The 70,688-nt window shown below is 47.3% G+C and overlaps 3 protein-coding genes across 5 annotated transcripts; all 3 read left to right on the top strand.

The window, feature by feature from the left end:
• The first annotated feature begins 11,288 nt into the window (after window positions 1-11,288).
• Window positions 11,289-23,274, top strand: pias4a (protein inhibitor of activated STAT, 4a). Of its 2 annotated transcripts, none has more exons than XM_061239940.1 (11): window positions 11,289-11,381; window positions 12,991-13,372; window positions 14,083-14,167; window positions 14,977-15,018; window positions 15,617-15,707; window positions 16,220-16,348; window positions 17,245-17,350; window positions 18,503-18,576; window positions 19,493-19,653; window positions 20,532-20,680; window positions 22,438-23,274. In XM_061239940.1, the coding sequence occupies exons 1-11, from the start codon at window positions 11,349-11,351 to the stop codon at window positions 22,695-22,697; spliced, it is 1,512 nt and encodes a 503-aa protein (XP_061095924.1). In that variant the 5' UTR covers window positions 11,289-11,348; the 3' UTR covers window positions 22,698-23,274. The 2 variants fall into 2 exon arrangements, with proteins under 2 accessions (XP_061095924.1, XP_061095926.1); XM_061239942.1 differs by lacking the exon at window positions 11,289-11,381 and adding an exon at window positions 11,496-11,859.
• Window positions 23,275-29,369: 6,095 nt separating this feature from the next.
• Window positions 29,370-42,388, top strand: map2k2a (mitogen-activated protein kinase kinase 2a). The gene is made up of 11 exons (XM_061239772.1): window positions 29,370-30,350; window positions 31,473-31,683; window positions 32,188-32,334; window positions 32,940-33,017; window positions 34,195-34,246; window positions 36,141-36,265; window positions 37,146-37,359; window positions 37,868-37,932; window positions 38,063-38,124; window positions 38,668-38,713; window positions 40,374-42,388. The coding sequence occupies exons 1-11, from the start codon at window positions 30,262-30,264 to the stop codon at window positions 40,482-40,484; spliced, it is 1,200 nt and encodes a 399-aa protein (XP_061095756.1). The 5' UTR covers window positions 29,370-30,261; the 3' UTR covers window positions 40,485-42,388.
• Window positions 42,389-45,138: 2,750 nt separating this feature from the next.
• On the top strand, window positions 45,139-68,475 carry zbtb7a (zinc finger and BTB domain containing 7a). 2 transcript variants are annotated; one of them, XM_061240404.1, is made up of 4 exons: window positions 45,139-45,275; window positions 56,978-57,526; window positions 59,512-60,428; window positions 67,935-68,475. In XM_061240404.1, the coding sequence occupies exons 2-4, from the start codon at window positions 57,056-57,058 to the stop codon at window positions 68,350-68,352; spliced, it is 1,806 nt and encodes a 601-aa protein (XP_061096388.1). In that variant the 5' UTR covers window positions 45,139-45,275; window positions 56,978-57,055; the 3' UTR covers window positions 68,353-68,475. The 2 variants fall into 2 exon arrangements, with proteins under 2 accessions (XP_061096388.1, XP_061096389.1); XM_061240405.1 differs by lacking the exon at window positions 45,139-45,275 and adding an exon at window positions 46,382-46,500.
• Window positions 68,476-70,688: the final 2,213 nt, after the last annotated feature.

The following is a 70,688-nucleotide window of genomic DNA, read 5'->3' as shown; positions in this document are numbered from 1 at the left end:
AGACACAGTGGCTACTCTTTCCACTGTGCTCATACTGCTAAGAATGGGGGTAGATGGCTTTATAGACATGCATCTGAAGCATATATAATGTGTACAGGTAATAATTACAGCAACTGGTGATGTGAGTAGAGGGAGCCCTGCCGTTTAATAGGGAATCTGTTCACGACAACACAGGATTGCCGAGTGAAAACACCGCCAATTTTATAGGGTTAATAAATAAGAATCCGTTTACCGTGGTGAACGCGGACACTGATTGTGATTAAGCTCGTGTTGGGATTTCAGTCGAGTTCAGGCCTGTAACGGTTCCCTGCATTAAAATGTATTAATCTGTCCACTAACACTTCTGAGCGAAGCAATTCTCTGCGCGCCAATCGACAGCAGCGAAGAGGTTCGGCTCTTCGGTAATAAAGGTTGCGATTAGTGACACGTCATTAAAAGGGCACAATTTCGGGGAACTGAAGCTGCCACGTGGTCTTGGATCAGCTCGCCTAAGAAAGAGCTGTTAACTGACGGCAAACTAAGGGCACCGACATCGCGGTTGATTTGCACTGGAATGTTGAGCGCAACTGAACCAGAAGCAGAACGCTTCGACCATCTTCACAGTGAGACTCATCTTACCTCACCCTCCGTTAATCAGGCATAAGACTCCGGCAGTAATCCTATCCTATTAGATTAAAAAGATGAAGAACAAACGCTGACATACCTCTCTCATCCGTTTCTATAATTCTACGCGGCGTCGTATATGTTTTAATACCCTGACCTGCATTCACAGTACGTGAATTTGTGTTGTTGGAAGATAGTCCTCCCCACCATTACTGGATGTGGGTTTGTAATTCATCATTACGATTATAAATGAATCAATATTCAATGCATTTGTAAACTTTGAATATGTTTAACCCTTTATAAGGTGTAAGATCACAATTATGTGATTCTAATGCTGATGTTACAATAGCTAGTGGTGATTGAACGAAATTGAGTTCTCTAACACAAAATGCTTTGAAGCAATAATGGTCCTGAAATGGGGAATTATTCAGTAAATATCTAATTTCTGGCAATGTACATGCAGTGAGCACTTTATTAGGTATTTATTAGACTTTTTGGTGTTCTGCTGCTGTAGCCTATCCACTTAGAGGCTTGACACATTGTGTGTTTAGAGATTCTCTTCTGCATACCGCTGTTGTAATGTGTGGTTATTTGCGTTACTGTCATCTTCCTGTCAGCTTTGACCAGTCTGGCCCTTCTCTTCTGACCGGTGTCATTAACAAGGCGTCTTTGCCCGCAGAACTGCCGCTCACTGGATATTTTTTGTTTTTCACCATTCTGAGTAAATTCTAGAGACTGTAGTGTGTGAAAATCCCAGGAGATCAGAACTTTCTGAGATACTCAAACCACCCTGTCTGGCACCAATAATCATTCCACGGTAAAAAATTTTCCCCCATTCTGATGGTTGATGTGAACATTAACTGAAGCTCCTCACCCGTATCTGCATGATTTTATGCATTGCACTGCTGCCACACGATTGCCTGATTAGATAATCGCATGAATAAGTAGGTGTACAGGTGTTCCTAATAGTGCTCAGTGAGTGTATTGTATCACTATATTAGGCTGTTAGGCAGCCTTGTTCATTTTCAAAACATAATAACATCATTTAAAATAGATAAGTTTTAGTTTTAGTTTTATAATTTGACTGCATTTAGCCAATTGTATTAGGTACAGTATCAGTAAGTAATACAATGTTAAATCATAAATACTAAGTAATAAGACAATGTTAAATCAATATTTTAAAGCATATTATTCATATATATTATTATATTTATTTTTTGATTTAAGAATATGAATTTCAGGCTAAAATCAATCCATTATTCATATATTCATTTTGTATTAAGTATATGTAGTTATAGCTGACGTGCGCATGCATGATTGTGTGTGTGAGTGTGTGTGTGCGCACGCATGTTTGTGCATGTATATGTTTGTGTTACTGTACATACTTGTTCCCAATTCCCTGCCAGCATACAGCATATGCATTGGAATTAAACCCCCAAAGCTGGAAAATGGAAGAGGATTTACTGGACTGTGCCATTTTCCAGGACTTAAACAAATTAGCGTTCCAAATTAGTTTTTTTTTACTGAACCAACTGACAGATTTGCCTGATTGGGTGGTTAAAAATGTAATTACATGGATTGGTCATCACTCTAATAGCCTAAGTTAGAGTGTGTTTTGAATGAATACAACATCTGTCTAAAATATTAAGTAAAATGTTTTACTTTTTAATTAAGTATAATGACTAGCTCATTTAAATGTATTCTAATTAGTCCTGGAGGAGATCATTTGCCGGATGATCTTGAGATCGCCCTGGCTCCTCAAATAAATTACATACTTAGTCCTTTTAAAAACCTTTAAGTTATTAAGACGCCGCGGGGTTCACATCTTAAAACTGATTATACAGACAATCTTCTTATGTTTTTAGATTTGCGGTAGAATTATCTGCTTGTGGGATAAACTTCAAAAGGAAATATTCTCAATCCTGCGTTTTCTCACTTTATGCTGTACCATAATCATTGTTTCAATCCAAAGGTAAGAGGGAATTCCGAGAAAATTCAGAAAAATATCTGCAACTGAAGAATTATGCTTCTTAATATAATACATGTAAGTGTCTTATAGGCAATCATTGGTTTTTAACACAAGGCCACAAGTACATAAACAGGCTTGGCTAGAATTGACTGTAAAAGTAACAAGATTACAGCAACCTACTTGAGCTGAACTTCCCGCTCATTTAATTGAGCCAGTCCTTCTTTTATTTGTTTCCTGACTTTATTATAGGATGTTCGGCTTCCACACAAACAACAGACAAAGAGGTAAACAAGAAGCAAATGAATTAGATGGATTTGCCATCTAATTAAAAGGCAACCTGTGACACACAGCAGAGGAAAATAAGAGGCTTTAAAAATAGAGCGTTCCAGTACCAGACTGTTACATCTCCCTCTTCTCCAATCGCTACTTGGGATTTAAGAATACATTTAAGACGGGCTGTAATGAGTAATGTACTGAAATGTAAGATAGGAATTGTCTTTGTTTGCACTCAGATCACTCTGGATAAGAGACTGTGGCCGGTGAACAAGTATACTCTTAATTGTCTATTTTGCCATTCATTCAGTTGTATAAAAAATTGAATTGGCAGCATTTATTAATATTTCTTTTCAACTGAGTCCTTTCTTTCTTTTTCTCTATCCCATCCTCCTTTTTTCTCTCTCTCTCTCTCTCTCTCTCTCTCTCTCTCTCTCTCCTGCTCTGACAACCAGTGTTAGCCCCACAACAAGTTAGCAGATTCCGCTGTGTGATAAGCTTCCTATTTTTCGAAACTGCCGGGAGATTCCGGAGCTTATCCGCGGCCTTATCCTCAAAGCTGGCTTTGGGCCGGCTGCTTTTAGTCTTTGAGCGCTGAAGATTTGGCCGTCCTCAGGTCTGATCCAGATTAGCTCTTAAACTGGGTTCTGGCACACGGGTGTGTTCACTTTTTACACACTACTAGACGACTGATACGTGGGCTAATAAGCATGACACACACATATAATATTATGTATACCTAGGCATGTGGGAAATGTATTTTCTTTATACCAGGTGTGATTTTGGATGAAAATGAAATGAATGTGCTTTGATAGAGTATGATCAAAGCATTTTTGATTTGTCAATGGTGTAAAACAATTTGGCTTGTCAAACAAAAGGCAACTTAAAATAAAATATTTTCTACTTGAGAGAAAAAAATAAGATTGAATGTCTCATTAGAAGACTAAATGCTTGTTTAGATAAACATTCTTTTGCTGTGATTTTTGCTTATATTATTTGTCATATGAGCAATATTTAACACTGACTGATCCTCATGCTATTGTCAGCTGTGTTTTTTACCTAGATGCTTGCTATAAAAAATTTATTAAATGCTCAGAAAAAAAAAAGTGGAAAGGGAAATTAGCTCCAAGCTAACTTATTTGACCTTTTCATATATTATATACTGAAATTATCTGATATCTTCAATAATTGAAATCACCGCATATTTGATCAAATGGGTGCATGTAATTGATATATGCAGTGACAATTCCAATGTTAAACAAAATGAAATTAAATAGAAAAGAGTTATTTTTATTAGTTATACTTTATAAAATAGAAATACAATTTTGTATTTTACAAGTTATTTACAGCATTACATCCAAAAACATTACACACAGTACACAAAATAAACAAATATCAACAAGTGAAATATAAAACAACAAAGTGATCAAGATTTGGGGTACTTTTTTATGCAAGGAGAACAAAGGCTAAAACAAGAACTTAATTAATAAGTTAATAACAATAAGTATTAAGTTTGAGAAAAAAAACTAATATTACAGGATCATATTCATCTTTGGGGTCACAATATCACTGTGCAGTATGGGTGTCCACTCCGGTACTGCTAGTTCATATGCAGTCAGTTTTCCCAAGCCAACCAGAGTGCAAAAAGCAGAGGAATGTGCACCATTACACCATTACCATGTGCATTACAGTTAGCAGTCACTTTTATCCAAACTGATTTACAGTTGATTAGACTAAGCAGGGGCCAATCCTCCCTGGAGCAATGTGTGACTAAGGGCCTTACTCAAGGGCCCAACAGCTGCACTGATGGTATTTGTGGCAACACTGGGGCTTTAACCACCTTTAGGGGCCTGTATCACAAAGCAGGGTTACTACTCCTTTAGCCAGATAACTGCATAAAGTAAAACCCAGAACAACTCTTTTTTACTTCAGTCCATGGTCCAGATGGAGGGTTGGAGGGTTACAGGTGCAGTTATCTGGCTAACTCTGTAATCTTGCTTTGGGGGGAACAGGCACCAGGTCCCAGTCAAGCACCTTAGCCACTAGGTTATAGCTTGCACCAAAAACGGAATGGTGGTAAAGGGCTCATTTAGAAGCACCTGACCTCCATGAGTTAGAGTTTAGCAGAGGAAGGTAGGGTGGGGTATAGGCCGGCAGAGCGGCCCAGGTCCAGTGCACCCTGGCCGGGAAGGAGAGGGGACAGTTGGGGTGGAGCCCCCACAGCGGTGGACCCCTGTAGTGGGAGACGGGGTGGTACACAGGCGGCCCGGGGTGCGGGATCTGCCCCGCGGCACGGCGAGTCCTCCGGCGGGCACGGCGGCAGTGGTAGGCCCCCCTGGAGAAGTCCGGCAGGTTCGTCGGGTGGATGGCCCAGAAGTGGCCCTTTCCGGTGTCGCTCCGGCCCGCCTTGACGAAACACTCGTTCAGGGAAAGGTTGTGGCGCACGCTGTTCCTCCAGTTCTTATCCTGCAGGGGGGGGGACATGGAAGGGACAGATGAACCCAGACCGACAGATGAACCCAAACCTGCAAAAAGCTGGACAATATGTCACATATATAGATTTTATTAAATAGGCCAACCCGAGATCTTGTGAAGTATTCGTGACTGATGCCTTATGAGTGATAGCCAGATTTTATCACTAAAAGAGACCTGACAAAACTTCTTCTATCTGTGACAGTACATAAGCAGGAATACTACAAGGCAAAAAGCAGTGTAATATGTCACAAATATAGATTTTAATAAACAGGCCAACCAAAGATCTTGTGGAGACTTTGTGACTGATGTCTTAAAAGGAGCAATGGCCAGATTGTATCGCTAAAAGAGGCCTGACAAACCTTCTTCTATCCGCAACTGAACATAAGCAAAAATAAACTACAAGGCAAAAAGCTGTACAATATGTCACAAATATAGATTTTTATTAAATAGGCCGACCTAGGATCTTGTGGAATGTTTGTGACTGATGTCTTAATATGAGCAATAGCCAGATTTTTATCACTAAAAACACGTACTACTTTTGGTACGTCTGATGCAACCCAAATTAGGAGTACGCATTCTGCTCAATGTCCATCACGATGTCCCTTTCTCCCACGTTGACGAGGCAAGCGTGGCGTAGTGCTGTCTCCTCTACCTTCTCACATCTTAAGAGAGGCCAGGAGGACCCACGGTGGACCATCAGATGAGCGTAGGCCTTCAGAACTAAAAAGGATTAACAGCTTTATGCTGTCATGTAAGACCTCTGCCTGTTTGTTCGTGTTTGTCAAACCCTTGTAGAAAGTTTTAAAGGTCAGTGTTCGGGCAAGGCGGATATTTCAAGTTGGAATGAGTTGCGACTTGCTATTGGAAAAACTTGCGTTACTACGTCAATGCCCATTTTTCTATTTTAATTATAACCGCTCTCCGGAGACCTACCATCTTAAACCTCTCACTTAAACCTCTTGTTTTCCCTGAAAAGGACCTCTTCTCGGTTCTTAGCAGTGAGCAGTTAGCCTCTTGTCAAATGGATTACCCAAAGTGTTAGGCTACTCAACAGACGCTTCCGCCACCCGGGCGGGGTGCAGGTACACCTGCCGTTGCGCCTAGCAGCAGTCCCTTCAGTCCTGGCCTTGAAATATGGTGTAAAACGCCCATAACCTGGTTCGCCCGCTGCCTTGTTCCGTGAGTTTACTGCCTGGCATAAAATACGCCCCCCCCCCCCCCCCCTCTCTTTGTGCGGGCAGTTATTCCGTGCCACAGCGCCTTTCCTCGGGGGTAATAATTTTGATTCAGGAGCGGTCCGGAGATCCGCAGGATGAGCGTTGGGCTCCCGGGACAGTAGGTCTGGCCAGTCGTAGGCCGTATCTCCTCTCAACTGTACTTCCTGGACTCGGCTCGTTTGGGCCGGGCGCTAAAATTCACGTCTGCATAAGCCATTCATCACACTGCGTTTTTCAAAATGTTTTCATTATTTTGCATAGATTGAAGTGTATTGAGATCACGTCGGCCCAATATAACTGCAGTGTTTAGTTATGGTACATTGGGAAGATGCCAGGACAATCTATTTTTATGGGATTTTGAAAGGCATTAAATTAACAAAAATGAATCAATTATTGTGTTAAATCCTAGGGAATTGCTCTTAAAATCATATTGTAAAAGCATCTTACCAGCTGAAGTTACACTTGCCAAAGTTACATTTATTTTGAAAGCAATATCTATCTCAAATAGGTATTATTTATAAGATAAATCATGCTATAAATTAAGTTTCTAAAACATACTTTAATAAAACTTACATAATTTGTTCTTCTTTCAAAATGTGAATTGCTTGTGTAATGTTGTTCCGCACATCGGTTGAAGACATTGGAATGGAACCAACGATTCCTCTAACGACTACATGATGCACAGTGAATGAGTCTGTATTAATCTTCCTTTAAAAAACCCTGGTCCTGGAGAGCTACTGGGTCTGCTGGTTTTTGTTTTCACCTTAAAATCAGCACCTGCTGAGACCCAGGTAACCAGGTGAGGTGAGTTAATTAATTAAATTAGAGCAGTTGATCACAGTTAATTGCAGGGTAAGAACGAAAACCAGCAGACCCAGTAGCTCTCCAGGACCAGGGTTGGAGACCACTGTTCTAGGTCCTTCCGCAGTTGTGTGCACGTACCTTACTCTTGAAGTACGGGTAGTGGTCCATGATCCACTGGTAGATGTCACCCAACAGGAGCTTCTTCTCCTCCGAGGCCAAGATGGCCATGGATATGAGAGCGATGTAGGACCGGTTGGGCTTATCCCGGTGGTTATCTGAGCCCGCGGTCCCCTGTCCTCCTTCATCCTCTCCTTCCTTCTCCTCTTCCGACCCCTTGGCTCCTTCCTCCCGGCTCCTCGATCCCGGGCCGAGGCTCTCCTGAAGGGTCCCCGGGCTCGGCTCGCTCTCCACGCCGCGTCGGTCACGGACCTGTGCTCCAGGCTCCCCTGAGGGCCCGCCGCTCCCCTGGTTAAACAGCAGGTGAAGCGCATTCCCGCGCGGTCACGTCCACCGCCGCCCCTGCTCTCAGTTATCCCGCCGGATTCTTCCATTCCGACTGCCAAACGGCTCAACACGCGCAAGTGTTATCTGCAGGTCAGCGCGGCAGCTCTCGAATGTCCTCCCTACGCTGCGGAACGCAACGGATCCTTTCAGGTATAGCTGTTATTTAAACTCGTTTTCAGACAGCGGTACCCTGTTTCCCTGAAAGTTGCTGTTCCCACTACAGGGTAGGTCCAAATTCGAGCGATGCCCTGTATTGCGTCTGGCCTGTCTTGTTCCGGGAATGAACGGCAGTCTAAATGCGGGGCGCATTCTAATATAGGCGGTCAGAACATGTCAAGGCTCAAGGTTCGTCCGGAAACGCGAGTCACGGACATGACGTCTGTCCTGAAGGCGGATTTGTCTGTCCTGCTGCCACAGACGTTTCCCATGAGCCTCAGCGGTGCCCCTGTGCTTCTCTGCATCCTTCAGACTCTCTGTATATGTAGGTGCCTCTATTTAAATGTCCCCAAATTTAAATGTCCCCGCTGGGAGAGAGACAGTTGGAGGGGCCTGGGAGTTTGTGCGTGTGTGTGTGTGTGCGTGTGTGTGTGAGGGGGGTGGGGACCAATCTTCAGAGAGGACGATTAATATTACCACCTGCAAAGCTCAGTAATTATGAAAGATTACACGCTGAGATTTAGCAGGACAAAGTGTTTATAGGATAACAGCTCCCGCACCAAGAAGCTTCTGGACCCTTCTATCCCTCTTAAGTCACCGGTGGTCAGCGGATAAATGCGCAGGAGGGAGGAAAGCACTGCAAGCATCGATGTAACGGTATCCAAAACTCAAGCACAGAGAGTGTACTGCACTGGGAATAGGCGGTATTTCAAATACATGTATTTTAAATGCGTTTGAATATGTATTTGCATGTATGTATTTCCGATGTAACAAAGAATCCTCATCTCTTTCATGCACGATTCAGCCAGTAGCCATGCCGTAATACACGCTGCTCCTGCTCCTGGGGACGCTGTGCTATAGGATGAGACGTGGTGGGGCCCAATGTCAGATCACTTCAAGGGGCCCAAAATCCCTTGTGGCATCCTCCAGCACTAATTTGATTGATATTTTTCCATCCCAGACTGTACATACATTACCAAATTGTTTTATAATGACCAATGTGTTGTGTTGTTACGCGGTTACTTGCTTTGTATCTCTCGTTTTGTTGCTGCATTTGTTTATATCGTGCAGATATCACTATAAGTCTATTACATTAATCTTGCATTCACATACCACTGTGAAATATGAGTCATTGTGTCTTATATTATGAATGCATGACTCAGAAATATGAAGCTGACCCCGGAACATGCACATAAAAAAACGAGCTCTCACTATTTTTAGGCATTTTTAATCCCTTGGTCCTTGACCCCCCCGGGTGAATCAGCATATGTGCACCCCTAAAACTAACGATATCAGCCACATAAGGAGTTTGCTCCACAGTTCATCAAATAAGCTTGTCAAAAAAAGATGGGGGGGGGGCAATTAAAGTGAAGGCAGCCTGTGCTTACCTTGTTGACCAGAAGGGGTCACTGGTGAGCGGTAAGAGACAGGTGTTCCAGCAAATGAAATGCCTCCCATTTCTGATCAAGACCACTGTCAGTTAACACCACCCCCCCAGGTCTCAAAGCCACAATCTGCGCTGGCACTGTCCAGGTTTGATACCGGGCCATTGACACACTAAAGCAGTGCCTTACTTAGATTGACACAGTAGCACAATCCAACTGTGGTTTTATATAGAAAGATAAACGTGGAGTGTTTTTAGCGTACACCAAACCAATTGTATTTTCTGTCCAGTTCCTTATGTTATAAACCCACATACTACATGATTAACTGGGCTTAATGCATCAAGAAACTTTTTTTTCCCTTTAGACTAGAGAGAACACTGTTTTAAGAATTAAACCCTAATTGCTTTGTCTTTTCATTACATTACATATTAATGTGCATATGGATCATATTGGTTTACTGATTGTATGCAGCTAGTATGTGGTACTTGCGTGTTTTATATTGAAAATAGGCTATGATCATGCCGGAGTCTCTTCATGATGAAACCTTTATAAATCTCAAATTCCATTTTGTCTGCAATATTTGTGATATACAAAATATTTCCAGTGCCTGACAAGGGGTGATGCAGATACAAAAATTAAAGGTAGCGATCTAACGGCTCCAACTATGTTCATCTGGACTAAGGATTCAGATTGGTTATTAAATACATATGATTAAAACACAAATTATAGTGTAGGCGATTTGAAATGCTGGGTAGCTGGAAATGATTTTGCTCATTCTCCTGGGCTCGGAAAATCCGGGAGCCAGGATTACATTTCACACGTAATCTGGTTATGAAAGCAAGAATGTCTCTGGGGGATTTTTTACCACAACGAAACATTTCTGCAAGCAGATGACGAGTAGTGTGGTGTATATCGCCCCCTTCTGTCTGTACGAGAGAATTGTGTTAGCGCAACATTATGTTTTACAAACAGAATCGCGTAACATTAGACAATGTCAATACATTATCAACCCTTCTTATCCCAACATAGGTGTAATACGTGCATAATTTCCCTTCTTTTTTTATTTTGGATTTTACTAAATCAACTGAGCCACAGCACCTCCCTCAACAATAAAGTAGTGAAGTAATACTTCAAATAGTTCTGTTCAATTTCTGAATGAATTTTTATGTATGATAGAACATCACTGCTAAGGGACATCTGTATTAATTATCTGCATTAGTATGGAAAGTTATAAAGTTAAAGGTTGTTCGGTAAATATAGCAGAAAGGACAAATAAATAACGTTAATGCTTCCACACATTAACGGATTGCCTTCACTTCTACACTGGGATATGTAAAACCCGGAATGGAACTTTTATACTCTTTATGTTGCATTGGGTTTACCGTAGATTAGATCAGTTTCCCTTGCTTGTATGCAACCTCGGTGTCCTAAATAGCAAGTCCCGTTCGTTATTTAGACACAAGCGACGTGATTATTGAGATTATTTGGAATTATTAATTAGAGTTATTTCTGCATGATTGCGCTCCCTGGCTAATGTAGACCCTGCAGTTTACGGTTGCTCGAAATTCGTGAAGTGGAATTCGGGGCAAGGATTGGATTGTGTGTGGTTGTTGCGTTCTTCTGCGGTGCAGCGTATATGTCAGACCTGAGTACCTGTAATCCCACTGCTCCGTTCAGATTCAAGGTTATCAGGCTCCGCAAACAAGATCGCAGAGTTCTCAGCAAACTGGGGGTGTTTCCGAGATGCCGTGGCCTACTTTTATAGTGGAAGCCTGCTTCTGATTGTTTTAAAAGCGGCACTGTCTTTTTAAAACCTCATATCACGCCCCTTTAGAGCGTTTTCAGTCGTTTTGGTGACGTAAGATCCTTCTGATTGGTACTGTGAGCCCCTCGACACGTGACCTGACTGACTCTCATTGGAGAGGAACGGGCTTTCAGCTTAGGCTCTCGCGGGTATGCTGCATGAAGATGGCGGCCGAACTGGTGGAAGCGATGGCAAGTTGAGCTCCGTTCGCCCGGGTGCATAGGACAGGAGAGGGGCTGCGGGGCAGGGGCGTTACGACGGGCTGATATGAGAGACGGGAAGGGGGTGGACCCTACACCGTCCGAATTTATTATAATAGTAAAAGATATGGAACCGGGTACTAAGAGCTGTCAAGTGCGCCTAGGTTAGGGGCATATGGGAAATGAATGATGATAGCTTGCTAGCTAGCTGGCTAGCCAGCTAACCATAAATAAAAACAATCACAAGGAGTCGGCGCGAAACTGCTATAGTTAGCTAGCTAATTATGAAGCTTGTTCTTAAACTTATTTATTACTTTTGGCAGATGTGTGTATTTGTTATTGCTGTTGATGATTGGCGACACAATATGCTGTGCACTTTTAAGTGTTTTTGCTGGGAAACATAATCGTGTGCTCCGTCGTTCAAACACGCACTTGGCTAGGCAGCTAGTGTGAACAATATCGAGCGGCGGTGAGCATGAAACTGCTTGTGTGTGCGTCCTGGAATAGTGAACAAGTCTAGTTTCAGTGTGGTGGGTTGCTAACGCTAGCTAACAATGTGGAGTCTTCCCGGCGTAACCTGGAATATTCAGCTGTTGTATCATAGTTGGGGCTGCCGGGTAGCAATAGTATGTCCACTGGGATTACATCTATTAGCGACATGGATAGAAGAACAATGGGTGTCTGTGGTTAATGTTAGCTAATTAGCTTGCTGTATATTTACTGATGGGGTTCGGACCATGTAATCAAGGTTCATCAGAAACGGCCCGTTATAATTAGATGTAAATCAGTTCTAAAACTATTTATCATTTATTTCACATTTTATTATACCTTTAGTAAACGACAATAAATCAGCCAATTGGTTTCCTCACATTATTTTCAGGATATGTTCACTTAAGACCCACTTAATCCTAAACTTCATCTTGGTTTTCATGCATATGTATTCGATATATGACTTGTCTTGCAGTATGTGACTATATACGTTTATAAGCCTTGCAATATGTGACTATATGAAGACGTTTTTAATGGACCACACTTCTTCAGCAACAACCACATTGTGTTTCTAAAGTATGGAGTACTTTGGGTGTTGTTTTTACACATTTTGAGGAGTGCTTCTTAAACTATGGGACAGGACCCAAAATGGGTCAGGGAAGAGTATGAGATGGCTCTCAGAATGAGTCTAGTCCATTAGGCTATGCTTGTGTGTTTATTTGACGGATGCCTGAAATTACTAAATTTCCAAATTTGGTCCCAATATCAACAATTTAAGAACCCGTGCGCTAAGGTACATGGCTGGGACCCAAAAGGTTGGTGGTTCAAGCTCCAGTGTAGCCACTATAAAATTAGTGCTGCTGTTTGGCCCTTAACCCCATATTGCTCGGGGGTGGGGGGGGGGCTTGGATTGGCCCCTGTTTAGTCTAATCAACTGTAAGTCACTTTGGATAAAAGCATCAGCTAAGTAACTAATGGAACATCACCACCGAGATGAAGTGCGAAGATCAAAAACCATCCTTAATGCGCTTGTATAACCCTGCGTTTCCCCCTTCTTAACCCTCCCCCCACACCTGTTATTCTATACCCCCCCCTCCCCTCCCCCACCCAGAACATGGTGAAGAGCTTCAGAGTCTCTGACCTGCAGACGCTCCTGGCCTCCATGGGCCGCAGTAAGAGCGGGCTGAAGCAGGACCTGGTGGGCCGGGCCCTGCAGCTGGTGCAGACGGAGTACAGCCCCGAACTGCTGAAGAACGTGCGGCAGCTCTACGAGTCCCGCTTCCCCAAGGCCTCGGGCTGGCTGGCGGCCCGGCGCCCCGAGGGCGTGCCCCTGGCCTACGCCCGCAGCACCTCCCCCGCCGCCGGCAACGCCCTGGGCGCGGACTACCTCAACGGCGTCGGCAAGCCGTCCCCGACCCCCGCCGCCGAGGTCAAGCTGGTCTCCCTGCCCTTCTACCAGACCCTGGAGACTCTCATGCCCCCCACAGAGCTGGGTGAGACACTACTGTGCCCAGAACGTGGTGGAGTGCTTCGGGGTGTCTCCGACCTCCAGGCGCTCCTGGCCGGAATGGAGCTTTTATACTCTCTGGGTTTCATTGGGTCTACAGGAGTAGATCCCATCCCATTGGCTGTTATGCAAAAAAAAAAAAAGCTCAAAAGCTCATGCCTGTACTGTGTAGACTGCACCAGTGCCCACCAAACTTGTTCCTGGAGGTCTACGGCCCTGTGGGTTTTCACTCCGGCCCTAACAAAGCGGGCCTCATTCAACAGCTTGAGATCTCACCGAGCTGCGACTTCGCAGAACGGGGTGTGCCAAATTAGGGTTCGAGCGTAAGCCTACAGGATTGTAAATCTGCAGGGACAGGGTTTGTGGGCCCCTGGTGTAGAATGATGGCCAGTTGGGAATAATGAAACTTTATATCCGTTTCGAGAACATTTGTTGCCACAATTTTATCGGCTACACAGGGGTAATCAGTGACTTGGTAAAAAATATTACAGGCCAGTTTGAAGTTGTAAACAGTTCGCACTTAACCCCATTTTTTGGAGGTAACAGCTGCACTGGTGTGATTTGTATTTTATTCTATTTTTTTTAAAGAGCATTAACGTTCAGTTCTCATCACACCATGTACATTTTGTTCTGTTAAATTTCGGCTGATCTTGGCCAGGCCCTCGTCCCCCTGACTCTGTCCTTCTGTCCCCGCAGTTGCCCAGAACAGCGACAAGCTGCAGGACAGTCCGTGCGTCTTCGAGTTGACGCAGAGCCAAGTGGAGCAGATCCGAAACTCCAGGTGAGCGGCGCTTCAGCTCGCCTCACGGGAGGGAAGGTTTAATGTCGTCTGTGCCTACGGCGTGTGAGGCGCGCATGAGTTATGCGCCTCCCAGGTTAACAATGTCTGTTTGTTTTTGTCTGTTTAGTTACATTTTTAATATTGGGACACAGATTAGAAATGTAGTGCCTTTTCAGGGACCTGACAAATACACATACTAGCATAGCCTTGTGGACTACAGACTCATTCAGGGACCCACGTCATACACCCCATTTTGGGTCTTGACCCACTGTTTTAAGGAGCACTTCTCTAGAGACACTAACTTCTTATTTGAAAAAACAAACACATTTCATACCTACTCATGATTTTTGTAGCAATATCAATTCCAATTTTTATTTTTATTTTATTTTTTTGGATAGTGCTTTTTCTGTGTGTGACTTTGTCATTTTTAGAGTAATTTTACAGCACGCCTAGGTGTTTGGTGAGGGTGTATGGGACAGTTGTGATGACGACAGTACAGGGCCCTCTAGTGCTCCACTTTTAGGAACATTTGCTCCTGAAAACTGACCGGAAAGCCCATCTACTAATCGTTGTACATTAGTTTGCTCCTATTTTTATTTATTTTTTACTTCAGAGTACACATGACTCTTGGGAGAATTTTTTAGCTTAGAGGCCTGTATAGAACATAAGCCTACATAATGACAACGGTACATCATTTTGACTATCTGAGCTTGCAATTGGCCTGCAAACTAGTGAGAATGCATACAGTTGCAGTGTGTTGGTCTGTGCTGGACTTGCATCACACCAGTTGTTTTTTGTTGTTCTTACAGCGAGCTTCGCGCAGGGATAAAATCGGTCCAGGTGGTCCTTCGGTGAGTGTGAGACAATTTCCTCCTCAACAAATTAGGCCGGTCAAACCTGGTCTCCCCTTATTCCTCCAGAGATGCTAATGACCTCGGCGAAGTCCGTCAGTGGACCCACTTCAAGCACACAGACTCCTTAGGTGGAGGCAGATGCACTCAGAATTAGGCTTTTAATGGAAATTTCCAGAAACCTGCTGTTATTTAAGGAACACTACAGCTGAAGAAGCAGCGTGGCAGGGCCCAGCTACTCGTTATGCTAAACGAGAAGATGTCAGCTTATGTAAAACCGAATCTCACCATATGTGAAACACTGTACAATTCACATTCAAGCACCAGAGTGCATGCAATCAAAATGGATTCTGTAGCCAAGTTAGACTTTTGCTCATCGCATTAAAATTTATATTCCATGATTGCAGAGTAGTAAGTGTTATTCCCCTGGGTAGTGGATGAGGTTTTGTCTTTCTCGCTTTTAATGAGAGTTGAGAGCCGCGTATTCATGTACCTTCTTGAATAAGACCGATAAGATGAGGAACGACTTGTGGCGATTAAATCATGACCCCCCAAAACGCACTGATGCTAAGGCTTTATTGATGCTGGTCTTTTCCAGAATCTGTTACACAGACACCATTGGGGTACAGGAGGACCAGTACCCCCCCAATATTGCTGTCAAAGTCAACCAGTCCTACTGCCACGTACCGGTAAGAAGATTGAACCTTCTTCATGAGTCTCTCAGTCCGGGAGTAGGCTCAACAGCAGCATCTAGTGATCCAACCATCAAATTTCTCAGTTCATGTTAGGGTGTGCTGCAGGGCTGCCCAACCCTGTTCCTGGAGGTCTGCCATCCTCTAGTCTTTCACTCCAACCCTAACAAAGCTCCCCTCATTCAAGAGCTGGAGATCTTGTCGAGCTGCTAATTGGTAGAATCAGGTGTGCCCAATTAGGGTTGAAATGAGAATCTACAGGATGGTAGATCTCCAGGAACAGGGTTCGGCATCGCTGATGTACTTTAAACAGCACTTACTTCAACTGTAGCCCATAGAGCAGACCTTACACTCTCATAAGTATGGCTTAAGACCTGTCATAACAGGTCATAGCGTTCATTAGTCTACAATGGATGTCATTCCACTGATGTAATCATCAGAGGAAGTTTAATTGTGTCTGCTGATTTATATTTAAAAACTGGGTTTAAACCGTTTCCTGCCGTTTCCAGGGTTACTACCCCTCCAATAAGCCTGGCGTGGAACCCCGTCGGCCCTGTCGCCCAATCAACATCACGCCCTGGCTACACCTCTCTACCACCTCCAACCGCATCAACGTCACCTGGGGCAACTTCGGAAAGGTGGATACTAACGTCTGTCTGTCGTGCTCGGTTCTCTATATTTCCCATTTGTGTATCGATCTACAAAATTTGGCTCTCAAATCCAAATCCAGCCCTGGTTTTCTTTTCTCCCTGGTAATTAACTAAACGAGCGCTACTGATTGGCCGCACTGACTTCACACGTGACTCCCAGGGAAAGAAAAGGTGGAAAACCAGCAGTTCTCGGCCCTCGAGGACCGTGATTTGAGGATTCCTGGTGTATAGCATCCCTTGTTTGTCCTGAGGCACTGGAATGCTGTGAAGTGCACATTTTCTCATTACTAAGTGGTAGGCTGCACAATGGATTGTTTAGCGTTTAATCCACACTGACAGAGTGGAGTTTACAATCTCGTTGAACTCCTAGACTCCGTTTGAGTTATAGTGAATGCAAAATGCATTAGCCATGCCGGGTGTGGAGTCTAAATTATTCTCGTGTCTTCAGACTGTTACTGTGGAAAACACTGAGCTTGATGTAATGCTTGGCAAACATTCCCAAACGGATGGAGTCACTGTAGGTGAACATGCACATTTTGAGTGTGGGGGGTATTTAACGAAGCAGGATTACTGAGTTAGCTGGATAACTGCCGTGACTAAAACCTGGAATCCAACCAAATCTCGAACATGCACCGAAGTAAAAAGAGAAGTTCCGGGTTTTACTCGGTGCAGTTATCCAGATAACTCTCTGATCCTGCTTTAAACGCCTCCCTTGTTTGTGGTGATGAGGTCATAGGTCATTTGGAAAATGTACGCTTAGCAAACTTTCCAAAAGGGATGGTGTCACTGGAAGTGAAGATGCTCAGTGCAGGTCAGTGATTATGCGGTTATGAGGCCTGAATTATGAGGTCATAATGTGTACTACCTTCTGCCTGTTCCCACAGCGCTACTGTGTGGCAGTATACCTGGTGAGGGTCTTCACGTCTGCTGAGCTCTTCAGCCAACTCAAACACCTCTCTGTGGAGAGCCCGGAGCGCTGTCGCGAACGCAGTGAGTTAGGGGGCTCGCTCGCCTGTGTGTGTGTGTGTGTGTGTGTCTGTGTGTGTGTGTGTGTGTGTGTGTGTGTGGTACACTACGTACACTGAAGTAGTGTCCCGCTACATTACAGAGAGAGCCTTTTAGTGGAGCCAGAATGGAGGGGCCTGTTTGCATTTACTACACATAATGGAGGGCCCTGTGTGCGGTTAATGCTCAGTGTTGAGCCGGAATGGAGAATGCAGTCACATTGCACTTTCTCCTTTTCACACCAGCTGACTTGAAGGACACCCTTGCATCGCTCATGTCTTTGTATGCAAAAAAACTTAGCCGCCCCATTCTCAACCACACCTCTCCATTGCCGACGACCCTGGTAGCAATGAGCTGAGAAACCTCACGATTCGTAAAACATCAGCTTCAGTTGTCACTTTCCACACATTACCTGTTTGTGTTTGTATTTAGTTAGCTAACTTTAGCTAAACGTAAGCTAGTGGTGACGCTAGCCACTGATGCTAGTGCTAAGTGCTAATGCCAGTGGAGTTCAGTCTGTTCCCTAGGCAGCTTGCAGAATTCTGTCATGTAAACACGCATACTCACAAACGCATCAATTCATGGTCGCTTTTATTTTTATCAAACATCTCAATCTTCTGAAAGTCCGGGAGTGTTTTGGATTTTGGCATGAGCTCCCTGCCAAGGAGGGGAAATATGCTGGTAGAATCTCCCAAACATATAGGCAGTGACACATATGGGTTTAGTGTATTGGGAACATGCTTTTCAGATACAGCACAGAAATAAAAAATAAATTAAAAAGCAGCACCCTGAAGAGTAATAACAAATCAGAGTAGACAAGCAAGGTATTGGGCAGATGTGAACACAGACACAGGTTGCCAGTGTATAATAGTAATGACTGAGCAAGTTTGTTTAAGAATCTTGCATAGTATGCACTAATGAGAAATCTACCTCCAGTTTTAGATCCGAAACAACTTTTCCAGATTAAAAAAAAAGAAGAAGAAGTCATTTTAGTTTTTTTTTGCTGATGGTGTGTTAACATTTAAGTCTTAAATTATGTGTGGATAGTAGGAGCACTAGCTGAGCTGTAACAGAAAAAGGTGGTTGTGGAGGTGACTGAATATGTGGTAACATGGTGGTCTTGTCTGGTGTCTTCAGTCCAGGATAAGCTGCGTTTCGACCCGGAGAGTGAGATCGCCACCACAGGGCTGCGCGTGTCACTCATCTGCCCGGTAAGTTCAGAGCGCCTCTATCCCAGGCCTGCCCAACCCTGTTTCCAGAGGTCTACTGTCCTGTGGGTTTTCGCCCCAACCCTAACTACACACACCTCTTTCAACAGCTAGAGCAGGGCTGCCCAACCCTGTTCCTGGAGATCTACTGTCCTGTGGGTTTTCGCCCCAACCCTAATAAAGCAAACCTCATTCAACAGCTAGAGCAGGGCTGCCCAACCCTGTTTCCAGAGATCTACTGTCCTGTAGGTTTTCATTCCAACCCTAACAAAGCGCACTCCAACCATAATGGTCCATCCACTGGACCATTGACAGCCAATTAAAAAGCATCAGAATTTACAGGGCTTCACATTCAAAATAACAGACGACATAGCCGAGAGACTATTTATAGAACTTTATCGCTCATCAGCGTGAATGAACCTTAACAAAGCAGTCCTCATTCAACAGCCTGAGATATGTTTGAGCTGCTAATTAGTAGAATCAGATGTGCCAGATTATGGTTGGAATGAAAACCTACAGAATGGTACATCTCCTGGAAGAGGGAAATAGAAATTATAGAATTTATGAGCTATATGTTATTTAGTCTAATAATCTCTCTCTCTGTACCAATCCCTCTCTATCTCTTTCTATTCCCTCCCCCTCTCCCTCTTTCTCTTTCTCTTTCTTTCTCTCTCTGTGTCTATGTCTCTCCTTCTCTCTTTCTCTCTCTCTCTCTCTCCCTCCCTCCCTCTCTCCCTCCCTCTCTCTCCCTCTTTCTCTCCCTCTTTCTCTTTCTCTCTCTGTCTCTCCTCTCTCTCTCTCCCTCTCTCCCTCTCCCTCTTTCTCTTTCTGTCTCTGTCTCTGTCTCTCCCTCTCTCCCTCTCTCTCTCTCTCCCTCTGTTTCTCTCGCTCTCTCTCTCTCCCTCTCTCTCTCTCTCAGCTGGTGAAGATGCGTCTGGGCGTGCCATGTCGGGTGCTCACCTGCGCCCACCTGCAGTGTTTCGACGCCGTCTTCTTCCTGCAGATGAACGAGAAGAAGCCCACCTGGACCTGTCCCGTGTGCGACAAGCCCGCCCCCTTCGAGCTGCTCACCATCGACGGGTGCGAAAGAGCGCCCGCGTTGAATATCTGGATGAGCCACCCACCCCATCCCCCAAATTGTCAAATTGAGTTCTCATATCCTTAAACACTACCTTTAATGAACATTTTATGTGACTTGCACAATTCCTACCTCCTCCTTCCGTTTAATTAAGATAATATCCCGAGCGTAAATGTCTGCGAACTGTTTCGGTGGAAGGCTGACGTGATAAAATCCCAATTTAAGAGCGGTAAAATATCGCCCTTATTCTCCAAATTGATTCTGAGGTCTCCGTGTGGTCACTGCTGCTGCCACCACACATGCAGACGAGGACAAAGACACACACGCGCACACACATTCAGACACACACACACACAGAGACGGATACACAGACACGCACACACACACCGACTGAGACACACACACACACACACACACACACACACTCACACAGACACTCTCACTCACAGAGACGGATACACAGACACGCACACACACACCGACTGAGACACACACACACACACACACCCACACACACACACACACTCACACAGACACTCTCACTCTCACTCACAGACGGACAGAGACAGACACACACACCCACACACACACACACACACTCACAGACTGAGACTCACACACACTCACAGACTGAGACACACTCACACAGACACTCTCACTCACAGACGGACAGACACACACACACACACACACACACACACACACACAGACTGAGACTCACAGACTGAGACACACGTGCACATACCCACACACACACACACACACACACACACACACACACACACACACACACACACCCTCTTCCCCAGCCCTGATTTATGGGACCCTTCCTCATGGTGTCCCTGTACAGCGCTGTAACCCGCCGCCTCTCTGTGCCCAGGCTCCTGTCTGAGATCCTGAAGGAGACCGAGGACGTGGAGGAGATCGAGTACCTCACCGACGGGTCCTGGCGACCAATCCGAGACGAGAAGGAGCGGGAGAAGGAGAGGGAGCGCAGCAACACGCCCGACTACCCCGTGCTGGACATATGTAAGGGCCTCTCCGTCTGATAGAACCAGGGCTTCTCTGTCTGATAGAACCAGGTCTTCTCCCTCTGATAGAACCAGGGCGTCTCCCTCTGATGGAACCAGGGCTTCTCCCTCTGATAGAACCAGGCCTTCTCCCTCTGATAGAACCAGGGCTTCTCCCTCTGATAGAACCAGGGCTTCTCCCTCTGATAGAACCAGGGCTTCTCCCTCTGATAGAGCCAGGGCTTCTCCCTCTGATAGAGCCAGGGCTTCTCCCTCTGATAGAGCCAGGGCTTCTCCCTCTGATAGAGCCAGGGCTTCTCCCTCTGATAGAGCCAGGGCTTCTCCCTCTGATAGAGCCAGGGCTTCTCCCTCTGATAGAGCCAGGGCTTCTCCCTCTGATAGAACCAGGGCTTCTCCCAGTAGAAGAAGATGGGGGAGAACCCAGTAAGACATAAAAGACACAGAAATGTGTAGCGTGTCTAAGGGATGAAGGCCAGTCTGCCTGTGTAGACTCATCATTACACTAATGCTTGTGTAGCGTTGTGTCAAGCCTGGGCTTGAGTTCCCTCCGGGCGTGCACTTCTGCCACATAACCTGGCCGGCTGTTCCACACCTCAACGGCTCTGTATGAACAAAACGCTTCCTGTTTGCCTTGTGCAATTTACCTTTAATTGCCTATACCTGTGTTATTCTTAGTACTTTTTCAGGGAGCTTTGATATCTTTGTTGTCGTTTAACACCCTGAGTGGCACGTAATATTTTATATAGGCGTGTTGTCTAGCAGTGATATTGCATAATATCAGTGTCTGTGTGTGTGTGTCTGTGTCTGTGTCTGTGTCTGTGTGTGTGTGTCTGTGTGTGTGTGTGTGTGTCTGTGTGTGTGTGTGTGTGTCTCTACATATTCCAACACTGACATTTGGATTGGTGGCAGAATTACCTTTGAACCCTTGAGCCATAAGGGGACATTTTGTATTACACAGGATACGTTTTTAATGTGGTCAGCAGAGAGTAGGTGAGATGCAGCACAGTATATATCTAGACCAGGGGTCGGCAACCCTGGTCCTGGAGAGCCGCAGGGTGTGCTGGCTTTCGTCTCCACCTTAAAATAAGCAACCGATTCAGACCCAAGAAACCAGGTGAGGTAGGTTAACTGTGTAATCAACGGCTTTCATTAATAAATTAATGCCAAGTAACAACGAAAGCCAGCACACCCTGCGGCTCTCCAGGACCAGGGTTGCCGACCCCTGATCTAGACAAAGAAAGTCTGTGCTATGACGGTCAGGAAATCTCAAGAGTGGCGTGTAAGCAGAACAGTGCAGTGTGTACATTACATTACAGTATTGGCATTTTGGCAGACGCTCTTATCCAGAGCGACGTACAGTTGATTAGACTAAGCAGGAGACAATCCTCCCCTGGAGCAATGCAGGGTTAAGGGCCTTGCTCAAGGGCCCAACGGCTGTGCGGATCTTATTGTGGCTACACCAGGATGAGAGCCACCAACCTTGGGTGTCCCAGTCATTTACCTTAACCACTACGCTACAGGCTGCCCCAGGGGGACCTTGGCGGTTGGTGGTTCGAGCTCCAGTGTAGCTACAATAAGATGAGTGCAGCTTATTGGGCCCTTGAGCAAGGCCCTGAACCCTGCATTGCGCCTGGGGGGGATTGGCCCCTGCTTAGTCGAATCAACTGCAAGTGGCTTTGGATAAAAGCATCAGCCGAATAACAGTGATGTAATGCGGCGATGGCGTTAACGCGTGGGCTCCGCCCCCCTTCCCAGGCTCCCCGGAGGCGAACGGCCTCTCCCCGGCGCACAGCAGCACCAGCCAGACCGGGAAGTCGGCGGCGTCCGGCGCCACGGCGACGGCGGGCGGGGCCGCGGGCGGGGCGGTGGTGGACCTGACGCTGGACTCTTCCTCGGAGGAGGAGGACGGAGGCGGCCCGGCGGGGGACAGCGAGGACACCGAAGACAGCCAGGACAGCCCGCCGCCCAAACGAGGCCGATACGGCTACGACAAGGACCTGGTCACCGCCTACTGACCGCACGGACACACAGACTGAGACGGCCGCTCGGGTCTAGAGCTGCCCAGAGCGTCCCATAGATCCTAAACCCACCCCCCCCTCCCCAACCCCTCCTCATTCACACACAGGAGACACACGCATACGATTATCCCCCAGTTGGGCTCATCCAGTGTACACACTGCTACAGACGAGCTGACCCGAACACTGCTGTCTGTCTGTTTGTCTTATTTAAATCTGCTCTCTGTCTCTCCTGCCTAACCTCCCTCCTTCCTTCCTCTCTTTCTCTCCCTCCCTCCCTCCTTCTCTCTCTCCCCCGCTCCATTACACACTTAATCACTCTTTTATTTTGTCTGTCCCAGTGGCTTCAGCGGCTTCAGCTTGTCATACAGAGAGACGTCACACGGAGTCATATTGTCATACAGAGACCTTTGAGAACGGAGGGCTTCATGAGTCAGGCTCAAAACTTTTATGATGTGAATATTAAACCCCCCCCCCCCTCACCTATGGCCATTTCACGTTCCTAACTTTATTCCTAATGAAAATTAGCTGGTGTGAGAAAGTTCAAAGTCAAGAAGTCTTTTTTTTTTTTTTTTTGTCTTTTTTTTTGTTAATACATGAACTTAACCGATTTTTTTTTTTTTTTTTTTGTTCCCCGAAGCCGGCAACCTACCTCAGTCACATGTAGCAAAACCTGACAGGAAATTAAGGTCTGGGGGAGAACAGGAAGCAGTTATTGACAGGAGTTCTGCTTTTGGTTTAAACACTGGAGAGAGGAGTTCTGTTGAATTTCTTATATTTTGTGTTCCCCTTTTTTTTTTTTTTTTTTTTCACCAGTGGAGAGAAAAGCATTACTTTGTCCATAGAGGAGCCGCTAGCTGTGGAAATTCCAGTCAGACGTGAAGATCAAACGCGTTCGGGGGGCTTGCGTTTCCACCGCGCCTCCTCATTGGCGTCTTTTTCGGCTGGACGTGGGGGCGGGCTCCGACCGCCTCGATCCACACCGTTTTCGCTGTAGATCTCTGGAACCGTGCATGTCCCCTGACGGTTTCACCGGAGGACATGCAGAAGTAGGCTAGTCCTTCCCAAAAGCTCAATATTGTACCTTCAGTGCAAAAAAAACAGAAACACCATGCTTCACTTTAACCACACTTTCCTCATCTTTACAATTGTGGATCTTCTTTTTTATTTTGGTCAGGAATGCAGTAACGTGGAGGAGAGGCTCGTAGACTGTGGGGGGGGGGGGGAGGGCTGCCACAGCGGGACCAGATTTCGGTTTACTGTGCCATTTTTATCTGATGGCAGAAGTGTGCGGATGCTGTTTTTTTTTTTTGTGTGTGTGCTTTGCTTTGCCGTGAGTTATAGGCCTGAGAGAGAGAGGAGGCAGGAGTGAAGCTGTTCTAGATTCTTCTCTGTGGTGCCTTCGTGCTGTGTCTGGAGTGGGAGGGGGGAGGGGGTATTGTGTATGTATAGGGGCCGGCGGGGAAGGGGGGGGGGGGTTAATGGAGTTCAGAAAGGGCAAAGCCTCTTCCCGTTCTGAAGTTGACTTCCTGAGATATTTCATTTCCATTGTACGTTGTTGCCAATGCACTTGTCTCCATCAGGTAATCCGGCTAATCTTGCAGGGGGTTTTGCTGGTCGCCCGTAGAGCATAAATTCTGTTACAGGATTTTTCTTTGACTGTCGCTGTCCAGATTAAAAGTTTAGGCTTAAAATTCATTGAGCGAAATTTCATTTCAATTTCATTTAGCTTCCCTGTTCTGTAGACCCGGGTGATTTTAATTTAGTCTGCATCCCATTTAATAGCAATTGCTTGCTTACCTGAGAACAACTAAAGCCCTTAAATATATGGAGACGATGAATAAAACAGAAAATAGTGCGGAGTATTTATGCCGAAGGGGTTCTGGGGGGGGTCCTGGTCTGGCGGTCCTGGTCTGGGGGTCCTGGTCTGGGGGTCCTGGTCTGGAGGTCCTGGTCTGGAGGTCCTGGTCTGGAGGTCCTGGTCTGGAGGTCCTGGTCTGGAGGTCCTGGTCTGGAGGTCCTGGTCTGTGGGTCCTGGTCTGTGGGTCCTGGTCTGTGGGTCCTGGTCTGTGGGTCCTGGTCTGTGGGTCCTGGTCTGGGGGTCCTGGTCTGGGGGTCTTGGTTTCGCGTTTTTGCTCGTAGAGTGGTGAAGTCGGAGGGATGGTGGGTGCTTATTGAGCTGTGCTCCCCAGAGAAGATGAGTGCGCTGATGTTTGGGAAACGAAAAGCATCTTAACGGGTGAAACGGATGGAGAGAACTTCCTCACAGATTGTTTATTTTTCATTTTTATTATTATTATTATTATTAGAATTCAGAGGAAGCTGTATTTATTCATGAGAATTTGTTGGATCGTGTCTTTTTAATTTAACGGCAATTTTTTCGATTTGATGCGAGAAATGCGCAGTGGCTTGTTCGTGCTCTCGCGTAGGATGCTGAGAGCGCCATTTCCCCCGGGGGGTGTGATGCGTTTCCTGTCGGGCGGGGAGAGGGGATCGATCGGGGCTTTACTGGCCGTCTCGGAGTCCACCTCCGCGGGGTCGTCTCTGTCAGCCGTCTCCTCTTACTGGAAGGTTCTCTGCGGACGGAAACCGCGATGCCCGCCTCTGCTTCCGGCGGCTTAGCAAAATGTTGACGCCGTTTAAACTGGATCTGGCTACAGTGCGGTGGGAGACCCCCACCCTCCCCCCTTTTCTTTGATGACCTGTTTGTGTGTGGGTGCATCGACACTCAGCTAAAACGAGCTATAGTCAGATTTGAATTTTCCTTTTCTGTTTGTCCACAAACAGGTGTTTCTTTTTTTTCTTTTTTTCCCCCCTCCGCCCCTGGCATATAACATAACTTTCACTTTGGACATCACGGCTCTAAAAGTAATAATCACGTGCCATGGAGGGCCGAGAACCTGCACATTTTCATCCCAACCAGTCGCTGCACCAGCTGAATTCACCACTGAGCTCCCTCCTCTCTGGTTGATGATGTGCTAATTGGTGAATTCAGCGGGTGTAGCGATTGGTTGGAATGAAAACGGGCATACTCTCGGCCCTCCGTGGCGCGTGATTGGGTACCGCTGCTTTGGAACGAATGTTCTGAAGGTTCACAGCCCTTTCTCGACCAACAGGTTTGCAGGTATAGAATCGGAGAGACGAGTTAGGACTGTCGTCCACTTTACCTTTTTCGGTCACATGATCGGTCACATGATCGGTCACATGATCCACTGGGGCTTATCTGACCTGTATAAAAGCTGTCAGCTTTTCTCTCCATTAGGAATGATGCTTAAATGTCATTCGCTGGGGGCTGGACGTTCTTCAGGTGTGATGCGCAGAACATCAGGGTCTCTGTTGACGAGCAGTGAGAGGGGCTATCTGTTATTACCTCACTCTTTTTTCCCCAACTTTGACGACTAAAATGGAACGGTTCAAAAAAACATTAAATCCTGAAGTCAGACCTGAACGATCTACACTGCTACACAGATCTCCAAGGATATTTTTTGTTTTTAAAACTTGATTTCATTTGACTTTGGTCTTCCGTCAGATTGTTTGAACACACGTGGCCATGTTGATCGTTTTCTGACACGAGGGAAACTTTTAATGGGCACACCAGGATAACTCCTTAAAAAGAAATGTGATTTCCTTTACCCCTTCTTCTGGATTATTTTATTTTATTTACATGAGTCTGACCCTCCCAGTTCAAGTCTGTGAATACGGCGCACATACGGAACACATTTTTATTTTATTTTACTTTAAAATTACCTCTGGAAAAGCAACTGGTTATCTCCGAAGCCAACTACATTGATGTGTGTGTGGGCAGGGACGGTGTAGCAGAGAAAAATGTGTACATTTGATGTAACTTTTATTGTTTTATCCTTTAAGCATAGGAGTATAGAACCACCGCTGCACAAAGTAATTAAAAGCCACAAATTTGCTCCATAACGTGTGTATGGATGACTGGGACACATGCTATGTACAGGAGGCTCTTTAAAGAGATGAGCTACAATTCGTTTAACGCTGGGCCAGAATCAAGGAGGCTGGAATCATCCTGGCTGATCCTTAAAAACTTAGAAAAACACGGGCTGTGGCTTGCAATTCCCAGATGTGAATGTTTTGTGTGTTTAAAAGTCTTTTTATATGTTCATATTGAAAAGCCAACAAAAATTAATAAATGATATGTTATCAAAAACCCTGATTTGACTCCACTTGTTCCAGAAAGGTAAGGAGCGTCACAGTCCGTGTGCAGTTGGTGCTAATCAGGGAATAGGGGTGGAGCCTGTTAAAGACATAGGTGTGATGTCATAAATAAAAATGGCGGGGGGCGGTGGGGGTGGGGAGGGGGGTTAGTTGCTGTACCTTCTATTAATACCATCAAATTAATCTGAACTTCGGAATGACCACACGTTAACACCTGTTTTATGTGTGAATGATACATTAAACTAATTTAAAAATTAACATCTGTCTTGCTACTTATTTTGCTACAGTGGACCTGGTTAAATAAATAAATGAAAGTGCAAGCAAATTTTGACTTGCAGTGGCTTGCAAATTTAAGTTAACTGTTAAGAGATGTACCTGTATTATGATTTTCTATTCATCCCATTCCTGATGACGTTGGTTAAGTCTTTTTTTTTTTTTTTTTTTTTTTTTTTTTTTATTATACTGTTAAATTTGATTTGAGGTCTATTAAGTGTTGGTAAATATGTATGCTATGTTTTCATGGTCTGACCAAGAAAAATGTTCTCCGTGACCAACTGCTGTTGCCCATTTTGGCATTTTGCAATGTAGTGTCATTGATTTGTAAATCTGTATGTTTTCAACAGCAATTAACCGCTCGCTATAGGGTGGCCTGTAGCGTAGTGGTTAAGGTAACTGACTGGGACACCCAAGGTCGGTGGTTCTAATCCCGGTGTAGCCACAATAAGATCTGCACAGCCGTTGGGCCCTTGAGCAAGGCCCTTAACCCTGCAACCCCAGGATTGTCTCCTGCTTAGCCTAATCAAGTGTACGTCTGCCAAATGCCAATAATGTAATGTAAAAAATGTAAATGAAAAAAAAGTGATGAAACTCCTTTGCACAGGATACGGTGCTGTGGGAAGTGTAGTTTGAGAAGGGTCTGTGAGTATGAGGGCTGAAGCCAGGCCTGAGGATGTTGCTAAAGGCCGAAGCCTTTATATCGCCACCTTCATGTGACATTGAACTGATTTCAATGCAATGTTAAAAAAAATAATAATAATAATCCTTGAAGCACCTGTGATGTGAGCTGAGGCTTCACAATGCATCCAAGCGCAGGTGCACAGCAAGAAGGATGGTTTTTATTTAACAGAACCATTTTTCCCCCTTTGCTTTTTCTTCCTGATTTTGTAATCGTCAGGTGTTCACCCCCCTGTATCTGCACAGCATGTGCCCTGTAAATGCACAGGCACTTCGTATAATAATTGTCATTTGGCTGACGCTTTTATCCAAAGCGATTTGCAGTTGATTAGACTAAGCAGGGGGCAATCCCCCTTGGAGAAATGCAGGGTTAAGGGCTCAAGGGCTCTGATCAAGGGCCCAACAGCTGTCTACATTTAACTTACAGAGGATGCTACCGGTCACAGGAAAGTTAATCACTCACGGATAGCAACCTGCAATTCCATTCTGTAGAGAAGAACTAACAGCCGAGTAACCCCAGGACCTCACCTTCCTTGTGCCCATAGTGACCTCATTTACCAAATTAGCCACTTGGGACACTGGCAGATTACTTTCTGAACCATATTCAGAATAAAAATTTTTAAGAATTATTGCGGACATTTATAGAATAAATATTGAAATAATGGCTTACAGTTCACAATTAAGAGATGCAAAAAAGAAGAAGAAACATTGTGATTATTTAACCAGTGAACAAACACGTAATTTAATGTGCTTTCCTGTTCAGATGGCCTTTAGGTGGACAGCTATAGAACGATAACCTTGGCACACAACCTGATACTCCTGCGTTAAAGTTTCACATATAGAAAAGGCTGTGCTCCAGATTTTGCCATGCAAACGGCTCGTAAAAAGATATGATTACGATCGTATACGGTCACGTGGCTCCTTGGTACTTTCATGTAACTTGATCCTGCGGGGTTTTCATTCTACCGGGTGGACGTGGAGGGAACCTGCTTTTCCAATCTTGAACTGTGTTTGATGAATTGTTATATCCCTTTGAGGACACATATAATTAAGAAGCAGGATTCAAATGGTCGGGTGGCTTGGTACTAACAGTGAATTAATTTGAGTACCTGGCATTATAAGGTCCTACTGTATAACTATACAGGACAACGGCAATGGCCAGTGGGCGGCGCCTTCGGTTTGGGAGTCGTGGAAGTCCCGACTCGGTGACTCCACTATTTTTAAACTTGCCTGTCTTGCAAGCAAAGATTCTAAAATCTTAAATGTGTGCACTTCGATCTCACCCTCACTGTAAACTGCCTTCATAGATCTTGCTTTGTTCATTATTATTTTTATTATTATTATTTATTTTTTATTTATTTATTTATTATTATCAACAACAACCTCTTCATTCTCCTCTCTGGTGGCACATTACAACACCATGTAAACGCAAGCTGTCAAGTCGTGGATAGTGACTACGTGCATCTAGCCACCAGGGGTCACTATTTCTGAGCAACGTTCTATGAAATATCGTGATAACACATGCATCATCTCGCGAGAAAGAGTTCCTCTTGCTTTAGCTTGTTCCTTCCTGAACTGAGAACCGAATTGAAAGTACCCATAGCAGTTCCATCCTTGGCGTACGTTTTTGTTCTTCTCTGGAGAATCCGCTGCAATACCCGACTCTTTCGCGCTCTGGGCCGAACATCCTCGGACTCGAGTACGAGGTGTCGTCTGTGGAAACTCCCCCCCTCTCCCTGTCTGCGAGACCCAGACAGGCCCGGGCCGCCTCGAGGAAACCAGAGCGCAAGACACAAATCTCTCAAGGGAGAGGAGGAAACGATGCAAAATGCGGTGATGCGTTTTGTAGAAAGTTTAGTTCTTACTGAAGTAGTGACCCCATTTGTTGCCAAACATCTAGCTAGTCCGCAAGTCCGAAACTAGCCCTGCGTAGATTTGGCCGGCTTGCGAGCTAGCCAGATAACGGGAATTATCTAGCTAGCTATCTAGCCAGCTAGCCTAACCGTTATTACGAGATGGTGATAGCCTCCAACAGCTCTTGACATGCATAGATAGCTGCTTGCTAGTTCTCTGACACTTGATTAGCTACTAGCTGGCTAGCTTAGAACATTTGCTCGTTAGCGGTTCCATGTTTTTAGTTTATTAATCCCTTCATGAAAGTTTCGGCGGACAAAATACCTTTGGTAAACTAAGACGCCAGTTATTTTTCCTGCATAACGTTACTTAAAGGGACTATATAATAGCTTGTTTGCCAGTTGTCAAAAATAGCTTAGTATCAACTTGCTGGCTAACTAAGGCGATTTAACTTGCTGCAACGAGTGAAGATCAAGGTAACGTTGGGTGGTTAGGTCTTGTTTGTATAATTCGTATACAAATAACTTCTTGAATTAAGCTAAGTCTGTGTAAGGACCTAAAACCTTAAGTGGACATGGCCCCAAAAAGAAGACCGGGTCCCCTAACCATTACACCCACCGGAGACGGTCAGCCGGCGTCAACCACCATCGACGCCGCCTCAGAGTGAGTATCACTCGCTACCAAATACTAGCTTCCCTGTGGTAATACAGGTCTTGATAACTAGTTGGTGATAACTGATGGCTAGGTTTGCGTGATGCCTGGCTGCATTGCTATTTGAGATGATAATGGTTCGGAAGTTGTGCGATGAATGTGTGAAAGTGCCCCCGAGTCCAAGTCACGCATATTCCTGTAACGTCAAATTGAAATGGAAGTTTGATCAGTTGGTTTCTGTTGTTTTTCTATATGCAATGTTCTTACTGCTCATTTGACTCCTTGTTTCGGTAAAGAATAGTAATACTCCCCGATTACTGATGGCAGTCTTAGCCAGTTTTTATGGCCATAAATAAGCACTTACTGAACATGTAGAAAGTAACCATAAAGTGTAATAACATGTTGAATCTATTTTCCTAAGTTTGTGAACCAGTAAAAATACTGCTTTTAAGGATCTCCGGGATAAGTTTTAGAATGCCGTTTCATAAAATGATAACTTCAGTTGAACCACTCGTCATTGGCAGACATAACACGGTCATACACATATCAGCCATGCCAAGGTGGCGTGTCAGTCGTTGTCAAACGATATAAACCTGTCATACTTTTAACGGTAAATGTTACCCATAAAATGTATAACAAATGGAGATTGGAAATCTGCCGTGGTTTGAATTTATTCAACCTCTTAATACGAACATTAATGTCACAGAAATATTTTGGTCGGCAGACAGATTTGTCTGGTCTGTCTTAGAATGCTTGAATCTTGCTGTTTGTATAACTTCCGGTAATACGGGTGGGTTTGCACAGTATGGAGTTTCTTACAGAAATATAAACAAACCTAGTGGCCTAAGGTACATGACTGGGACACGGGAGGTTGGTGGTTCAAGCCCCGGTGTAGTCACGATAAGGCCCTTACCCCCACGTTGCTCCAGGAGGGGATTGCCTCCTGCTTTGTCTAATCTGAAGTCACTTTTGATAAAAGCTGCAACCAAAAAATGTATTATTGTCATCAGACAGTCGCCTTGCGAGCGTACACTGGTGATCTGATAGAAGAATAGGAGGCCCGCGTGGTCGCATTTTGGCGGAAATGGGGATGACGGGTGTCGGTGAGGCTGAACCTCTCTCGCTGGTTCTCAGGGCCAACCTGGAGGCCCTGCAGAAGAAGCTGGGCGAGCTGGACCTGGACGAGCAGCAGAGGAAGCGCCTGGAGGCCTTCCTCACCCAGAAAGCCAAGGTGGGCGAACTGAAGGACGACGACTTCCACCGCATCTGCGAGCTCGGAGCCGGCAACGGCGGCGTGGTCAACAAGGTCCGCCACAAGCCCTCCAGCCTGGTCATGGCCAGGAAGGTGAGTCAGACCTCACGGGGCGCGGTCATGGCCATCGCAGATTATAATAATAAATCATAATAATTGTGTTGATAAACCCACTTTTCTCCGCTATAGACACCGTATAGAGCAGTGGTCTCCAATCCTGATCCTGGAGAGCTGCGGGGGCGTTGCTGGTTTTTGTTTTCACCTCGTTGAGATCCAGGTGCCCAGGTTAGCGGGGTTAACTGTGTTATCAATTGCCCTAAATTATTAAATAAGTGAGGAGTAACAACGAAAAGCAGCGGACCCTGTAGCTCCCCAGGACTAGGGTGAAGACCCCTGGGTGCAGAGTAACCAGAGTCATATAAAGATGTGCAAAACAGACAGTTGTTTAACCTCCAGTTGTGCGTGAATTTAGATTATCTGTAGAAGGTAAAGCTAACGCACGTGGCTCATCGTTACCCTCGACCTGTGATATACGATCGAGGAGGGTCGTGCTGACGGACGCTTATCTCTCCTCCTCCTCCTCCTCCTCCCACCCAGCTGATCCATCTGGAGATCAAGCCGGCGATCAGGAACCAGATCATCCGCGAGCTGCAGGTTCTGCACGAGTGCAACTCGCCCTACATCGTGGGCTTCTACGGGGCCTTCTACAGCGACGGCGAGATCAGCATCTGCATGGAGCACATGGTGAGAACGGCCGCGGGCCCGCGGTCCTCCGGCTTCCTGTCCTAATACTGCTCCGGTCACTCAACGGTTCTGCTGCTCATCACTGGCCTGCAGGTTTTGCACAGGGTTCAGCAGGGGGGGGCGGTCGGACTCCAGTCCCGGAGGGCCGGCGGCAAAGACGGCGACGGAGAAAGATGGCAATCTACAACTATCGGCTCCTATTCCGCTTTAGGCTAGTCGCGCAAGAGGCCGGGAAGTGCCATGCCGCGCTGGGGTTTAAACCGCGCGACTGCATTACGACTGGAGCATCTAATCCTTATCTCTCCCGATTTGAACAATCGTTCCAGTTGAAATGCAGTTCTTCGAGGGGATTTATACCCGATGACTAAACTACCGCGCTCCCAGCTGTGCACGTTGCAGTTGGCCCTAGAGGTTTCCATAGTTACCCGCCGGCATTGCGGCACGGATGTCGTCAGGTATATTCGCGGCGTGCCCGGCGAATCAGGCGGGAATGTTTCCCACGGTCGCTGGGAGCCTCACGTGTGTGTCCAGGTGCAGGTGGCTGCTAGGGGGGGGGGGGGGGGGGTGAGATGCAGGAGCTAACGTGACTCTGTTGGTCCCTGCAGGATGGGGGCTCGCTGGATCAGGTGCTCAAAGAAGCCAGAAGAATCCCAGAGGAAATTTTGGGCAAAGTCAGCATAGCTGTGAGTTCTATTTTTCACTCCCAACTGCATTAGCGCGCCGCATGCTGGATTTATACACCAACCGATAAAATGCTAATGTTAGCGCCCAGGCGTATTCATTTGAAGATGTACACACAGGCATATACTTCTTTCGCGGTCGATAAGAAAAGTATTTTCTGTTCCACTTCAACATGCTTTCAAAATAAATACATTTCACTGAAACGTAAGAAATTCTAATGGCTCAGTCTGTAGAAATTTGAGTAATTATCTCACTTGGGTAAAAATGCTGGAACTCGAAATGATAAAATTTGGGATTGGATAGTTAATTTATGGTTATGGGAAATGTCTTCTTCCCACCCTCATTCACGCACGTGGTTTCCCAGTTTCTTTCACTGTTGTGTAGCCCTCATTCAAATGGGAACAACACTGGAGACATTCGATTAAGTGTCTGGAATGAAAATGCCATTAAGGCAATTTTGTCAGAGCTCTGTCTTGCATTATGATAAACGAGACTTCTAGTTCCACACAGCTGAAGATGTTAGTAGTTTGTTATTCCTCATGATAAATATCATACTACATAAGTAATAATAATTATAACTGATGACAATGGTGACCGTTAAGCATGTCTTTCCCCGTGTACAGTTGCACTTAAATACATTTGACAAATGAGGCAAAATTTACGACGTTAGCATGTAGGCAGTTTACCAGATGCATTATGTGTGGTTTTCTTATTGCTGCATTCATAGAAAAGCTGGCACATAATTATGGCGCACAGTAATGCACTTTCCTTCATGGATGTGACCAGCATTAGTTACTCCCCCATTGACCGCATCACTGGCTTTCAGCCAATTGCTGCTTGTCATCTGAAGGGATTAATAACTTGCATTTTCACTGAGATTCTGCACCAGCGATAACATTTCTCTATTTAAAGAAGAAATGTACTATATAGACTATATATGTACTATAAGAAATGCCAATAATGTAATGTAATGCGATTGGAGCTTGGGGTGTGGTAGTTGGGAATGGTAAATGTCATTTATATAGCCAGGTGAAGCGGCGTGTTACTGGACGAAGCAGAGGGAATTGTGGGTATTGTGGTTTTGTTTGTTGGTTTGATTAAAGGCCTACAAGAACACTTTAAGGGCCTGCCTCTTATGTCTCTGATCTGGATTCTGGGCCCTGCGTTTATGTCTGACAGGTTCTCAGAGGCCTGGCCTACCTGCGGGAGAAGCACCAGATTATGCATAGAGGTAAACGCTGCTCTGTAAAACCTGTCCTGAGTGCGTGCGTGCATGTGTGCGTGCTTGGATTTGTGTGTGTGTGTGTGTGTGTGTGTGTGTGTGTGTGTGTGTGTGTGTGTGTGTGTGTGTGTGTGTGTGTGTGTGTGTGTGTGTGTGTGTGTGTGTGTGTGTGTGTGTGTGTGTGTGTGTGTGTGTGCAGTCACTTGGATTTGTATGCGAATGTGTGTATGCATGTGCTCGGATTCCCATTTGCCTCTGTGTGTGTGCTCCATAGCGTGTATGTGTGTGTGTGGTTGGATTTATATGTGCCTGTGTGTGTGCCTGGTGCATGTCTGTGTGTGTGGTTGGATTTATATGTGCCTGTGTGTGTGCGTGGTGCCTGTCTGTGTGTGTGGTTGGATTTATATGTGCCTGTGTGTGTGCGTGGTGCATGTCTGTGTGTGTGGTTGGATTTATATGTGCCTGTGTGTGTGCGTGGTGCATGTCTGTGTGTGTGGTTGGATTTATATGTGCCTGTGTGTGTGCGTGGTGCCTGTCTGTGTGTGTGGCTGTATTTGTATGTGCCTGTGTGTGTGCGTGGTGCATGTCTGTGTGTGTGGCTGGATTTGTATGTGCCTGTGTGTGTGCGTGGTGCACGTCTGTGTGTGTGGTTGGATTTGTATGTGCCTGTGTGTGCGTGGTGCATGTCTGTGTGTGTGGCTGGATTTGTATGCCCGCGCGTGTGCTTGCGGAGGGCGGGCCTGATGAAAGCTGCATCTTCGCCGCTAGTGGAAAGGGGCTGAGACAGGAACCGGAGGCCATTACGCTGAAGGGCCGCGTAAGTGTCTGCGCACGGTGGCCAGTGCCTTTCAGAGCTCGCCAGGGCTGCTCCACGGCGTTTAACACATTGCGGACGGCTCGCAGCGTACAGACGCGTCAGAAACGGAAGAAGAAGTAAAAACTGTTTTTGGTCTTGGGTGATGCGGTCTGGGCGAGTCTAAAAAAAGGCGAAGCTCTTTCTGAACGCAGCGGTGATGTGTGCAGGGGGGGGGACCGGTCCGGTGGGGGCCAGGGGCCGGGGCTGGAGCCCGGGGGCCCCCAGGGCTGAAGGGGTTAGCGGCAGGGCCGCAGTGACTGGCAGGGTTAGAGAGTGCACAGTTGTCTGGGAGCCCAGGCCTTAATTACAGGCTCTCAGATGTGATTACATGGCAGCCGCACCCTGCAGCCCCCCCCCCCACCGTCCCGCGCTCTCTCCCCCCCCCGGTCGTTCGCTCTCTCACGCCACCACTCCCTACCCTCTCCACGGAAGTGGGCGTGTGGGTGAGGGGGGGGTTGGGGGGGGGGGGGGGTCACCACAGAGGACAGATTGCAGGTCTACCCCGTTATTTGGTTTTATTTTTCCAGACTGTTTGTTTCCGGGGGGGTGGGGATCCGGCTGCTGGAGTCCCTTTGGGGTCAGACTCCGCTGCGGTCGATACCGCGCAACGAGCCTGATCACACCGCGCTCGTCTCCCTGCGGTGCGGTTAGGGAGAGGTGTGTGTCTGTGTGTGTCTGTCTGTCTGTCTGTCTGTCTGCACACGCGTGTGTCTGTGTCTGTGTCTGTGTGTTCGTATGTGTCTGCGTGTGTCTGTATGTGTGTGTGTGTGTGCGTGAGTGCCTGTGTGTGTGTGTCCGTGCGCGTCTGTGTGTGTGCGCACGTCTGTGTCTGTGTCTGTGTGTCTGTATGTGTGTGTGTGTGAGTGCCTGTGTGTGTGTGTGTCCGTGCGCTTCTGTGTATGTGTACGCGCGTCTGTGTCTGTGTCTGTGTGTGTGTGTGTGAGGGCAGGTGGTCCCACAGAGACCTGGGCATCCACAGAGACCTGGGCATCCACAGTGCTTTCAGGGTTTCACTGGTGCTCCCCCTCCCCTCTCTCTGCCGCACAGACGTCAAGCCCTCCAACATCCTGGTGAACTCCCGCGGAGAGATCAAGCTGTGTGACTTCGGCGTGAGTGGCCAGCTCATCGACTCCATGGCCAACTCCTTCGTGGGAACGCGCTCGTACATGTCGGTGAGTCAGCCAATCCGCTCCTCCGCTTCTACTGCCAGGAGCCGTGACCTGGGCCGGCCCGGAAACCCCTCCCCACACCCCTCCCCGTGACCCCCGCTCTGGCAGTGCGTTTGCCCCTCTCCTGTTTGCCCCTCTCTCATGACGCGGTGCGTTTGCCCCTCTCCTGTTTGCCCCTCTCTCATGACACAGTGCGTTTGCCCCTCTCTCATGATGCGGTGCGTTTGCCCCTCTCCTGTTTGCCCCTCTGTCATGACGCAGTGCGTTTGCCCCTCTCCTGTTTGCCCCTCTCTCATGACGCAGTGCGTTTGCCCATCTCCTGTTTTCCCCCTCTGTCATGACGCAGTGCGTTTGCCCCTCTCCTGTTTGCCCCTCTGTCATGACGCAGTGCGTTTGCCCCTCTCCTGTTTGCCCCTCTCTCATGACGCAGTGCGTTTGCCCCTCTCCTGTTTGCCCCTCTCTCATGACGCAGTGCGTTTGCCCCTCTCCTGTTTGCCCCTCTCTCATGACGCAGTGTGTTTGCCCCTCTCCTGTTTGCCCCTCTCTCATGACGCAGTGTGTTTGCCCCTCTCCTGTTTGCCCCACAGCCGGAGAGACTGCAGGGCATGCACTTCTCGGTGCAGTTCTCTCTGTGTTGAGCTGTGCGGTTTCTCTCTGTGTCGAGCTGTGTGGTTTCTCTCTGCGTTGAGCTGTGCGGTTTCTCTCTGCGTTGAGCTGTGCGGTTTCTCTCTGTGTTGAGCTGTGCGGTTTCTCTCTCTGTTGAGCTGTGCGGTTTCTCTCTGCGTTGAGCTGTGCGGTTTCTCTCTGCGTTGAGCTGTGCGGTTTCTCTCTGTGTTCAGCTGTGTGGTTTCTCTCTGTGAGCCGGTCTCTCTCCCCCACACAGCCGGAGAGACTGCAGGGCACGCACTACTCCGTGCAGTCGGACGTGTGGAGCATGGGCCTGTCGCTGGTGGAGCTGGGCATCGGGCGCTACCCCATCCCCCCGCCCGACGCCAAGGAGCTGGAGGCTATTTTTGGCCGGCCCGTGCTGGACGGGGCGGAGGCTGAGATGCACAGCACCTCCCCGCGACCCAGGGTCCCGGGACGGCCCGTTAGCGGTGAGCAGCGCCCCCTCGAAAAACCAGGCTTTAAAATAACCCCCACCTGCTGGGGGTCTTACAGGTTTCACTTATGTACGGACACGTTCTCATCCAGTGTGGAAGTGTCCCAAGTCAAATTCAGAATCATTTCCAGAATTGGTTCCTTCTGTTTTTGGGGGATATTATGTTCTCCGAGCACCTGTGGGTGAATTTGCTCACCTGTGTACATGCATTTAATATGGGTAATTGGCACGTATGTATTTCCAGGTCACCTTTAAAAAGAGAATAATAATAATAAGTTATACCTCTGTAAAATGCAAAGCAGCCTGACGCTCCACCGTTTAAAATCGTAGCTTATTGAAATTTTATTATTTTCTTTGGTCGTATGTTGTAGTAAAACCGAAGCGTGTTTGAAAAAAAACGAACGTTACATAACGGGTTAATCCGGTGTCGGGAGGTGCAGTGGCAGCAGCCCCCTGTAGGTGGCGTCGTGCTGACTCTCTCGCGCCCCCTCTCTGTTCCCCAGGCCACGGGATGGACAGCCGCCCGGCCATGGCCATCTTCGAGCTTCTGGACTACATCGTCAATGAGGTCAGAGGGGCGGCCGCCTTTCCAGCACTTTCTTTTCCGTTTCCACGCTCCGTAACTCGCGCCCCCCCCCCCCCCCCCCCCCCCCCCGCGCTCCGGCCCTGCCCCTAACCCCACGTTTTTCTTTCCGTAGCCGCCTCCCAAGCTCCCGCATGCCGTCTTCACCTCCGACTTCCAGGATTTTGTGACGAAATGGTGAGTCCTCAGACTTCCCTGGAATGGGATTCGGTGTTCCCGGTAGCACAGACGTGTTGTTCAGGGTCCGCGGGCTGAGCTTGTCCAGGCCTTCAGACCGCGCGCTCCTGTGTCAACACTCGCATTTTACACCCGCTAAAACCATGATTCACAACAGCGATTGTTACGATGCATCCTGGCTTTTCCACAGGGGTCCCTTGATATGCAATGGCTATATATAGATTTGGAAAATATTTCCAAATATGAAAACAGTGGGCTCCAAAATTATTGTTCCGTGGTCTGGTGGGGCTTTTGTTGATTAAAAAAAACGTTTGATCATAAAAAATAAAAAAATATTATGGGGTTGGGTCCTCAGATTGGAAGAGCTTCACGTCCACTGTACCACAAAACATAAAAAAAAAAATAATAATAATAATAAAGTAGTATGTTTATATCTCTGCTTTGGCAGCATTTTTTTTACATTTTAAGTCTATGGTTCCACTCTCTGGCTTGTGTAATGTTCCAAATGTGACATTTCTCGTTTTTTTGTTTTTGTTTCCTTAGCCTCATCAAAAACCCTGCGGATCGAGCTGACCTGAAGATGCTCATGGTGAGGAGTGACAGTGTTACTGTGGTGTAGTCGGGAACCGATGATCTGAATGACCCTCAATGTTGCACCGTTGACTGTCTGGGTCTGTTGACAGTCCGTGGGTTTACACTGCTGGACACCTGCTCTTGGTGTGTGTTACAGGCTTGCAGTGAAGGGTTTGGATGAATGGGAACATGCAGGCGAGCTTACGCTCTCCACCAGAGCTCATTCTGCCTGTCACTCGTTCTCATCGCTATTCCGCCCGGTAACCAAGCTGGCAGGCGTGCCATTGGCGGAGCGAACTTACGATTCTGGTTCCGATTGACGAGGAGTAAGCTCCGCCGCCTCTATGACCTCTGACCTTCTCTATCGCGCAGGCTGTCCTTTCTGGTTGACTGATCACACAGGGCTTGTCCCTTCCCGGCTGGCCAATCACACAGGGCCGATGCTCTCCCAGCTTGGTGTACACCCAGCAGTCCCTGCCTCGGGATTGGCCCGTGTCGTTGTCCAGAATAACGATGCCATTAAAACACAATTTACTGTGACAGCTGGCTTTGTGACCGAAGAACCTCTCGGTCCCGCGCGGCGTTTTCCACGGAACTATCCAAACACTGACAACAAGATAAGAATCATTGTCGGAGATCTCTTGAAAATATATATCCAGCGCGTGTGTTCTTATTCGGAGTCTTTGATTCCGTGTCTGCGCGCTGTACAGTTGTGTAAACCCCGTGCACCGGGGTCAGCACTTCGAGAATGATCTGTAGGATTCGGCTCATAGCAGGCCCGTCTCTGCACGGTCATCGCAGGCAGCTGTAGAAGGCTGCGTTTGAAGACCTCTGCGAGGCTTGGCTCCTGCACGTTTCCGTGTGGATTCTCCCAATTTACCGAGAACCCCCTCCGCCCGCCCCGGTTTTCTCCGATACGAGAGGGCAGCGTTTTAATGGACGCCCGTCGTTCTCGTACTCTCGGGTTTTCAGTACCGTCCCGCACTCGTCCTGTCGTGGCCTGAAAATGGCTTCTTTTCTGAGGAGCAGGCGATCAATGTCTGCTTTAGTGGAGAATTTTCTTTTTGTCGGTCTTTGCCGGGGCGGGGAACGAAACCGAGGCGGGCCTGCGAAGCGAAAACAACCCGGGAAGCTGCACCTGAAAGCTTTTCCACCACTTCAGTTTGCTCTCCCGGGTTCATACGGAGTGCTTTTTTATCGGAGACGTGACCGGCGACAGTGAGTGATGGGTAATGACGCGGCGCGGGAGGGGGAGGCCGGGGCGTGTGCGTGCGCCCGGCTCACGGGAGGACCGCGGCAGAGCCAGGCGCCGTTGGCGGGCGAACGCGCGACGGCAGCAGCGGCTGAATGCAGGCCTTTGATTCACGACGTGTCCGTTCTGGAGACGGTAAGCTCACCTGACAGGCCCGGAATGAAGCGTATTTTCCGTGACATTCCCGGGCTCCTCGCGGAGGGAGCAGTGGGAAAAACGGCTCCCGCTGCCACGTCACCAGCAGCCACTGCGCGCAGCTGGGATTTGATTAAAGCAGTATGGCTGAAGAGCTGGACTGGACGATGGCTCCACGCTGAAACCTTACCCCCCTCCTCTCTCTCTCTCGCTCTCTCTCTCTCTCTTGTTCCCTCTTCTTCCACCCCCCCCCTCCCTCTCTCTCCCTCCTTTCTTTTTTTGTCTTCAGAACCACACGTTCATCAAGCGGTCGGAGGTGGAGGAGGTGGACTTTGCCGGCTGGCTGTGTAAAACCATGGGTCTGCACCAGCCCAGCACCCCCACCCGTGGTGCTGTCTGAACAGTGAACGGCCCTGCCTGCTTCTCACCAACAGTCACACACACACACACACACACACACACACACACACACAGAGCCCTGTCTGCCTGCTTCTCACCAACAGTCTCTCAGACATGCACACACACACACACACACCCAGCCATGCTTGCCTGATTTTCACCAACCGTCTCTGTCGCACACACACACACACACACACACACACACAAATATCTTTCCTCATACATGCACGTTTGATTTGGGGAGGGAACAGTTCCACGGTCCTCTGAAGCTGCCGACATCCTTCTCAGCTGTTTCACCGTTAGTCATTTCTGATTTCACATCCACAAGGTAATGACAACGCTGGTCCCACCCAACATCAGTTCATCCACGCGGCTCTTGGAAATGTTTATATTCGTACTGCTACATTTAAAATTGATCGTTCCATTCAGATCTTAATTTTTCACAAAATTGATGCACTTATAGAATCCTGTGAAAACACAGAAAGCTCTTAACCGGTTTCCTTAAAGTGTTCAAGCCATCGAAATGGTAAATAAAAAAATGCCTCTCTCTGCATTGTTAGCATTTTCCCAGCATGCAATTCCCTGGTTCCAAGCCTTTCTTAATGCCATTCTGTTGCCATCAGGGTAAAACTCCGTTAGATGAATCAGGACTAGAATGAATTCCGTTAGATGAATCAGGACTTGGCAAATGAATTAACGGTGCGTTTTTAATGCCGAAAGGTATTTTTTGTGAAGGCCAGTGTGTGAAAATGATATAAAATCATGTAGAAAGAGAGTATGTTTTGAGTGAATGCTAAAGTCTTGGTACACGGTACATTGAATTGATTTAAGTCTCAAATCAGGGCTGAATCATTTGAGATGATTGTGAAGATGTTTCACTATTCATAAGGGAGAGAGAATAACCGAAATGCGCCTCAAACCTACACACATTTCACTGCCATATTTTCCCTGCTTTTAAAAGAATAACGTAGCGTCCGCAAAGCCTGAATGGTTTTCCCCTTAATCCGGTTTGAATTCCTGAGACTCTGCCCAGGACATCTCCGTTTGTAAATTATCTTCTTCAGAGCCTCTCCGTTTCCGCACAGTGAAACCACCTAGCATTCAGGTATTTAAACTGCAAGTTAATGCGACTAGGTTTTAAACGGAATGGCTGTTTAATGGAAATACTGTTCACAAGCTCCCCTGAAGGTTTACGCTTTTTTGGCGGAGTTGTATTCCCGGGTTGTAGTGTAGTGAAACCATCCGCAAATTGTGAAATTCGGTTGTGGGGAAAGGAGTATATATATTTTTTTTTTACTGAAAAGGAGTTTCAAGCCCGCGTTTGTCGACCATGATGCTTAATCGCCCTTTTCCTTTGCCAGTCATCGCTAAATATAACCTAGTTTAGAAGCATAAATATTTGTACGCGGGACGCTAGTAACGGTTGTAATGTAGGCCAGGCTTCCTGGGATTCTTGAGGGCCTGGGTTGACTGCACCTTCCAATTGAGGCCTGCAAGTTAAAGGGTGAGCTCCTGAAATGGCCCCTGGGTCTTGGTGCCAACCAACATGTTTACTTCTTCCGACAGGAAGACCCATAAACGGCAAAAACCCTTTTGACCAATGAACAGGCTGCTTTCTCCCCTGTGTCATCCTGTACCCCCCTCTGATAGGCTACGACTCAGAGGCCAACATTGAGCGATAAGTTATCATGTCGGCGTGTAAAGTCTGTCGGAAGTTGGGCTACATTTCTGGGACTGCCTTTCCCCCCCCCCCCCCCACGAGCATCTTGGCAATCTACTAACCTGGAGGACCATCGTAAGCAGACTCCGATGGGTCACAGAATGTTTGCGTACCATGGACACCCTCCCGGCTGTTTCTGTGCACAACGGTCGCTTGCTAACCACCCCCCGATTTATGTCAGGGGGGCGGGCAGGCGGGGGAGGGGGGGGGAGGGGGGAAGGGAGGGGGGGAGGACTGCAATGAAATGGGAACCCCCCCCCTCCCCCCCGAAACATGGGAGTACTTGCCCTGCCGTTTTTACATAAAGCCCATCGCAGCTGTACTTACCGCCGGATGCACTTGCCCTGGCGTTTTTACATAAAGCCCATCACAGCTGTACTTACCGCCCGATGCACTTGCCCCTGAGCGAACACGAATGGGAGCTCAACGCTAACGTCCCGTGCGCTATGCATCCACACACAGAGCGACACCGCGCTCTCGTTAAAAAAAAACGTGGAACTAAAATGTCTTCTCGAACACTTGCGGTAAATGCTCATCCGATTTCTTCACTTGCTGGATTTATGATTTTCTTTGACGCTTTCCTTTTTGCAGATATTTTCTTAATATTATTTTACTTCTGCCCAGTTTGTTATTGTGAATCACGCTCTATAAAAACGGTTGTGTCCACACTGCATGTGGCATACTGGTGATTTGAATAGTCTATAATTATTTTTTTCCTTTTTTAATTTAACTATATTATGTGGCATATTACTGATGTTTTGGTGATTACTGAAGCGTTACTGATATACTGCCTTGCAAAATATACCCACGTATGCATATGTGTGTATGCATATGTCTATAGATATGTTATTTTGTCCTCTTGGCTGGTAAATCATGTGGATTGAATGTATTATTTAAGTGTTACAAATAAAATCTATGAATAAATGAATACGGTATTTGTGTGGTGTCTGAATTGTGTGTGATCTGCTGTTGTTGCGACCTCAGAGAAAATTGGTATTTTGTGGGGGAAATACAGAATCATGGCTTCCATATGTGTGTGTGCTATATACAGTTTACATGTAGGGCTAGTTCACTAGCATCCTGAGTGGCAGATGAGGGTTTGTTTTGTCTGTCTGCAAATGCCTAAAGGCTAAAGCTTAACCATTTCAAAGCCTCTGTGTGTTTGACTGGGATGAATACACAAGGGGTTAACCCAGGACACTAATCAAATCAAAGCAAGACCTTGGCTTTAAGGTCAATCTAGTTAGGTTTATGTTGAAACCTGATATTTACATTGTTTAAAAAAGAAAAAAAGTATGAAGCATTTAAAAAAAAATACATTCACATCTTGTCATTTTAATAGTCAATTTAATAGCTAATCCATTGATATTTTTTATATTTGATTTCTATTTTATGAATGCTTTCACAATTTATGTAGAAAGATACTTTTCACTATTTACATTTTTAAAATGTAACATTTTAAAAAAATCATAATCAATGGTGAGGTAAATCTCAGTCATATTTCTCCGTCTTCCCTGTCTCCTCTACAACTGACGCTGCCCTCTGTGGCTGGTGTATGTAACTGCGCCAAGGTGCTCCATCTTGCAATTTCCTGGGTGTTAATGAGTGTGCGACACTGCACATACAGGTGTGTAGCACAGAACATGCTGGAATATGAGCTTGCCTTTCATTCGGTTACGCCGCCAGACGGGTTACCTGTAAGGCAAGACCATTTTTATATTCCGGTTTGTATAAAGTGGCTTATCAGCTGAGGTGGGGGACACGCCCAACTCCCTTGTTCAATCATTCAGGGTATTGAGGTTTGGGCTTGGAATGCAGTCATGCGATGTGGTAACGTGAACTGTGTGTGTGTGTGTGTGTGTGTGTGTGTCTGGGGCTGGTGGATCAGGGTGGGGTGGGGTGGGGGGGTGGGGGGGGTGTGGGCCATGTAGATTCCCATGAACTCGACGCAATCAGTTTCGATTTCTCAAACACAATAATTCTGCGAATCGATTATTTTCGTATTTTATAAGTTTGTATTTTGGGTCAACAATTGTCACACTATTATCTGTCTATCTATCTTACAGTAAGTGTGTTGACAAGTCCATTGCACCTGCCCCCCCTCCCACTACAAAATCACTAAATGTATTTGCTTTTAAATGCTCCCCCAGATTAATGTAATCTTTTAGGGGAGGGGGGGGGGGGGGTTTGTTAAACATTAGGAAGGGGATCCGTGAGAGCCCTGGAGCGGAAAGTGCTGGAGGGGGTTGGGGGGGGAGGGTGGTGGCAGGGGGTCCGGGGGGGAGCCTGCCAGGCCCAAGGTAGGCGCAGGGGGGGAAGAATGAGTGTGGAGTGGAGCTGGCACGGCCTCTGCCCGGGAGACCTCAGCGAAGCACAGCGCTTCGGAGAGCGGAGAGAGGGAGAGATGCGGGGGGGATACTGGCAGCCCCTGTGTGTACTGGAATGTGCCAGGGCTTGCTTTTGGGGTGGGACAGTATGACCTCAGGCTGTGGGATGGGCGGGTGCGACTCCGTAACTCTCGGGGAGGGGAAGAAAGAAGGAGAAGAAAAATAAAAAGACCGTTTGCAACCATAAATAGACCATGCGCTCGATGCAACCGTACTTTCTCAATTTTCCCAAATATGTAACTTACTACAATTTAATTTTCGAAAAAATATATGAGGGAAAAGGGGAAATGTACTAAAGACTGTTTTTGTTGTCTGTGTTGAATTGTTTTGCATCTTTGCCCCCTGTGACTAAAACAGTGGTAATAATTGTTATTTTGATTGAGAGAATATGCATATTTTTCACCCTCCCTAGAGGATGAGAGAGGACTAAAAATGAGGGGAATGCTGTTTCTTTAAGAGAGAGGGAGTGAGAGAGAGAAAGGGAGGGACCTCTTTGCCCTCCAGAAACCAGGAAGGGAGTTGAGTTGATCTGCTGCTGCTTGCCTAGCGCATACAGGGCTCTGAGCAGCAGACACTTACAGAGAGCGAGGGAGGGAGAGAGAGAGAGAGCGAGGGAGAGAGAGAGCTCCAGCGCGGAGGAGAGGAGGGTTGAGCTAACCCAGGAGCAGCACCACGGCGATCACAGGTGAGCCTAGAACCGTCCGCTGCTTACCCCCCCCCCCCTCGACCCCCCCCCGCCGACTGCCCAGGGCCTGCGGACGGGAGGGACCAGGCGGAGGAGGAGAGGAGAAGGGGATGAGGGAGGGGGAGAGAGAGAGAGAGAGAGAGAGATGGTGGGTGGGAGGGAGTAAAGCGAGCAGGAGTTTAGGATTTTTTAAATGCTGTAAAGGAAGTTCCCTTTTTTTCTCCTTTTCGCCCTTTTACTTTGCTTGTTTTACAAACTTTATCTGTATTTGTTTGAAGCTGGAACTTTCTGCAGGTGTGAGTACTTGGGCGAGGGGGAGAGGAGGGGGGGGGAGCCGGGGGCAATTGAGGGGAATCTGTACGAAGGAAAGGAAGCACCAAAAAAATCGAATAGGACAAGGTACAGAGGCAACCGACAGGACTACTTTGGGGATTTCTTTGGAGGTTACTACTTTCAGGTGAAAAGTGAGTGTTGTTTATTTTCGGTATTCTGGCGAATTTTTTATGCAGCTTTGCATTTTGTCTGGAGGGGGGGCAAAGTCTTAATTTAGGTCAGAGATGTTAAAGTGTGAGAGAGAGCGCAGACAGGGGCACACTGTGTTTGGGAGGGATTCGGAAGTCTGTCTGCAGCTCGTGAACCGTGAGGAGACGAGCGTGTCTCGTTTGGAGCGAGGCCCTGCTTGATGGCTAGTCTGTACTTTCAATACCTGGCATCCTGCTAGCAACATACTGTAGTGTATAATTTAGCCTCGAGTGCTTACGTTGGAACAGGCTTGGAGGTAGCAGGAGGGGGGAGGGAAGGGGGTGTGTGCGGGAACGCTGGGACTCGTAGTCTAGAAGCCGGGATATGAAGCAGGTGAAATAGCAGTCGGGGACTCCGTATCCCAGAGTGCCTTGCCCTTGGCCACACAGGAAAGGGAACGGCCGCCAGCCTATCCGCTCAGGGAGGTGTGGTGAGTGATTGCCTGTCGGGCCAATCGCGGAGGGGGAATGGAAGCGAGAGCAGTGGGCTGAAAATAGAGGGGGGGGCTGGTAGGTGTCTGCCTGTGTGGGATCAGGCTAGGGCTTGCCTGTATGACTAGGGCCACTCGGAAGTTTCCTGCCTCAGAAGGCTCCTCCAGCGAGACAGGGCCCTGCCCAGACACGGAGCCCGGCGAGCAGGCAGGCAGTCAGGGGAGGCACACTAGACTGGGCCAGGGGAGAGAAGGCTCATTTCTGCCCAGCTGGTGAGTGCAAAACCATTTGCTCATTCTCCACTCGGGCTTGCCACTTCCTTCTGTGACAGGAGTTGAGTAACAACAGTAACTAAATGATCCCAAAAGGAGACAATAGCACAGGAAATAAATAGCAGGCTCTCGGTGGAGGATACTCCAGCTGACCCACTTGCAGATGATGTGAAAACGGAAAATACAGTGAAAGTGAGATCACGGACTGCCACATATGTCAGAGGCGAAATGTAACTTTTTGTGTGTGTGTGCGTGTCTGTGTGTGTATTTTTTTAACTCATTGCAAACTGAAATTGTGAAAATGTACATTATGGCACCGATGTCCATTGAAATGTTTACTAGAAAGAACGGCTTGAGATTTAAATGTAAAAATGTTTTTTGATTAAATGAGATTAAGGTGATGATAGAAAGGATATTGTTTCATCGCTTTCCTCCGAGGCCAGTATTAATGTAATTAATGTCTTTATGGCTGTTAATTATGCAATAACTATTGGAACTGTAATTGCTGTTTTTATGTGGCGGTGTGCATCGGGAAATTAAGATGGATTCCATCAGAGGGGAAAGTTTGGGGTCAAGTGGCCCACGGTTTAATGTACGGTACTGGCTCTCTTTCACATTCGTTAGTTTGACACGACACTGCCAGGAATGAGAACTATGCACCTCTCTCGCTTAACTTTCTGTCGAAGATATTACTAATGTGTTCGTGGACCTTGATGAGTCATAGAAACCAAGAATTAAAAGCATATTTAGAAACTGTTGTTATTGTTTTGTCTGTTGAGAGGTCCTTTCAGTTCAGCTCAGGGTCAGAACCTTCCTCTTCCTCTTCACACCTGAAGAAAAGCCCCCCCCCCCCCCCCCCATTCCTCCACCCCCTCCTGGAATTTTCTTCTTTGTTCCGGTGGGGAGAGGGAACCGACTTTTCCTTTTAATTTGTTGTGTGCCAGAGCATATTTCCCCTGCCCCGTGCTTGCTCAACCCGTTTTAGACGGGTTGAGGGCGGGGGGCAGGGACCGAGGTGGGTGCGTTGCTTTGTTTTCGTGCGTGCCATTGTTGCCAACGAAAAGAAAATGGTTGCAAAGCTGGTTGGGGCTCCCTGTTCTGGCGCGCGTTCGGCGAAAAGGCCTATGTGTCACGTCACGCCTCCCGATTCCCCGGGCCATCTTCAGAGGTGCGGGCTGAATGTCGCCGCCGTCGGTCCTGAGATTCTGACCGGCTTCCCCTGACGTACGTCGCCCCGTATGACCCGTGCGGGAAAAGGGAACTGAGCGTGTAGCGCGTGGAACGTCAGCAAGGTCTGGGAACACGCAGAGGGAACGCGAGGGTGGTTTTAACTTTAATTTCGGTGGAAATCCCAAAGGGAACCTGAGGGGGAAGTCTTCGGGGTAGTATTGCGTCATTGTAGGCAACTTACTATCATCACCTGTCATGCCCATGTGTAAGAAAGTGCAGGTAGTTTTTTTTATTTTTTTATAAAGGTGAAGTCTGAAGATCCAGGTAGAGATGAGACGGTAGACGGGACAGGGGTGTCAGGTAAGGCCAGAGAACGGTCAGGAAGGAGGGAGGGCAGAGGGGGGAGGCGCGCAATGTGGCAAACGGTTACGGGACGCGATGAAGACAGACCGCCCATACAGGAGAGAGAATCCCCCCTTCTTTGCAACACCGCCTTGTGCAACCGCTTCGCCGTACATACAGGGCTGGCGTTTGGTGTTTTTGTTTTTTCGCTTGAGGTAGGGGTGAGGGTGGTGAAGGAGCTCCTTCCAAAACCGTTCGTGAAGACTTGCGCAACCTGATCTAATTACAGGCCCAGATACCTCATCGGGCCCATGTCGTCACAGCGTACTTTAGGCAAAGGTAACCAGCAGGTTCATCTTGCTACACCCCATAATTGCTTGTCTGTTTTTTTTTTTTTTAACTGAAGGGGCTTTTGATGCAGTCATTATCTTCTCTTACTGAATCGATTACGAGTGCGTTTTTTTTTTGTTTGCGTCCTCTTTAAACACGACTGTAACGTGGGTTCGTTTGAGCAGCGGGTAGGGGGGGTTGTTGAAACTAGTTGACCCGAAGATCACGGTTCTTTCTGAGGTAGAGGTACGACCTAGACTCTGTGTACATGTACATATCTGTGTGTGTGTGTGTGTGTGTGTGTGTGTACTTGCCTGCATGTGATGTGATGTTGCTGAAATGCTCCAGCACGAATTCCCAGCGAGTGGGTTATGAGTTGGCCTCTTGAGCAGCAGAAACAGAAGGGGAAGTGGGCGAAGTGGTGGGCTGGTGGAGGGAGTATGCAGCGCAGTGTCTGAGCGCCGGTCATCTGATAACAGAAGGGGTTCTGTTACACGTCTGCCATAGACACACAGGAAGTCTTCTCCCTCTAGGTTGCAGGAGGGTGAAAAAGAATGGCCATTCGCTCGGCTAGAACGGGGCAGTGGAACAGGGGCGCGTGTGTGTTTGTGAGCGTGTGCGTTTTTGTGTGTGTGTGTGTGTGTGTGTGTGTGTCTGTTTGTTTGTGAGCGTGCGTGTTTTTGTGTGTGTGTGTGTCTGTGTTTGTGTGTTGGCTAGGGGGGCGGGGGGTTGGGGGGGATGTTGTCAGCGGCAATGCTGCCTTTTTTCACAAGTGGGCTTGTTCATGGTCGCACTTCCTGAAAGTCTCTCTCTCTCCCGAGCAAATGTACCTATATTGTAGAGTGGTATTTTAAAAGGCAGACATTATCTTCCGTGCTTCTGCAGTTCCGCCGCTGCGCATTGGTTCATTCAGCAGCGTCCCAGGCTGCCTCAGTGCCACCCTCTAATGAACTTCGACCTTTGGTCTGCGACTCATAAAAGTGGGCAACACGGAACCAACTGTAAAGTTTTATTGACAAAAAGAAAGTAAGGGGAAGGGACTTTGGCGGTAAAGGGACGGAAACAGAGAAGCCATTTTCTAAGTCGTGCCCTTCAGTTTAGGAAGCCCTGCAGTGGGTGTGGGGGGGTTGGGTGGGGTGGGGTGGGGGGGGGGGGGGGGGTTAAGAGACGGCAAATTGGTACGGTCTCGGAGAGAAATGATCGGCTTGATTGTTTGCGTGTGGCTGGGTGGTATTTAATTATGTTTCAGCCACATAGCTCCCGAGTTGTAATGGCAGGTTTTGGATTGCGCCACCCAATACCTTGGAGGGGCCATGTGGGCGGAAGCCTGTCTTCTGGCAGGATCCTGACGTGACCCCGGCTGGGCGGCCCGGCCCCGCCACTCCAGTTTTATCAGTTGTTCTCTCTCTTCCTGCTCCCTCGCTGCACTACCAGTAGGGCTTCCTACCAGCTCTGGCGGCAATGACTCACAGGGCTTGCACAAACCCCCCCCCCCCCCCCCCCTGTCCTTCTCTGGAACTCACCACCAAACCTCCGCTCCCCTCCCCATCACACTTCCTATTATCCTGGAACGTCCCCCCCGAGCCTCGACCTTGGCCTCGACCTTGACCCACCGTGCCCCCCCTTGCCCGGAGATTCCGCTCCTGCCTGTGACACAGCCTGTCGCAGCGGCTAATCGGAGAATCGGAGAGAGAGGGAGAGAGGGAGAGAGAGAAAGAGAAGGAGAAAGAGAGAGACGTAGAGAGAGAGGGGGAGCGTGTGGAGTCACGACCGGTAATGCAACATGCTTTCATTCCTGTTTCTCTCTCTGCGCTCACCGCAGCCCCCACGCCATTGGTCCAGCTGTGAGAACACGTGCACATGCTCAGATGCACGCCTGCCACGGGCCCCAACTGTAGTTTTTTTTCGCTCTTTTCTGTTACCCTCTGACAACAATGTATCAGGGGCCTCCCGTCGCAGGACGGCAGGTGCGAGGTGCGAATCATTCCGCACGTGGTTGGGCGTTCTCGGAAAGCAGAGATACCGTCAAAAAACGCTCTCCATAAAATGCAGAACCCAACTGAACTCGTGGTATATTGTTCAGTGCTTGAGTCCTTACTGAACCGTGCCATGCTTATCAGATTGTAGTATGCAATACTTCCTTGTTAAATGTGCTGTTGCGTCATGATTGTCCTGTCACTGGACTGTGTTCTGTAGGAAAGCGTGCTCCATTGTGATAGGCAGAATGGCACAAATTAAGTACTTCACTGCATTAAAAATGCATCTGCATATTTGAAATCATAACAGGACAAAGAGCAATGAATACCAATGGGATGAAAAGGTTATACCACACTGCTGCAACTTAAGGGGTGGATGTGCCCTTTTAATGGTTAGAGAACTAGGCTTGTAACCCAAATGCAACAGGTTCGATTCCAGACATGAGTCAAATAAGTTAGTGTTTTTGATTCAAATACTTTATCGCTTCAAATATTGCTTTACTGAGCTTGTCTGGTGTATTGGAACCTACGAAATACTCTCAAAGAGTACCAACCCCTGCCTTCTGGTCCTCTTGGTTGGCTGAATTGCACCAGGCAAGATCAATCAAGCACAGAGAGGCATTTGAGTCCAAAACAAGATAGATAGATAGATAGATAGATAGATAGATACTTTATTCATCCCGAGGGAAATTTTAGGAATGACAGATTTGACCCGGGTCTGTTCAATTCCCAGATCAAACACCATTGCCCTCGTACCACTGAGGAAGGTGCTTAACCCGAATCGCTTCAGGACATCTCCAGCTGCGTAGAAGGAGAGCGTGTAAAAAAAGTTTTCTACGCCGCTCCGGATAAGAGCGCGCGCCTGTAGTTCATTCGTGACTCGCGGAGACGGGTCCTCAACCCTCAGCGGAGAGGAGCCCATCTTGATAGCAGCGCTCAAACGGCCGTCCGGCGAGCGGCGGTTTGACTTGCAAAGCAGCGCCCGTCCCGCCGCGGCGCGTGTCCTGCCCTGGGGTGAGCTCGCGGAGGGCCTGCCCTGGAACCTGGCACGGCCCTGTCACCCGCCACCATGAATAAGTCATCAGGAATGTTAACGCCACCAGAAGGTGTTAGGATCAGGTTTGTTTGCACGTGCGGTTTCCTCCTCGGCCCTGTTGGGTTAAGCCAGGACCGGTGCATCTACCGTACGAAAAAAAAAACGAAAAAGAAAGCAAGAGGGGGCAAACTCTGTCCCCTTGCTATGGCACGATGTATTGGCGTACTCGGGTCGGGCAGGACTGTTGAACCCAGATCAGGGACAGCATTATGCAAGAATGGGGGTGGGGGGGGGATGCAGGGTGCATAAGGGGTCGTCTAACAATTTTGGTTAGTGCAGGTGGAGCTACGACGATGTACTTGAATCATCGGGGGTTCAGTTTGTTCTTTGAAGGCCTACTTTGGCAGTTGACACTTCAGTTTTTTTTTTTTTATATATTCAAATGTGACACAGATAATTGAACTTGGCCTTGCTGTGCTGTTGGTTTTTATCAGGCGCGGTGGGTAAAGGAACAGGGAAGTCATAGAGCATGTTGCAGCCAGGCTCTGGTCTCCGTTGCACTGGTAAAAAAAAAAAAAAAAAAGAGGAAGGTCTTTGTCATCCCTGACAAGAACTGTATACGCAATCCAAAGCAATGCGGGTGGAGGCAACAGGAAATAAGCCATGTGTGATGTCTTTTGGATTTTCCATGTGCTTTTAGGGGGTTCCTTGGGCAAAACTGTGGGTTCAACTAAAATGGCCACCAGGATTTTCGTGGATTACAGTGGGCCACTATCGAGAGCCAACAGTCAGTCATTTGATTTCTCCAACAAACTACGAAAATCCCCCCCCCCAAAAAAATATATTTTGACATTTGTCACCTCTCTCAGTGTCTTTATTTAGCCCTTTACTGCAGCGTGTGACGAGGCCTCTGGGCTTGTGGAAAGGTGGAGCTGGCAGTCCTCGTGTTGAGCAGGTGGGGAAGGCCAGGGGGCTTGATCTGAAGGAATGCTGTTTGAATAAAATTCCCCCTGTCTACCTACCCCCCTCTCCCCCAGTGGCAGATGGAGTGGTGGTGGGGGGGGGGGGGGGGTCGGGGGAGGTTGTTGGGTTGTGTACTTATGTGCCTTACGTGAGCACTGTGTGTGTGTGTGTCTGCTGACAAATTGAAGAGGGTTGCTTTTCAGAACCCCCCCCCCCCACTCCCTCTCCCTCTCCCCCCCCCCCCCTTGGGCTGCAGTCGATTATTTTAATCTCCCCCCACACGTGAGCAAGAGGACAGCCTTTCCTGAAACTTGGCACGGAACGCAGGGGTGGGGTAACCGGCTCAGACCGGATTGACAACCTCCCTCTTTAATACCCTTCCCTCAGAGCGTGTCCTCCCCCCTCTGCTCCTCCTCTTCTGGTGGGGTTTTTCCACTGGCTGTGTCTGTGGCAGGCTGCCCCTCACCAACCCCCCCCCCCCTCCCCTCAGCCCCCATCCACACCACCACCACCACTACCATTACCATCAACACTCAAAACCCCTACTGAATGCTGCTCCACATCCAGAAGCAACCACCCCCCTGTTCCACACTCCCCTCCCCTGAGCTGGCAGCCCTGTCAGACGGGTGGGCCCCTGTATTTTGGTGGCACCGGATGACCGAACAGCGGATTAGCCGCACTCAAGAATCACCATAGCCACGGTCCTAACAACCATCGAGGACCCTGAGGGGGTCACGTCCTCAATTGTCATTTTCATGTCCGTTTCCGAAGCCTATGTTGAATTTCAGTCTTTCGTGAGATGGTTGGTTGTCACTTCAGGTTCCCAGGGTCAAGGCAAATTTAGGAAAAAACGCTTTCCGATTCCGTGCTCCAGATGCCTGGAACTCCTCGCAGCAAACCCCGAAACTCGAAATGAATTCAAAGTGATGATAAATAATTTGGTTAGGCTGAATTGTGAATGTCTTAAAGTGTAAAAAGTTATCATTTATTTTAAGATTTATTTTCACTTTTAATTTACTATTTTACTTTACTGTTTCTTTTTCAATCCTATTTATTTATGAAATATTCTTACATATTCATTATATACAATGTTGATTAAAAATGTATTTATTACTAATTATAGTCCTCTCAAATTGTTTGTTGTATTTATGTGTACACTTGTAAAAGAGGGAACCTGCCCTGGACTTGCCTCCAAATTTAGATAAAGGGAAAAAAGAGAATGATTAACATCAGTTGCATTCAATTTAGGAGGCAAATTAATGGCCTTTAATATTTTCTCAAATTTAAGCCTAGTCTCAAGGCATAGATTCAGTGTTGACACTATAAATTAAATGAACAAATTAAAGGGGGGAAGAAGAGCATACCTCAGCCTAGCTCGCCCCGCCCACGTGTGCACATCAGGTCAGGCTCTGCTGTTCAGCAGATTGGCCGGCACCTGTTTCAGAGGTGAAGGGTAGAGGCAGGGCTGAATGAAGTGAGCTCTCTCTGTAGCATCTCACCACCTCTACAATTCAAATCTTACGCTAATGCTAAGGCTAACCATAATCCTAAACCAAACAGGCCACCACAGACAGGGACACCTCTACAAACACAACATGTATAATAAAACAAACACTGACACACAATACAAAAAGCTGCATATATGGCATAAAGTGTAAACACTGTGGCATATAATATGTAGGGGAGACAGAGAATAGAATGGAGACTAGCACAGCACATATGTAGCATTAGATATCATAAGGAGACAGACAGGCACACACCTGGTGGCTCATTTCCTTCACCGTGGACTTGAGGCACTAGAAAGATTGGAGCTAAAAGTTTGCACTTTATTCCCAAGAGGACTGAACAAACGCACATAAAACTCCAACACAAGAGGGACCAAATTCTTCCTACTTGTAGGCTCCAGTACTCTGAATGGCCAGTGAAGACTTGTCTTTCCCAAGGGGCCGTGATAAGGGACAACATGGGAAATAAATATTTTTTTACTAACCTAAAACTAACCCTGACCCTAACCCTAACCCTAATCCTAACCATATTCCTAACCCAGATTTCTGCCCCTTTGGACTTCTGGAGATACAGTGTGCAGGGGCAGGGTGGTACTTGTGGAAGGGGGGGGGGGGTTTACGGTAGTGGTGGAAGGGTGAGGGGGATGGGGGATGGGGGGTGGGGGGTTTCCCTGGATGATTTTGCCAGCAGAATTCATATGAATAGAACTCAGTTCTTGTGTGCCACTGAACTGGGGCTGGGGCAGAACAAATGCGTGTCCAAACATTGGCATTAGCAAAGACAACTGTTCAGTGGGCATTAGCGCCGATAAACGCCAAGGTGTTGAGTGGATAATGATGACAGACAGCCAGCGTGAGGCTGTTACTGCCTGCTGTAGCGTTAGCAACTTCCCGCTGCTTGTCCAGCCTTGAAGAAAAAAAAGTAATTCTGCAAGCACACTTAAGAGTTACGACTAAAGTATTGTTTGGAGCTCCGAGTGATTACTTTAATGTCCCACTGTTCAAATTGCTTTCAATCAAACGGTGACAGACGTAGCAGCATGACCTGTGCTGTAATCATCAAAATAGGCTCTTTCCACCCACCCTTGAGATCTGCATCTGCCACACTCAGGGATGGGATTTTTATTTTTGATACAAAATAAAAATACAAAATACTTCCCATATGAATTGTCACTATACACTCCCTGGAAATGGTGCAGATGCAGACTGCTTTACTGGTGGCGCAATGGTATGAAACGTGCAATATTGCGTGAGCAACCTGGGGTATGAGTGAAATATATACTCAGTGAGCACTTTATTAGGTATTTGTTCGACCTATCTTTCGGATTTATTAAGTCTTCTGCTGCTGTAGCCTATCCACTTAGAGGTTTGATGTGTTGTGCGTTCAGATTTGTTCTTCTGCATACTACTGTTGTAATGCGTGGTTATTTGCGTTACTGTCATCTTCCTGTCAGCTTCGACCAGTCTGGCCCTTCTCCTCTGATCTCTCTCTCTCATTAACAACGCGTTTCTGCCCACAGAACTGCTGCTCACTGGATGTTCTTTGTTTTTCGCACCATTCTGAGTAAACTCTAGAGACTGTTGTGTGTGAAAATCCCAGGATATCAACAGTTACAGAAATATTCAAACCAGCCCATCTGGCCCCAACAATCATGCCACGGTCGATATCACTTGAGATCACATTTCTTTCCCCATTCTGATGGTTGATGTGAACATTAACTGATGCTCCTGACCCATATCTGCATAATTGTTATGCACTGCTGCCACACGATTGGCTGATTAGAAAATTGCATGAATAAGTAGGCGTATAGTTAATAGCTAATAAAGTGCTCAGTGAGTGTATACATACAAATATATATATATATATATATATATATATATATATTTCAAATATCTGTATTCGAGAGTAGGGGCATTGCTAGGCTTAAAGCTCTACCGGCCCCCAGCACTGACATCTCTGAAATCAGTGGTCGTAAAACTGCCTTGCATTAGTAGGCAGCCTTGCACTGACAGGCACCCGTGCTTGGCAGCTGAGAGGTTTTTTTTTTTGCTTAGGTGTATAACTGATGGCTTGACGGTAATAGTGGTCACTATTCTTTTATGATCATCTTCCTGGGGCGCTGAAGAGTATTACTGGGTCACTCAGCTGGGCTCACTGCTTAAACCAGGGGTTTTTAGCTTGCAATCAGTCCAGTCCATTGGGCAGAATAATGTGATCTACCTAAGAAAGGGGTGTTCCCTCAGAACCAGGGAGTCATTGACCGGTAAATGAATTATTAAGATATCAGCAAACTGAATGTAGCTTTTAACGTAGGAGAGCGATTGCAAACCGGGGGGGGGGGGGGGGGCAGCTACATTTACATGAGTTTATTCTAAAATTAGCCCAACAACAACCCACAACTTCTGATATTTTGTAGCCACTTAGGAAAAGAAATTAGCCGGGTTGCATTTTTTCCCTTTCTGTGTGGAGCTTGCATGTTCTCCCTGTGACCATGGGGGTTTCCTCCAGGTACTCAAAGACAGTCAGGTTGGGGGGAATTGGGAATAGTGTTAACAGGACATTGCTAAAAAGAACATGTAGGCTCAGTCAACCTCCCCTGTATAAATAAAGGTTAATAAATACATACCCAGCCTGTAACCTCATGGCTAAGGTACATGACTGGGACCCGGAAAGCTGGTGGTTCAAGCCCTGGTGGTAGCCACGATGAGATCCACACAGCTGTTGGGCCTTTGACAAAGCCCTTAACCCCACATTTTTCTAGGGGGGATTGTCCACTGTTTAGTCCAATCAACTGTAGGTTGTGTTGGATAAAAGGCGTCAGCTGACTAAGAACGTATTATTAAGATATAATAAAAAGTTTGTCTCCGTGTGGCTGGACTGTATCCAAGTTGTTTCCAATGTGTTTGAAGATTGCCGCCTTACATTTTTTACATTTACATTTTAGTCATTTGGCAGACGCTTTTAATCCAAAGCGACTTACAAGTGCATAGGTTCTTCCACAAGTCAAAGCATCACATCCACAACTAGGAAAACACACACGAAGTGCTGTTCTAAACATATAGTCATCTTTTCTTTTTCTTTTTTTTTTTTTTTTGTTGGGGCATTAAACTCCCACACCTGGCTAAAACACGACCTCCTCCCCTCTCTTTCGCAGACGGGCAGACGGACAGACGGCAGGACGGACACACGGGCGGCGGGTGTGATTGCCGGCTCGGCGGCAGGCTGGTGGAAGATGTCGTCGGGCGCCGGGGGGAGGGGCGGTAGGCGGGGCCGGGCCGGGACGGGGGGCGCGGGGGGCGGCGGGGCGGCGGAGGAGGGCCCGGTGGGGATCCCGTTCCCCGAGCACAGCGCCGACGTCCTGGGCGGCCTGAACGAGCAGCGGCAGAGCGGCCTGCTCTGCGACGTGCTCCTGGTCACCCAGGGCCGGGAGTTCCCCGCCCACCGCTCCGTCCTGGCCTCCTGCTCCACCTACTTCCACAAGCTCTTCACCTCGGGCATCGCCGCCGACCGCCAGAGCGTCTACGCCATCGACTTCGTGCGGGCCGAGGCCCTGGGCGCGCTGCTCGACTTCGCCTACACCGCCACGCTCACCGTCAGCCAGGCCAGCGTGGGGGACGTGCTGAGCGCCGCCAGCCTGCTGGAGATCCCCCCCGCCAGGGACGTGTGCGCACACCTGCTGGACACAAAAGTGCTCTCCCCACCGGTACTGCCCCACCGCCGACCGTCTTATACACACACACACACACACACACACTCACACACTCATATATACACTCACACACACACCTACACACACACACACACACACACATATACACACACACACACACACACACACACACTCATATACACACACACACACACACACTCATATATACACACACACACTCACACATACACCTACACACACACACACACACACACATATACACACACATACACACACACACACATACACCTACACACACACACATACACCTACACACATACACACACACATATACACACACACACATACACACACACACACACACATACACACACACACACGCACGCACGCACATACACACGCACACGCACACGCACACGCACACGCACACACACACACACACACACACTCCAGCTGGACACCAAAGTGCTGTCCCCACTGGTACATAACCTACCCATTGTCATACACACACACACACGTACACACACTTACACACACACACTCATATACGCAAACACACACATACACCTGCTGTGGTGGGCGGTGAGAACACGGCTACTGATCACAGAACGAGGTTATTGCACCTAGAGAAATCATTTGGAAACTAGTACAAGTAATCTGAAAACTGGCCATTCGGTTCCAAAACTGTCATTTGTTCACAGCCACCATCACAGCCACCATTCTCAATGAATGTCACCCTGTCATCACATTAATGCTATTAAGGGAATTGCAGTTCAGTCTAATTCCTCATTGCTAACATTGCTAGCATTTTCATAACCACACTCATACTGCCATTATGCTAACAACGCTAACAGCATCACAGATGTGCACATACATTTACAGCTCTTCCTCCATCACAGTCTCGCTTTACTGTCATCACCTGACTGTAGTTTTACTTTCCCTCTGGCACTGTCTGGATTAGCAGGTGCAATTGCCAGGCCAGGTGGAAAGTCCAGGTGGAAAGTCCAGAGTCCAAAAAAATAAATGTCCTTCCATGTGTTTTTCTACCCATGAACTCAACCGGCTGAATTTAACTATAATTAGTTCTACCTTCTGGCTGAAGAATTGTGCTCATTGGCAAATCAAGGTGACTGGTGGGGGGGACTTATTTTCTGAACCTGGATTTTCCACTTTCAATACCCTTCTCGATATGTGGCCTCAGTGTTTGTGTCGATCTAAAGGCACAAAAATAGGAAGCTGCAGTGAGAAAGAAATGGTCAGGTTATATGGGAGAAGAGGGTGTGTTGATTTTGGCGTGTGTGAGTTAGACTGGGTTGAAGACATTGGTGTACTGATAGTTTTGGGGTGTGTGAGATGGATTGGGTTGGTAATTTTGGCGCATGAGTTGAAGTGGGTTGATGACTTTGGGGTGTGCGAGTTGGAGTGGGGTGATAGTTTTGGGGTGTGTGAGTTGGAGTGGGGTGATAGTTTTTGAGTGTGTGAGTTGGAGTGGGTTGATGGTTTTGGGGTGTGTGAGTTGGACTGGCTTGATGACTATGGTGTACATGAGTTGGAGTGGGTTGATGAATTCGGTATGCTCATGCTTGAGTGGGATGATGATCTGGTTGTTTGCGAGCTGGAGTGGGGTGATGGTTTTCGAGTGTGTGAGTTGGATTGGGTTAATGGTTTTGGGGTGTGTGAGTTGGATTGGGTTGATGGTTTTGGGGTGTGTGAGTTGGATTGGGTTGATGGTTTTGGGGTGTGTGAGTTGGATTGGGATGATGGTTTTGGGGTGTGTGAGTTGGATTGGGTTGATGGTTTTGGGGTGTGTGAGTTGGATTGGGTTGATGGTTTTGGGGTGTGACAATTGGATTGGGTTGATGGTTTTGGGGTGTGTGAGTTGGATTGGGTTGATGGTTTTGGGGTGTGACAATTGGATTGGGTTGATGACTATAGCGTACATGAGTTGGAGTGGGTTGATGAATTTGGCATGCCCAGGCTGGAGTGGGAGTGTGACTCCGTCCTGCTTGTGTCCGCAGGTGGGCAGTGAGCGAGCGGAGGACGAGGAGGAGGAGGAGGAGGAAAAAGACGAAGAGCTCTTGAAAGGGGGAGGAAGAGGGGAGCAGGGGAACAGGCTGCGGGCTCGGGAGTACCTGGAGTTCTACCAGAAGGGGGGTCCCTGGGGGAGCAGCTGCAGCACGCCGGAGCTCAGGGACACGCCCTCGCACCCGCACTTTACCCAGCGCAACGGGACGCCCCCCGGAGGCCACACGGGGTACGGCTCCCCGGCCCCCCCGGCCCTGCCGCCCCCGCCCCCGGAGGAGGACGAGGAGGAGGAAGACGAGGACGGGGACGGCACGGGGGACATCCTGGCCTGGGCCCGGGGCAACGGGGGCGTGCCCCTCCCGCCCTTCTACGCCCCCTCGCAGAACGGACACTACTACCTCCAGCACCCCAAACTGGAGCAGGAGGCGGGGGAGGAGCAGGGCCCGGGGCGGGGGCCGGACGGGAGGTCGGCCAGCGCCCTGCTGCAGCGCATGATGGACTCCATCGAGCGGCAGAAGGAGCGGGAGGAGGCGGGGGAGGAGGCGCCGGAGGGGGAGGACCCGGAAGTGGAGTTCTACTTGAATTACTTTAACAGCGTCCAGCACGAGGACGCCGCCGCCGCCGTTTCCGCGGCAACGGCCGCCGCCGCCGCCGCCGCTGCTCCGGAGCTCCTGCCGCTGTGGGCCGCGGCCCGCGGCTCGGTCCCGCCGGGGGGCGGAGGAGGGGGCGGCGGGGGGGGCGCGGGCGGGGGCGCGGGCGGGGGGGAGAAGAAGATGCGCTCCAAGGCCTTCCAGAAGTGCCCCATCTGCTCCAAGGTCATCCAGGGGGCGGGGAAGCTGCCCCGCCACATCCGCACGCACACCGGCGAGAAGCCCTACGAGTGCGCCATCTGCAAAGTGCGCTTCACCAGGTGAGCTCCGGGGGGCGACGTGGAGCGCTGGGAGGAGGTGGGGGAGGGGGGAGGGGAGAGGGGAGGAAGGGATGAGGGCCATTGGGGTACCGTAATCACCTAATCTCCCGCTCCTCGGAGTGCCGTTAAGAGTTCCCCCGGAGGGAGCCAATCACCAGAAAAATGCCAATTTTGGGATTTGTAATTCGCATATGGGTAATAGCCGCAATTCATTCGAACCTGGTGCTAAACAATCCCGGCCTTGGAAAAGTGCCCTGTTCAGCAAATGGAACGGCTCGCATTGAAAAGAAAATCAATTTAATGGTGTCTAATCTTAATGCAACATGCTGTTTACAATATTTTATTCGCTGTGTTTCGTGCTGCGAGAAGGACCGAAATGTGAGGAGGGGGCGGGAGCGTTTCCAGTATTACTCATTCTGTGTGCGTGTGTGTGTGTGTGTGTGTGTGTGTGCGTGTGTGTGCACGCACGCTACGTGTGTGCCTCTCATTTGAATGGGCTTTACATTTTTCCCGGTGCTCCTAATCAGAAGTGCAATGCTTGATAATTGTCTTTATAAAAAGGTCGGGCGGCAGGCTGCAGTAAGCCGCTCTGGGGTTTTTTATGGAGCCGGGCCACATGACAAAGTCCTGGAATTGCAGTGCGGAGGTCTTATAAAAGTGAGCTTGGCCATTATCTGGGATGAGGCTGCCATAAAGCCTTCCCGTCTGGCGGGTGGGTGTAGACCGTCCTCCACCCTATCTGCGCGAATGCAGTAATTTAAACCGGTATCCCGGGCGACGGCGTAACTGCCCGCCCGCCTGCCCGCGTCTCCTAGCCCCCGCCTAATGGAGACGCATGCCGTCAGATCGGCTAGGCCGGTCTCCTTTGTGTTTCCGCCACTGACCCACCTCCCCCTCCCCCCACTCCTCCAGATCGTCCTCTAATTAATTAATCAGCGGACATGCCATCGGAAACGAAACAGACGCAACCTGAAAATACCCCCCTGTGCGAGGAAGGGGAGGGAGGGGGTCTTAAATTTGATGCGTGGGTGCGGCGGGGGGGGGGGTGGGGGTGGAGGTGGGGGAAGAAGGGGGTTATTGTAATCGTAATCCTATTTGATCAGGGTTAAGAGCGCACCTTGCTCTGTAATAAATCACACTCCTGTCCTTTAAATTATTCACCTCTGTCAGTGCGCCACTTTGTTCCCCGGCCCCTGTGTGCGCTGATATGTCAGCCGCTGCCGGGCCGCTCAGTCTCCTTAACTACGGCGGTTTGTTTAGCTGCACTCTGCCCCGGGCTGGGGGAGGGGGTGGGGGGGCGGGGGCAGGGTGGGGGTTAGATAAGGTTAGGCTTACAGAACAGGTTTTTGAACTTCGTGGCTGCATGCGAAAAAGCACAAAGCTGGTCTTGCTTTCAGAACGCCACACAACGCCTGCCTTTGGTTTTACCTCCCGAAACGTGAAAGCGTGCTAATAAGTCGTTTATTCTATTTAGATTTTTCTTTTTCTTTTTACGGAAGAACAGACTGTCTGCCCTCCTGGTGTGTTTTGACTCTTCATTCAGACAGGGGAAAGGGGTGGTGGGGGGGGGGGGGGGTTAGAGTGGGTTACAGATGGAGGTGGGATCACGGGACAGTGCGCCATGGCGGGAATTAAACCGCCAGCCACGCGGGGGAGGGGGGATTCATCTGTGGGCCCAGAGTGGGCTCACACTTTAATATAACATCGTCTGCGCGTTAATGATAAAAAAAAAAAAAACTACGCTTTATCTGGAACAAGAATGTTTTTGTTTTTTAAAGAGTCTCCCTCCCAGGGATACTCGTCCTGCAGATAATTCATTCGTAATGGCGTTTCCTATCAAATATTTGGCGTCGTTATTCTCATGTTGCAAATCGATGTACAGCACTCTGTTACTTTATGCGAGCGCGGACATTTCCCCCCGGCGATCGATAGCAGCGCGAGGTGGTGGGGCTCGGGTCCGTCCGTGATCTTGCTGACGTTGGAGGGCAATTGATTCAGGGAAGATCTCTCAGCAGTTTATGAATATTTACTGTCTTACATATTTAGTTCGGACACACTATTTCCCGGAAAAGCATGTAACGCTGCTTGTATGTCAGGCTAGTGGTGCTGACGTTGCATACAATGTAGAAATGTTGAATTGTCCCGTTTGATTGGCGTAATTTGAATAGCTACTGTACGTGCAGTGCTGTGAGCTTTGGGGACGAACGCCTTCGGGAAGGAAAAAGACACAGTGAGAACAAATACAGCTCTCCGAATCAAAACATATTCTTATGTTATTCTGAGTAAGTGAAATTACTGTTAAAGGCGTTGTTTACTGACAGTTTTTTTTGACACTGTATTTGTTTTACTGTATGTTTCCACTTGTCTAGACAGTTTGTGTGTACCCTAAAGGATATTTAGTCTAATAAATTTAGAAACATTTCTGACGATCTGCTCGCTGTACAATAGCAGCTATAGGGCTTTTTGGGGGTTTGTGGTATAAAGCAAGAAAATACACTTCAAGCGTGTACAATCACATTATGTTTCCTGAGGTTGTGCATAAGAACAGATTAATTTTATACCATTTATTCACAAGTATAAACATAAATATCAGTTTTTATACGGGGCCAGTACTTCTTTCCTTGAGGGCAGTTTGACAATGCATGCATTATGGGAAATAACTGAAAATAATATTATATGTAATATAAACCTCTGGATGCAAATAATTGCCATGCAAGCTGCATTGGAGTTATTCCTACAACAGTCTGAACTCGGATATATAAAATTATTATTATTATTTATTTTATTTTTCCTGTCCTTCCATACAGTACAGATGGGATAGCGTGAACATATTTGATCAAATATGTTCCTGGATGGGACTTTTTCAATTTATGTTCTTACATGAACCAGCAGGTATAACGCCACTGCACTGTTACACCCTTGGTTCATAGTTTCATTCCAGTCCGTCCAGTGTTAATGGCTGGATATACTTATGAGACCTAATTACTCGGCTGTTTGCCAGAGGTTTTCAGCCATCGTCGTCCTGTTGACCTGCGTAGTGGAGACTGCATGTCTAAAGTGACCCCGCAAACACTGCTGCACCTGTTACCTAAACACTGTGTGCAGGCGCGGTTCATCAGAGCTGGAGGTAAATTGGCTGCAATGCTTGTTTCGGTTTCTTGCCTATGTGCAGTTTTCTTCAGGCTTACTTTCTTTTTAAAGTGTGTGTGTGTGTCCATAAATTATGATCCTGTCATGTGTCCCCTTAAGTTACAAAAATGTGTGTGTGTGTGTGTGTGTGTATTGTCTGCTGCATGTGTGTGCACGCGCACGTGTGCATGTGTGTGTATGTGTTTGAAAACATATCCATTTAGGTTTGATAGTTATGAATATGAGGACCTTTATAAATAATGTGCTGCAGTATACCTTTATACACGCAGGGTATTATATCTTGTTGTGTACTGTATTTCTCTAAACACTGAATTATGTTGCAAACAACAAGCAGGATACAGGGCTAAACATTTTCTTGTGGGCCCACTGGGAGGAAAGGCAGAATCAAACACTTTGTTTTCGAATCTTTCCCCGCAGAGGAATTATGTAAAGAATAACCACAAATAGATCTGTTGTCTTACAAAAATAAAGCATAAGGGGGTGGTTCAATGCACACAACTTACTGTAAAATAAAGTTTCTGGGCAAGATATTTGTTTACTCATTACACTTCATACACTATCCATATACTTCTCATACTTCTTGAATAAGAAGTATATGGATCGTAATCAGTTACATTAAAACTGATTACTTATTAGCGCCTGTATTAAGAGGTACATGATTAACTCTGTGAGTTATTTGTCTGTACCTGGACCCAGCGTTTCTAAGTCAAAGGATTTAATGCCCTTCAAAGATGTCTGCCTTTGTTTACAAAATTCTAGCAGATGATTAGCATCCTAGTCATATGCTGTTAAGTGATCAATGTTACTGTACATTCGTAAGCAAATGCTGGCTAACAGCTTATATCGCGTTCCTTGTTTGGCCAGACAGTGAGCAACTGATAAATAATTAAAGCTAATTTCAGACTCGATTTTGGACAAGCAAGTCAATCTGGTCCAAAGATTTGTATGGTCCCACAATCTCCCTTCGGAGTAAGCAGCTTTTGCTGCTGGAAATGCCAGTTCGCTTTTTTGGGCCGCACTTTAAAAGCGAGTTTATGAGCAAACCCACCACATTGAGGATTTTATGATAGTCAAACCTTCCCACAGACTGTACTGATCAATGGAGGAGAGAGAGAGAGGTAAACAATGTAAAGTAGCCTACCTTAGCCTGGTCTGAGAGTAGCCTCTACTGGCTAACGTTCTAATATGATGTTTAATGTTGCTGTGTAGTCGGATGAACGAAAGGAGGCCTGCTTTTTGTTGTTGTTGCTAACCTTTTTCAGCACCTGGACGTTTGTTTGGTGGCGTAAACCTCCCGTAAATGAATACTGCCGAAATAAGCAGTCGTCGTTATTGTGTTATTGCTTAGAACGAGTGCAGCTATGTACAGTAATTTCAATAAAAGCAACAGTTTAACATTATTTTAGCCGTTGGCCTCTGGTGTTGTAATGCAAAATGCATGAGAACCCAAATTGCTCCTTAACTAGCTGTGCTCAGTGGAGCTGCTGATTCAGCTAATCCGTGGCAGCTATTCTGCTTCTGGGTTTTCAGACGGAGAAAAGAGCTAGACCCATCCAACGCAGTTTCACTTTCTATCACCAAACCTATTATTACACCGCAGGCTACTGCATATGTGCCGATTTAAGCTAATTTCAAGCAAACATTTTTTTCGGAAGTATACACGAATGCCATACTGCTATCCCATGCCAAGTCTTCTGGAGACAGGCTGCTGATGGAGCTCATCAAATTGTTTCCCCAGCTTGACGTCCGACACAATTTTTGACTTAAATTAATATATTTCAGTATTCTCTGTCCTTTCCTGTCAAGAAATTGACCTGCCATAATGTGATAGAATGGAGTCAATTCCTTATAATTATTTGCCGTGCATATTATCTACATATGACTATTTTGTATGTGGTTATGTGGGTCTTCCGATTGTCCCAAGATGAAATGCTGGCTTTTTAAATGGTAAATGGTTTTCAGAAATTATGTCCAACTTGAGTGAACTAATTTGCTTGTGAAAGGCAACTAGTTCCCTAAATGAAGCTGGGAAATATTGTAAAGGTCCAAGAGGTGTTTCAGATATTCAATTTCTGTTAATAATGATGAATTTAAACAGATGGAAATGTTACTTTTTGTTTGAAACGCATAGCTTCATTCAGGGCATTTTCTCAGACACTGTTATTTGAAGGAATAAATCACAGAGACTTCAACGCTTTCTGTAAAGTGTCCCAATACTTCAGGTGCTGGTGTGTAAAACATGACTGGCAAGATGTGATACTGCCTCCAAAATATAAATAAAAGTGATGTTTTTTGGAGGGACTTAAAATCCTGCCAAAAGTAACAGAGTGCTGAAAATCACTTCCTCTCCAAGCAGCATTATATACAGTACAAGATATGACTGGTTTCAGAGGTCACTAGGATCCACTTTCTATATGAGAAAGAGGCTGGTGACATTGTTTGCCTGTAAAAGCAAATGAGAATCCAGCCATATTTTACCAGAAATCAAGCTAATGGGTTCTCATCCCATGTAAATTAAAATGTATAGTTTGTTTGTGTTTGCTTCCATTATGTAAAGCAGCTTTACTGAAATAAAGCTTTTACTTGTTCACCTGTATTGATGGTGTAAAATTTAACGAATCTGGCAGCAGTGTAATTTGTGAATCTATAAAGAGAATCGAATTAGGATTAGATTTCATTGATGTTTAGATACATTTTCCATTAATGTTTTTTGTATTAACTCACATCTGTGTTGTTTTTTTTGGGGGGGGTTTTTAAACGTGGATAAGAGCATACATTTCTTTGAAGGAATATGGTGTAAATGAAAAGTCAGGTCATAATACATTTCAAGATTCTTATTTATTCTCAAAATAAAATTACTAATGATTTGACATTTATTTGCTTTAAAATGTAACCAACATCGCTAGACTTCCTTTTTTGGATCAGAAATGGCCTACTGTTATTTACTGGACAGGTTGTCAGTCTAGTTCAGAAGTCCCATTCATCCCATATCTTTGGAAATAATTTTAATAAAATAGAAAAATTGAGAGAATATTGTAGAAGAGCCCAGCTCTCTATACTATAAAGAGCTGGGAAGATGCACATTGAAGCCCATCACCATTGTGCAAAAGTAGCCCCAAAAAAATTGAATTCTAAAAAACAGCAGAAAACTGCCCCTATTGTGCATTTACCAACACACTGTTTTGGTTCAGTCATGTGGGGGGAATGGAATCAAATTAAATTAAATTTAGTCGTTAAGTTACGAAACACTCCCAAGTTCATAGACCTGGCTGAGAACTTCCAAAAAAACAACAAAATGGCACATGCATTGTGTGTGTGTGTGCGTGCGTTGTGTGTGTGTGTGTGTGTGTGTGTATATATGTCCAGACAGGATAAGCATCAGGTCTTATGCGATCATGTGTCTCTGGACAGTATAAGCATTTAATCTCATATTCATGTGTGCATTCAGACAGGATGAGTGATTGATCTTGCATATTCCTGTGTGTGTGTGTGTGTGTGTGTGTGTGTGTACTATTGGGGGACAGAGGATTTAGTCAAATACTGTATGTTTATTCTCTGAATCCAGTGGTTCCAACAATCTGTCATTGTTGAAATGTGCGTTCATGCTAGAACCCCCCACTTAACCTACAAATAAAATATATTGTATGTGTATTTAATTTAATAATGATATATGTGTGACCAGGCAGGATAAACATCAGGTTGTATGCGTTCATGTGTCTCTGGACAGTATAAGCATTTAATATCATATTCATGTCTGCATTCAGGCAGGACTAGTGTCTGATCTTATGTAATCCAGTGGTTCAAACAAGCAATGCGATCTGACCAACAAACAATCGAGTTAAAACGTTCAGCACTCTGAATACTGAACACACGTTGTTGCTATTGAATACAAGATATTGTATGTGATTTCATTTAATAATTGCTGTTGAGAATGACAATTATGGATGGAATGGCCGAATTCTGTGTGTGTCAAGGTAGGACAAGCTGAAGGTCTTATGTGTTGATGTGCACAGTATGACAATTTAATCATTCAGACAGGATAAGTGTTTGAGTGCCCCTATGTGTGTGTGTGTGTGTGTGTGTGTGTGTGTGTGTATATGTCCTGGCAGGACAAGCTAAAGGTCTTATGTGTTCATGTGTCTCTGGACAGTATAATAATTAAATCATTTGCGTGTGCGTATGTGTGTGTATCTCAGGCAGGACAAACTGAAGATCTTATGTGTTCGTATGTCTCTGGACAATATGAGAATTTAATCATTTGTGCTTGTGTGTGTGTGTGTGTGTGTGTGTGTGTGTGTGCATGTGTGTTTGTGCGTGTGTGTGTGTGTGTGTGTGCGTGCGTGTGTGTGTCTCCAGGCAGGACAAGCTGAAGGTGCACATGCGGAAGCACACGGGGGAGAAGCCGTACCTGTGCACGCAGTGCGGCGCGGCCTTCGCCCACAACTACGACCTGAAGAACCACATGCGCGTGCACACGGGCCTGCGGCCCTACCAGTGCTCCAGCTGCTTCAAGACTTTCGTGCGCTCCGACCACCTGCACCGGCACCTGAAGAAGGACGGCTGCAACGGGGTGCCCTCGCGCCGGGGCCGCAAGCCGCGCGTGCGGGACCCCGGCCTCCTGGAGCCCCCCGCGCACCACCCCCCGCCCGGCCCCCGCGGCCGGGGCCGCCGCCGCCTGGAGGCCGCCGCCGTCGCCGCGGCGATGCGCGGGGACCCCGGGAGCCCCGCCCCCAGCCCCCGCCGCCGGGAGGAGGAGGAGGAGTCGGGGCCGTGACGGGGGGGGGGGGGAACGGACGCTGGACGCCAGGAAACGTGGGTAACGACGACGAGAAAAAACAAGGAGGAAAGAAAATATAAAATTTAAAAACACAAAGGCAAACAAAAAAAAAAAAAACAACTAACTCCTCTATAAAAAACCAAATCAGGGTGTCACGAAATCTAATCTTAATTTTTTTTTTTCTCGCTCATTTTTGCTTTGGAATACGGAATTGCCACATTGAGGTCAGTGGTCTGATAAGGAGCTAAGAACACGAAAAATCACACGCTCGTTGGAGTCCTTTCTCAACCGGTGTGGTCTGGGGTTCTCTTTCTCCGTATTGGCAAGAATCGCTTTCCCATATCCAGCCAGTGCAGGAGTCTTAAGATTAACTATGCAGCAGAAAGATTTAAGAGAAAAGCCTTATTAAATAGAGAAACGGCCGCCCTGCTCTGCTTAAACGAGATTTGGCCTTCACGTTAAAATGGGAAGCAACCAATCAACTTCCATGTTTGAAAACATCTGTAATAAATAACTACACTGTTGAAAAATGTATGCTTACATATCAATACCGTAGTATATGCACAAAAAAAAAAAACCCCACAGTGTTAATGCCGATGCACTGCCTGATTCGGAAAGTTCCAGAAAGGCTCAGGCCCGGGTTTTGATTTTAGTGTTTCTTACTCCGTAAAACAAAAAATGGTTCATCTTTTTAAAAGGTAAACATTGAGTCGAATCCATGTTTTGGGGGCTCTTCTGATTCCGGGGGTACGGGGAACGGGGGGAGAGGACGTTCCGTGTCTCTCAAGCACTACCACCATCTTTCTGCCGGAAGGCCACAGCACACTGAACCCCCCTCACCCCCGACCCCTCCCGACCTTGTCACTTCAACATTTTTATTCTTTCTGATCTGTCTTAATTTTTTATTTTTTTTGTTGCTTGTATTGTTGTTTGTTCTTTTTTGATTTGACTGCTTTGGGTACTTGACACTTTAAATTTGTATACGTGTATATATATGTATATTAGGTGGTGATAATATTGGTCCCCTTTTTAAGCTGAGGCATACTACCATTCGGGTTTATCTTTTGACTTGACTTCAAATTGGGTTTGGGGTGGTGTGTGTGTGTGGGGGGGGGGGTGGGGGGGTGGAGATTGGTGCAAAAACTGGAAGACGTGTTGAAAAGCGTTTGATTGAATATTGAACAGTTTAACTCGGGCCTGAACCAAACACATTCTCAACTGATTTGGAGGTAGGGCTCCTGCCCAAAAGATGTAGATCTCCTCGGTGTAAATGCGCGTGTGTCTGTGGGTATCCGCCTTGCATGCTGGGAAATCGGGGCTTGTTTTATGACCAGCTGTTGAAAGACAAAGGCGTGAATCTGGATAGGTTGAGAAAAAGAAAAAGAGAGACGGGCACCTTATCTTTTTCCTTTCTTTTTTCCTATTTTTTTTCTTCTTTTTTTTTCTAAAAACTAATTTGCACAGAGAGAATCTAAGAGATATCTAAGAAAAAAAATGTTTTTAAAGAGACAGAAGGGAGAGGAAGTGGGAGTTTGAGAGCGTTTAATTCTCAAGCCTTTGCCCTGGGGACCACCAAACCATGAAACAACCTGTAGGATGAAGAGAGCAATAAATACCTGTTCTAAGCTGGGGAGGCCAAATAAGGACACAGCTGCAGCTGTACGGTGGGGGAGGGGCGGGGGCGGGGGGGGGGGAGGGCAAGGGCGAGGGGGGGGGGGTCCAGGGGATGGGGGTATTTCACAATGTCTGTTGCATTCCAAGACAGGATCCAATCTTCCAAAAAAAGAGAAGAGGAAAGGCCACGTCTATTGGGGCGGGCTGCTGTAAAGTTGGGGGCTCTTTTGTTGCTCTTGTCGCTGCGATGCGTCCTCTGAGCAAAGGCCCTGCTCGTTCTGTAGCACGTGGCCGGACCGCGGAGAGGGGCGGCGAGCGCCAGGAGGGCTGAGTTTGGGCCCAGTCTTTTTTGGCGGGCGGCGTGGACTCTGGCGGCCACATCAATGCAGGCTGACTCACCCGGCGGCTGGGAGTGGTGGCGTGTCAGAACTGCGGGGGTAACGTTTAAACACGTCCCCAAAAACTCTGGGCCCGGGTGTCGGGAGAGAGAGCGCTTGCGTGTCTCGTGCGCGCGGACGTTGATAGCGCGGATCGTCGGCCCCATAATCTTGTGATTTCGCCGCTCCCTTTGGTCTGGATAAGGATGTGTGGTTTGTGTGTGTTGAAAGGCACACCCACGGGCTTGCAGTGCTGGCCTTGTGGACCCGTAGAAGTTTCAGGGCAAAGAGAAAACGAGTGGCTAACTCTCAAAGAGAAAGCTAACGGCTAACTCTCAAAGA

Source organism: Conger conger, chromosome 4 (genome assembly GCF_963514075.1).
Source record: "Conger conger chromosome 4, fConCon1.1, whole genome shotgun sequence".
NCBI lineage: Eukaryota > Metazoa > Chordata > Actinopteri > Anguilliformes > Congridae > Conger > Conger conger.
Note: the sequence above shows the minus strand (reverse complement) of the source record. Positions and strands in the feature narration are given on the sequence as shown.

Coding starts and splice junctions, on each gene's coding strand:
- pias4a (XM_061239940.1), top strand. CDS start 11,349: ATGAAGATGGCGGCCGAACTGGTGGAAGCGATG. Junction 15,708..16,219: donor AGTCCTACTGCCACGTACCG/GTAAGAAGATTG, acceptor TGCCGTTTCCAG/GGTTACTACCCCTCCAATAA. Junction 17,351..18,502: donor GGAGCGCTGTCGCGAACGCA/GTGAGTTAGGGG, acceptor TGGTGTCTTCAG/TCCAGGATAAGCTGCGTTTC.
- map2k2a (XM_061239772.1), top strand. CDS start 30,262: ATGGCCCCAAAAAGAAGACCGGGTCCCCTAACCATTACACCCACCGGA. Junction 33,018..34,194: donor TGGGCAAAGTCAGCATAGCT/GTGAGTTCTATT, acceptor TATGTCTGACAG/GTTCTCAGAGGCCTGGCCTA. Junction 36,266..37,145: donor GAACGCGCTCGTACATGTCG/GTGAGTCAGCCA, acceptor TCCCCCACACAG/CCGGAGAGACTGCAGGGCAC.
- zbtb7a (XM_061240404.1), top strand. CDS start 57,056: ATGTCGTCGGGCGCCGGGGGGAGGGGCGGTAGGCGGGGCCGGGCCGGG. Junction 57,527..59,511: donor CAAAAGTGCTCTCCCCACCG/GTACTGCCCCAC, acceptor TTGTGTCCGCAG/GTGGGCAGTGAGCGAGCGGA. Junction 60,429..67,934: donor TGCAAAGTGCGCTTCACCAG/GTGAGCTCCGGG, acceptor GTGTGTCTCCAG/GCAGGACAAGCTGAAGGTGC.